Raw genomic sequence first — 71,711 nt, forward strand, 5'->3', positions numbered from 1 at the left:
GTAGAATTACTAGTGAGAAGAATGAAGAAGGACATTGTGGGATTTGTAGCTCGGTGTCTCAATTGTTAGCATGTGAAATACGAGCATTAGAAACCAGGTGTCTTGCTTCAGCATATAGATATTCCAGAGTGGAAGTGGGAGCGGATCACCATGGACTTTGTAGTTGGACTCCCACGGACTTTGAAGAAGTTCGATGCTATTTGGGTGATTGTGGATCGACTGACCAAGTCCGCACACTTTATTCCGGTGTGTACTACTTATTCTCAGAGCGGTTGGCAGGGATCTACATCCGAGAGATTTTTTGCTTGCATGGTGTCCCAATTTCCATCATTTCAGATAGAGGTACTCAGTGTACTTAACAGTTTTGGAGAGTCGTGCAGCGAGAGTTGGGTACTTAGGTTGAGTTGAGCACAACTTTTCACCCTCAGACGGACAGGCAGTCCGAGCGCACTATTCAGATATTGGAGGACATGTTGTGCGCTTGTGTCATTGATTTTGGAGGGTCATTGGATCAGTTTCTACCGCTCACAGAGTTTGATTATAACATCAGTTATCAGTCGAGTATTCAGATGACTCCATATGAGGCTTTATATGGGAGACAATGTAGATCTCCAGTTGGTTAGTTTGAGCCAGGTAAGGCTAGGCTTTTGGGTACAGACTTAGTGCAGGATGTTTTGGATAAGGTGAAGGTGATTCAAGAGTGTCTTCGTACAGCGCAGTCCAGACAAAAGAGTTATGGTGACAGGAAGGTCCATGATGTGTCTTACATGGTTGGAGAGAAGGTTCTACTGAAGGTTTCTCCCATGAAGGGTGTTATGAGATTTGGGAAGAAGGGTAAATTGAGTCCTCGGTTTATTGGGCCCTTCGAGGTGCTTCGAAGGATTGGGTAGGTGGCTTATGAGCTTGTTTTGCCACCCAGCTTATCGGGTGTGCATCCGGTATTTCATATTTCTATGCTCCGGAAGTATATTGGCAATCCATCTCATGTTTTAGATTTCAGCACGGTTCAGTTGAATGGTGACTTGACTTATAATGTTGAGTCAATGGCTATTTTGGAGCATCAGATTTGAAAGTTGAGATCAAAGGATATAGCTTCAGTGAAAGTGCAGTAGAGAGGTCGGCCCGTGGAGGAGGCTACCTGGGAGACCGAGCGGGAGATGCAGAGCATATATCCTCACCTATTTGAGACTTCAGGTATGTTTCTTGACTCATTCGAGGATGAACGTTTGTTTAAGAGGGGGAGGATGTAACGACCCGGCCGGTCATTTCATGAGTTACCGCTCTGTTTCCCCCATTTTTGCTTCTTTATGTCTTGTTCAGATGTATTATGTGGTATCGGGTTGGTTGGTTTAAGTTCGGAGTGGTTTTGTAGAGGAATGAGACGCTTAGTCCCTTAAGTTGGCCATTTAGTTGGAAAAGTCAACCAAAAGTTGACTTGTGAGTAAACGATCTCAGAATTCGGTTTTTATGATTTGGATAGCTTCGTGAGGTGAATTGGGACTTAGGAGTGTGTTCGTAATGTAATTTGGAGATCCGTGGTAAATTTAGGCTTGAATTGGCAAAATTGAAATTTTGGCGCTTTCTGGTTGGTAGTGGAAATTTTGACATCAGGGTCGGAATGGAATTCCAGAAATTGGAGTAGGTAGGTTGTGTCATTTGTGACGTGTGTGCAACATTTTAGGCCATTCGGAGGAGGTTTGATAGACTTTTTGATCGTTTGTAGAATTCAGAAGTTTTGGAATACTTAGGCTTGAATCCGAGGGTGATTTGGTGTTTCGGCGTTGTTTTGAGTGTTCTGAAGATTGGTATAAGTTTGAATAGTAGGATATGACTTGTTTGTACTTTTGGTTGAGGTCCCGGGGGCCTCGAGATGATTTTGGATGGTTATCGGGAAGTTTGGGAGTTGGAGTTTGCAGCTGAAGTTGCTGAGGTTCTGTCATAACTGCACCTGCGGTTAGGAGATTGCAGGTGCAATGACCGCAGAAGCGAGAATGAGTCGCAGATGCAGAGCAGAAGCCGCATATGTAGAGGAAGAACGCACATGCGTGACCGCATGTGCGGATATTGAGTCGTAGGTGCGGTTGGGGAATTTAAATGAAAAATTGCGGATGCGGTTGGATGGAGCGCAGAAGTGGTCCCGCAGGTGCAGAAAATGGACCGTAAATATGGTATTGCTGGGCAGAAGTTATAAAAAGTCCCCCTTCGCGAATTTTGCTAACTTATGCCATTTTTTAAGATGGGAAGAGAGCTAGGGCAGTGATGTTTCAAGGGAATCGAAGGGTTTCAGTTGGGTAAGCTTCTTAAGAATTATTATTTGTGTTTATGGCCATTTTTTCATTTGTTAAATCATGGTATTAGTGGAAATTAGGGAAGAAAGTTGGGAGATTAGGGCTTGGAATTGGAGGCTTTGATTTAGAGATTTAAGGGGTCATTTGTGGTCGGATTTGGTGTATTTGGTATGTATGAACTCGTGAGAGTGTAAGGATTCTAGTTTAGTAAATTTTATCGGAATCCAAGAAGTGGGCCCGGGGGTCAGGTTTGGCAATTTTGAAATTTTTGAGTTAAATTGATAATTTTCGTATAGGTTTCACTCATTTGGCGTATATTGATGGTTGTATACTAATTTTGGTTAGATTCGGGGCATCTAGAGGCCGAATCGAGAACCAAGGACGTTGCGGGCTAGAGTTTGGCTTGGCTTGAGGTAAGTAACACTTCCAAACTTGGTTCTGAGGGTTAGAAACCCCGAACTATGTGTTCTATGATTACAATTGAGGTGACGTAAATGCCAAGTGACGGGCGTGTGGGCGTGCACTGTGAGAATTGTGGCCTGGGTCATCCCATGGCACCGCTTAGTGACTCTTTCTAAATGATATCTGTGTTGTAATTATGTGATTAAGTTAATGAGCTACAAATCATGCTAATTATCCTGTTAAGGCTTCACGCCAATACTGTTGAGACCCGAGAGGTCGTTTCTTGTTGTCATGTCATTAGCTTCATTTATATTCTGTACTCAGTCCAGTTCATGCATATTATATCATGCCTCAGTCTCGATTAATGCTATTTGACATATCATATCATTGTTCGGGCTAGTATCATGACATTTTTGAGCCCGTGTGTGTGAGATTGGAAAGTAATGACTGAGTGAGGCCGAGAGCCTGATATTGAGTGACGTATGGGATCGGGCTGCACGCCACAGCGAGATATTGATCATGCCTTCGTTGGCTTGATGTAGCATTTGGGCTAAGAGAAGTCCCTCTGGAGTCTTTACACCCCCGATGAGCGCAGTTGATGATATTGAGGGACGGATCTTCCCTGGACATGGATCTTGTCCGAAGTATTGATACCTGGAGATGGATCTTCTCCATAGGTCTGGAATGGTCTTCCTCGGTACTGAATGACTACAGTCAGTGATGTGTATATATTCCGGGATGGATCTTCCCTTAGCCGGATGGCCATATATAGTACCGAGTGGTTGAGCACTTGTGAGTAAAGGTATACAGAACATTGATCATGCTATTTGTGCATTGGTACTTAGAGATTTCCTGAGCTTTATACTCCGTACTGTTCATTCTGTGTTTTGTTACTGCTGAGAATTTACTTGAACTTCAAACATGTCTACTTTCTGTATAATTATATGTTGCTAACTATTGAGGTTTGGTTCGTCACTACCGTCAGTCCATAGTTTGGACTTGTTACTTACTGAGTTGGTGTACTCATGTTACCCCCTGTACTCCTATGTGCAGATCCAGGTATCTCGGGGCACGATAACGGTTGCTGATCATATCGGTTGAAGACTTTCCTTGGAGATTGCGAGGTAGCTGTGTGGCGACCGCAGTTTCGCCTTCTCCTTCCTTATCTTCCTTGTAGTACTTTTTGTTGGATATTCTCAAACTATGTAGTCTTATTTATTTCGAACAGTTGTAGTATTTTTCTCATGACTTAGTGACACCCGAGGTCGGGCTTGTATTTCTTTCCGCTGGTTTTTTATTTCTACTTTTATCTTATTGGATTTCTATAAAAAAAATATGATTTTCTTAAGTTTTTAATTGAAAAATAGCGTATTTGGAAATAAGTTGGCGGGCTTAGTTTCCCGATAGGCGCCATCATGACCGTGTCGATTTTTGGGTCGTGACAATCTATATTGTAATATAGAACTGAATATTTATTTATAAAAGAAGAAATATGCTAAGTATTTCTTTATCTACTAGGGATATAATTTTATTCTCTCTTTCTTGGATTATTAGGCAAAAAAAAGTTTGAATTAAAATGATAAAGTAAAATGAGTTGATTATAAGTGCATTCCAGTATGTAGTAGTAGAGTACAGATTTATAAATATACAACGAAAAAATTGACAAAGTATAGATATAATTAGCGGGAGCAATTTCAGTATCGAATTTGCATTATTATAATAGCATATTTTAATCAAGCATAAAATTTGAAGGGGAATTTTGTCTTTAACTACGGTAATGCATGCATTAAAACCCAGTGCATTGTTAATACCATCGTTTCCTATCCATTAGTTATGCATATGATAATACCAAATAGGGTGTATAACTAATGCTTGCATAACTAATGCATAGATTAAAAAAGTGTACCAAACATGGTATTATTAATACACAAAGCTAATACATACATTACTTTATTTAATGTATCCTATCAAACGACCCCTAAAGGCAGTGAATGTGTCATTCAATTACCAAACATGAATGAAACTTGTTGAACAACACGTTCATGCTGGGGCAGTGGCCTGCAAATAATTATTGACGCAATTAGGGATTGCTTAAGGGAACTAGTGGCCTAAAAATTAAAATATATAAAAATACCGTGAAACTTCTTTCATAAAGTTCATATAATATTGAGACATAAAAAAAACTTATATAACTTTGATCTAGTGGTGAGAGTGTAACACATGATGTGTGGGTTATGTGCATGTCATATGGTATTGAATTTCCCCTTAAATTAAAATAGTAAAGGGGTGAGCCCATTATCCATCGTGTTTTGAACGTTGCGACACTTGTCTCGAAAATTTCTTAGTTATAAAAAGATAAGACATAAAAAAACTTGCTTTGTAATGTGTGGATCAATCAAATGTGACAAAAAGAATAGTTCATTTAGAGAATATGAGTTGAAATTATAAAGTAAAATAGGGGAAAACATGAAAAATTATTATAAATAACTGAAAAAAGATTGGATTAGAGAAAAAGTACATATATTATTTAATTTAGTGAGAGAAAAAATTTATCCTATTAACTCACTCAATCCTGCCTGTACTATTTTAGAAAATTAGTCTTACGATACGCGCGTGTCACGTAAACCCTCTCTAAATAAGTAATATTTCTTAAATAATTATATATTATTTTATTAAAAATTATGTTTGAGTTATTATAAATAAATGTGTAAGTTTGTGAACATGAGGATTATTAATTCTATATACCTAACTCAATAAAGGAAAAAAAAATTGCCACACAGCAGTTCTCAATCATTGATATATTAAAATATAAGTTAATATACAAATACTAAAAAGAAATCAAAAGATCATTATTATTTATAAAAAGGGTATTTGTCCAAAAATTTGGTTCTTGGGGATGTAATTCCTATTTTATTTTTTTAAATCTTAGATTTTCTATCATGAAATTTTTATCTCTAAATTCTCCATCAATAGTTTTTCAATTTCAGTGAACATACTTATTAATATATGACAAATGTGGAAATTTATTTTTCATTAATATGTTTCTCAAACTATCTAACTGAATTGATAAAAGATTAATGTAACGACCCTACCAGTCGTTTTGAGCTCTAACGCGTTGTTCAGCAGTTTGAGACCATGAGCAGCTTCACTTCAGGTATCATGACTTGTGCTCATGGTCGGAATTGAATTCCGGGAAGTTCTGAGTTGATTTTGAAAGAGAATTCTCATTTCGGAAGCTTCAAGTTAAAAGAATTAGCTAAGATTGGATTTTTGAATAAACGATCTCAAAATCGGGATTCGAAGGTTCCAGTAGGTTCATATGATGATTTCAGACTTGGGCGTATGTCTAGATCGGGTTTTGGAAGACCCAGGAACGTTTTGGCGCCTATTGTGGAAGTTAGCATTTCGGAAGAAATTTTATAATTTTGGGTTGAAGTGCATTTCACTGTTATCGATGTCCGTTTGGGATTCCGAGTCTGGGAGTAGCTCCGTATGGTGATTCTGGAGTTGGGAGTGCGATCGGAAGTGAATTCGGAGGTCCGTAGGTCATTTTGCAGTCATTTGGCTAAAGATAGAAATTTTAAGGTTTTTGAGAAGTTTGACCGAGAGTTGACTTTTTGATATTGGAGTTGGATTCCAATTCCGGAAGTTAGAGTAGGTCTGTAATGGCAAATATGACTTGCGTGCAAAATTTGAGGTCAATCGGACATGATTTGATAGGTTTAAACATCGAAAGTAAAAGTTTGAAATTCTAAAGTTCATAAGGCTTAAATTGGAGGTCGATTCGTGGTTTTAGCATTGTTTGATATGATTTGAGGCCTTAAGAAAGTTCGTAATGTATTTTGGGACTGGTTGGTATGATTGGTTAGGGTCCCGGGGGCCTCGGGTGGATTCCGGGTGGTTAACGGATCGAAAATGGAATTTTGGAGAAGGCTGAAGTTGTTGGTTGCTGGTGTAACCACACCTGCGAAACTAGGGCCGCAGGTGCGGAGCCGTAGAAGCGGCCTTCGTGCCGCAAAAGCGTAAATGAACGGCTAGGCTGGGACCGCAGATGCGGTTATTTTGCCGCAGATGCGGGACCGCACCTGCGGAAGGGGGAGAGCAGATGTGGAATTTGAAGGCTTGGGGAAATACCGCAGAAACGATCAATAGACCGCAGGTGCGAAAGGACTAGAGGCAGTGAGTGTTATAAAAATCGGGATTGGGCCATTTTCTCTCATTTTTCTCTTGTCTTGGGCGATTCTTAGAGGGTTTCAAGAGGGGGTTTTCATCATCAACGATAAGGTAAGCTATCCTCACCCATCTTGAGTTAAATACATTGATTATGTACGGATTTTAGCATGAAATTTGTAGAAAATTGGGGTTTGAGGGAAAACCTAGAAAATCGATATTCTTGAAATTTGACCACGATTTTGGGTATGAAATTGAGAGTAAATTATATATTTGAGTTCGTGAGGTTATGGGTAAAGTTTATCTTCGAAAAAATTTAGGAATCCGGGCACGTGGGCCCGAGGGCAATTTTGTCAACTTTTCGATCGGGGTTAGGAATTGTTATAAATCGGGTTGTAATGAGTAATTGAATGTATATTAATGGATTTGCATAATTATTGGCTAGTTTTGGAGCATTGTGCATCGATTCGAGTCTTCGGAAGAGCGTGGAATGCCGGTTATGGATCTTCGGAGCGAGGTGAGTCTCCTTTCTAACCTTGTAAGAAGGAATTGTCCCCATAAGTAATATAATTGGTTATGTGCTCCTATTTGTGGGGGGTATGTATGCACGAGGTGATGAGAGTCCGTGCGTAGCTACTATTATGTATAAGTCCGGGTAGTCTAGGACCCAAAAGCATGCTATACTTGGAATATATGTAATCTTGTTGGCAGTTGAATTGCTTAAATCCTATCAAATCGGTAAATGAATTTCAAAAAGGATTAAACTTCATTTTCTTAAATCATTAAAAGAGAATTGGCTTTTATTTGGATAGATGTTCCCCGATAAATTCTTAATTGGTTGTTTGAGCATGTATTTCTGTATGTACCTGCGTCACATGTATGATTTGCAAGCAGGGTGATTGTTTATTTAAATTTGAACGCGTCGCATGTAGGATTCGCGACCGGGGTAATAAATGCATCCATAGTTCGCGTCGTTCGACCTTCGGCAGTGCACATTTTACATTTATGTTGGATGGGGCAGTACGACCTCGGCATGATTTGCGCATGCTTGTATTGCTTGACTTGAAACTTATTGAAGTTGTTATTACCTCTTCCCGGTTTGAGAATATTTGTCTAAATGATGAAAAGGAAATTTGGAAATTTTCTATAAAAGAAAGAATTTCTTACTTGCTTCATTCCATTGAATTACAATCATGCTTATAAAAATCACCGATTTACTATATTATTGAGATAACATTATTGGACCACTAGTAAGTGTCGAAGCCGACCTCTCGTCTCTACTTCTTCGAGATTAGACGGGATACTGATTGGGTACACGTTGTTTTCGTACTCATACTACACTTTTTGTGCATTTTTGTTGCACAGGTTTATGAGTGGCATGGCGGCATGGTTGATATGGAGACTTAGGTGAGTTGCATTTATCGAGACGTCCGTAGCCAGCAGAGTCTCCTTCAGAGTATTGTACTGTATTTTCATTTTTGTCCACTTGTATTCCGGACAGTTACTGTATTTTATTTCATTCCTAGTAAATGCTCATGCACTTGTGACACCGGGTTCTGGGATGATTACGAGGTATCTTGTATTAACTTCTTAACATTTATACTTGATTTGAAGCGATTATCTTTTATTGGTAAAATTGAAGGAAAATCATAGTTTTCAAAATTATTAAAACGAGAAATTAATTAAGTATTTATGGTTAGCTTGCCTGACAGCGGTGTCCGACGCCATCACGACCCTTAGTGGATTTTGGGTCATGACAACATGGTATCAGAGCACTAGGTTCCCTTAGGTCTCATGAGTCATGAGCAAGTCTAGTAGAGTCTCGCGGATCGGTACAGAGACATCTGTACTTATCTTCGGGAGGCTACAGGCCTGTTAGGAGTACTTCCCTTCTTGATTCCTCATCGTGCGATTTGATTCCTTGAGGTTTATGCCCTTGATTCCTTCCTACTCAATCTTACGCGAAGCGAACCGCTTGTTATAAATCGAGAACTGAAGAATTTTAATGGTACTACATATGTGGTGCGGGATGTTTCTCCCGGTATAGTTGGTCGGGCTATTATCGTCGCCTGACGGAAGGGTTATTCTATCATTTCGGCTCGGTAGTTGTGCTTCCATGAGCTTGGAGGCTATATACAGGTCCTATGATGCTCACGATTGGTTATCGCACAGTATTGACTTGATGGTAGGATACTTGCCTATGTGTTGGGGCGGTGAATGATTTGAAAGGAAGTCTATTCAGTGCACAATTCAGAGATCTGATATTTCATTTCTGGAGAAGGAAAAACTATTAGCCTATGAGTGTCCAGATTTGGGGTGATGGAGTAACGAGACTTGGTATTTTCAAGCGTGGTGAAATTTTCATCTGTGATGTAGTGTCGTCGTCCTTGCTTGTATGTGTTAATTTCGCCGATGTTATGGTCTTCTGTAATTCGTCTTTGGGTCAAGATATTGTGAAATAATATTGGAGAAACGGCTATCAGAGATCACAGGGTACGGTGGTTCAGGATTGAATGTGTATTCCTAATACTGACGGCTCGAGAAAGATGATCTTCGAAAAGGTTTAAAAGTGAGTAACAGTCTATTGGTTCAAACGCTACCGAGATAAATTTCGATCTAAGGCATTAGCTGAGCAGCAAAGGATGAGGAAGGGCGTGTGGGGGAGTGTCATGCAGTGGTTAAACTTCCAGAAGGCCCGGTGTAAGAAGTGGAGGTAGAGTAGTTTCTTAAAGAAGTGAGTCTGCCCAAAGTGGGAGAGTGGCAGAGCAGTATGTAGATTCAGTGGTTGGGTCTACGGACTTAATTTGAAGTATGGGCTATTATGCGGCAGGAGATTTGATATAACGGAAAGGAGCTGCATGAAATGACAAAGGATACAACATAACTTTGAATTGGAAGGATGTTGTCGCACATTTAATTGATGTCCACGAGGGGTGAATGGACTTTGCATCTAGAGAGTGAGCTCGAACTCGGGATGGGTTATTGATGTCGTAGTGATTGTACCCTGTATAGTAGCATTGGAAGATGTCAACACGTAAATTCCCCAGGTGGTTATCTCCAGTGAGCAGACCGGCGGTCGCATGGTTGCCGAAGCTTCTGCAAAGAATTCTATGGGTTATACAGCAAAGAGATCGGTCGTGCGGATGTGGTTGATGATTCAGAGTATAAAAAGGGGTTTTATAGAAAGATTCCGAGAATTTTGGCGGTTGATTGTGCAAACTTATGTCAATAAGAGATAAAGAATCCTAGTTAATGCTAGAGTTGTGTGATAGTGGCTTCAAGATAAGTGGGAGAGTCCCACCGCCTATGATTGGGTTGCATGGTTAACTACTTGTGAGGTTTCTGGTTATTAGCATATTGATGGGTTATTTCAGCTACAGAAAAAAGAACATAAGTGGTAATTTGAGCAAAGGGATTGTTAAAGGTGTGCTATGGGTGGCCTTATTGGATCATGTTCAGACTTGGGGAAGGATTTAGGATTTGTGCCACGTATAGATGCGGGTTTCAAGGAAAGTGATTCTGACGGGTGCTTCATCGAGAGGGTATTCATATACTAGAAGATTCATGGAGTAGATTATATCCGGGGCCAAGTCAGAGCGGGTGGCTCTTAACAACGGTCCTGGTGGATTCAAAGGGGTAAAGTGTGGTGCCTAATGATTTTGAGGCTATAGGTACGGTTAAGGATCAAGCTTTGTAGCAACTTATGAGAAGAGGCCCAGAATGTTCTATGATGTTTTGACTTGCAGTGCAGCATTTGGGAGGAAAATGAGAAAAGACTTCGGATTCGTAGAGAGATTATCAGAATGGGCCTACCAGTTGAGGATGTGAATGTGCGCACAAGGGAGGTATGAAATAGTTCGTGGGATTTGAGACATCATGGTCTCATGATTCAAGGTCACTCGGGATAAGTACGGATGGAGTAAGCTATGTGTTGAATGGTGTTATTATTATTTCAAAGGCAATCAAGGATAAATTGGACGAAGATGGATTGGCTAACCATAGTTGAATTGGCATATTGGTGGTAGTGATCAGTTCCTTCAGCGTGATCAAGTTATGCAAGTGATTTGTGACGGTACGTGTGAGGCTTGTCGGCCGCCGTAACTGATGTTATTCAGAAGTATTCTACTATTATGGCCTGTTATGTGTAGGCAGATCCCGAAAGGGCTATGGTGGCTTAGACCACTACTTAGAGATTTGCATATTCTACGGTTATGAGAATTCACCTGTGTTTGCTATGGTTCTCCTGAAGTGAGTTAAGTGAAAAGTTTATATGATGAAGTGTTAATCTATTAGTGGTTCAAGAGTTGTGATGAAGATCTTGTGCTATTGCATATTAGCATATTGGGTGTAGTGAGTGGTATGGAATTTGAAAGTGAGGATCAAGGTTGCGATTCGGTGTTGACAAGGATGTCACGAGCTCGGATGAGCAGGAAAGGGATTTGAATGTTTAGAGTAAGCTGGCATTGTCTTCAACATCACCTGAGATTGGTGTTTTGTGCAAGAGGCTTTGCATCCTGTTATCTGATACGGAAGGTTGTGGGAGCGTGCCCCACGGGAAGGCTGTATTAGTGTGTCATGTATCCACTTGATTGATTGAAGAGTTAAATCATGTATGAAGATTGTAGTTATGTCGTTAAATTGAGTATTGATGCCTGGAGGGCAAACAGTTTATTGGGTTGCGGACTGTGGAGGATTACTCCGGTTATGATGGTTGATCTCGTGTGTTATGAGAAAAGGGGGTTATTATGGACCCATGAAAGGTTAATGGCCTAGTTCGGTGTGATTAGAATCAGCTTGAGGTATGTGGATGGATTTAAATGTGAATATGGGCTCTATATCAGGCCAGATGTGTTCATTTCAGCAATGCTCTCCTTATGGAAGAGTAGTCGGGGTGTTATTTTGTCGTCAGCTATTTCATGTAATGATATGTTGTGCCGTGTGAGTTGTGATATGGCTTGGTGAATTTCTTATGTGTTGAGATTCCGTGTAGAGATAATGTTATTTGAGCAGGATGTCTCTCGAGGTTCAGACCGTATATCGCACCTCAGTTGTGCTTGATTTTTGTAGCCTATGGCACTATATGTCTCCCCAGGGATGGTATTATGCACTTAGCGTGCTTGTGACCGATATTCAGTATTTTGTTGTAATGAGCAATTTAGCTCGATGTATATCTCCTTATGTGAATTCTATGAGTGGATCGGGTGGCACGCTGCCATGGGTATGTTATTTGGATTGGGTTTCACGCCGCAACAGTGTGATGTTGAGTACAGATTCCTATATCTATTTTTATGTGTTTTGTTTCCTATCTTTCTGAGGAAAACTCATATTAGTTGTGTGTCCGCGTCGCATGTACGATTCACGAGCGGGTGTTTGTTTAATTATGTTGACCGCGTTGCATGTATGACTCACGAGTGGGGCAATTGGATTTCCTTTTCAGAGTTCGTTTTCCTTTTGTATCGCGTTCGAATTGGTAGCCTATTTGGCGTATTGTGGCATCATATGAGACTTTTGGTCATGTCTGGGTAGCTTATTGCCTGAGCAGTTCGTATTGGGTGAGGCGAGATCATTGGATTTAGGATCAGTGCAATCTTATTATATGAAGTATATTACAGGGATAAGACCATTATTTGGTTTAGAATGAGGTGATGGTTCTTGTCAGAAGTATAGACCCAATGATTTGTCGATTCGGCAGTTGGTTATGAATTTCTACACATCTCTTCCGTCGTGGCGGTATTGTAAGAGTTAGAGCAAGACCTATGTATGTCATGAGGTGCCATGGGAGCATCAGATTCATGGAATTTCGACTAAATGGGTCAGAGAATATTATTGTGGTCCTGTGAGTAAAGTGATGCAAGGTGTGAATTCAGCTAAGGTATGCAATCATGTTTTGGTGCTGCGTGTGGCTATTGATACGGTGAGCGTATGTTAGAATAGGCCTGGCAGTGAATTTCGGATATTGGAATTGGGCTCTAAGGCTTATTTGCTTAAGTGAAAAAGGATATCTTCAGATTGATCGAGCTAAGGTGCTCAACTGAGTTGTGGTAGCACGGGTAGGTGCACGAGGTGTTAAACAGTGAATCCGGACAACTTCGTTGCAGTTCTCAGCACGTTTGAGGACGAACGTATGTTTAAGTATGAGAGAATGTAACGGCCCGACAGGTTATTTTGAGCTTTAGTGCGTCGTTCAGCAGTTTGAGGCCATGAGCAGCTTTACTTCAGGTATTATGACTTGTAGGCACGGTCGGAATTGAATTCCGGGAAGTTCGGAGTTGATTTGGAAAGAGAATTCTCATTTCGGAAGCTTTAAGTTGAAAGAATTAGGTAAGATTGGATTTTTGAGTAAACGACCTCGGAATTGAGATTTGAAGGTTCCAGCAGGTTCGTATGATGATTTTGGACTTGGTTGTATGTCTGGATCGGGTTTTGAAAGACCCGGGAACGTTTTGGTGCCTATTGTGGAAGTTAGCATTTTGGAAGAAATTTCATAATTTTGGATTGAAGTGCATTTCAGTGTTATCGATATCCGTTTGGGATTCTGAGTCTGGGAGTAGCTCTGTATGGTGATTCTGGAGTTGGGAGCGTGATCGAAAGTGAATTCGGAGGTCTGTAGGTCATTTTGGAGTCATTTGGCTAAAGATAGAAATTTTAAGGTTTTTGAGAAGTTTGACCGAGAGTTGACCTTTTAATATCAGAGTTGGATTCTGATTCTAGAAGTTGGAGTAGGTCCATAATGGCAAATATGACTTGCGTGCAAAATTTGAGGTCAATCGGACGTGATTTGATAGGTTTAAACATCGAAAGTAGAAGTTCGAAATTCTAAAGTTCATAAGGCTTGGATTGGAGGTCGATTCGTGGTTTTAGCATTGTTTGATATGATTTGACGCCTCGAGCAAGTCCGTAATGTGTTTTGGGACTGGTTGGTATGATTGGTTGGGGTCCCAGGGGGCCTCAGGTGGATTCCGGGTGGTTAACGGATCAAAAATAAAATTTTGGAGAATGTTGAAGTTGTTGGTGTAACCACACCTGCGAAACTAGGGCCGCAGGTGCGGAGCCGCAGAAGCGGAAATGGACGGCTAGGCTAGGACCGCAGATGCGGTCATTTTGCCGCAGATGCGGGACCTTACCTGCGGAAGGAGGAGCGTAGATGCGGAAGTTGAAGGCTTGGGGGAAGACCGCAGAAGCGATAATTGGTCCGCACTTGCGAGACCGCAGAAGTGGTCAATAGACCGCAGGTGCGAAAGGACTGGAGGCAGTGAGTGTTAAAAATCGGGATTTGGCCATTTTCTCTCATTTCTCTCTTGGTTTGGGCGATTCTTGGAGGGTTTCAAGAGGGGGTTTTTATCATCAACGATAAGGTAAGCTATCCCCACCCATCTTGAGTTAAATATGATTATGTACGGATTTGAACATGAAATTTGTAGAAACTTAGAGTTTGAGGGAAAACCTAGAAAATCGATATTTTTGGAATTTGATCATGATTTTGGGTATAAAATTGAGAGTAAATTATATATTTGAGTTCGTGAGGTTATGGGTAAAATTTATCTTCGAAAAAATTTACGAATCCGGGCACGTGGGCCCGAGGGCAATTTTGTTAACTTTTCGATCGGGGTTAGGAATTGTTATAAATTGGATTGTAATGAGTAATTGAATGTATATTAATGGATTTGCATAATTATTGGCTAGTTTTGGAGCATTGTGCATCGATTCGAGTTTTCGGAAGAGCGTGGAATGCCGGTTATGGATCTTTGGAGCGAGGTGAGTCTCTTTTCTAACCTTGTAAGAGGGAATTGTCCCCATAGGTAATATAATTGGTTATGTGCTCCTATTTGTGGGGGCTATGTACGCACGAGGTGATGAGAGTCTGTGCGTAGCTACTATTATGTGTAGGTCTGGGTAGTCTAGGACCCAAAAGCATATTATACTAGGACCCAATAAATTATGTGAATTTATTGTTTATTATGATTTTAATAGTTTTTACACATAAATCTATATTCAACATCGAAAGTATTAGATTCAAATCAACTTGATGCCGCAACGTTAAATCAACATTTGCGTGCATTTTGGGTGTCTATATATACATTCGTATTGTCATGGGCTGCTTTCCAGACATGCCCCATGACCCCTTGGTCGCGCCCCATGGCGGCCTAGCAAGCCTCACAATGCCTAGCGCCATGGTCGGCCCCGTGGTCTTGGCTGCGCCAAGTGACAAGCGCGCATGTGCCTCTGTCGCCCCACCGATGCCTCTCGCCAGCGCCCAAGGGCTGGCCAATGACAACAGCGCCGCGCGCCCTGACAATGCCGCGCGCGCAGATCCTGATGCCTCGCCAGCGCCCAGCTGCAGGCCCATTCCAGCAGCGCCTCGCGCACAGACCCTGATGCCAAGCACCAGTGCCCAGCCTCAGGCCAGCACATCAAGTGTCGCGCGCGCCCACAGCAACGCGCGCGCAGACCCGCAAGACAAAGATGCTGCCATCGGACTTAGTTTTTCCTTGTAATAATCTAAGTCCTTTTCATTGTAATCATAGACTAGTTTTCATCATTTTCATTTCAGTGTGCTTCTACAGCTTTATTAGGACTAGTCTTGTAATGTTGGTTTATTTTTTTTAAGCATTATTAAGGGGGACCAAACAATCAAACATTTTCAAGCAAGCATTTTCTGGTGTCTCTCCCCCTCGACACCGCATCATTGTAATCATCATTTTCATTCAGCAATAAAATCATCATCATCATTCAAAACTCAATTCTCTCTCTCAAGCTTCCGCAATTGCCCACGACATTGGTTTTCCCGCACGGCACTGACAATCTAGTCTAGCGTGCGGCGAGGACCTCATTGGCGGACAGCAACCGCACTGACATCGGTTGCTTAGCCTTACGTTGCCCTTCCAAAGATCATCAGGAAGGCGTTGCGTAACAGTTGGTATCAGAGCCTAGGCTCGACATCGGACGAGGGAAAACATTTGCCATCATCACCATTTCTGACCATGGTGAATCATGGGGAGCGTCTAGCATCCCTAGAAGAGACGGTTGACCGATTACGACCCATCGTGGATACGGTGCCTGATTAAAACAACAACCTAGTGCAAAGGTTGGATGACCTGGACCGCCGAATGCGGCAGGCGGAAAATGACATTGCAAACATCAGTCGTGACTCTGACGAGGACCGACAAACAGCAGCCATCGAAACTGCCAATATTCATGGCAAATTTGAGGACCTCTAATAGGAGCGTGCCGACGATTTAGCCCATCAGCAACAAGAGGCAGACAGACTAACTGCCATGCAGCAAACCATAAACGACTTGACAGACAAGCTCAACGTTGTCAATGCTGCCTTACAGAGCCTACTTCGAGAAGGCGACCATCACATCAGGGGTGCAGCAAACCTCACCCCCATTCCACAAAAGCTTAAGATACCGGAGCCAAAGCCATACGACGGATCCCGGGATGCTAAAGAAGTGGAAAACTTCATCTTCGACATCGAACAATACTTCGATGCCGTGGGCCATTTGGAGGAATCCAAAAAGGTAGCGACTGCTGCCATGTATCTTCAGGGCGATGCCAAACTTTGGTGGCGGGTCAAATACGAAGCCATCAAGGCCGGTGAAGATACTCTCCAGACATGGGATGAATTGAAGGTAGCCATACGCCTGCAGTTCTTCCCCGAAAATGTGGAATACAATGCAAGGAGAAAGCTACGGGAACTCCGCCACACCAGATCAGTGCGGGAGTACGTGCGCGAATTCTCCGCACTCATGCTAAACATACGCGACATGGGGGACAAAGACAAACTCTTCGCATTCATAGAAGGTTTGAAACCTCATGCCCATATGGAACTACAAAGACAACGGGTAGACACCCTGCCCAAGGCCATTCAAGCTGCAGAACGCCTTGGCGATTATCATTTGGGAACTCAGAACGACAGACCCCAGCCGTCTGTCCGAGGGGGATTCAACGGGCACCATCCCAGCAATGGTGGCCCAAGCAAAAGTGGGGGAGATCGGAGTGCATCTAAAACTAAGACTCCTCCCTCCAACAGCAACAGTGTTGCATCCATCAACAACAATCAGGGGAGAAAGCCTCCCTCAGAATGTCGTCATTGCTGCGGGGCACATTGGAACAATGAATGCCCAAACATCAAGGTCAATGCTCATCAGACTGTCGAGGATGATACAGATGCATCAGACACATCCGAAGACGACCAGGTAGGCGCCTTCAATGCAATTGTTGGCTCTATCCCACATGCCTTAGCGGGGACTAGTGCATGTCCTCCTAAGAAAACATCAGTCCCAATCACCAAGAAAGGGAAGGAAAAGATGGACGAGAGGCCTCCTAAACAAGTGAGGACCCTAATGTTCGTCGAATTGAAAGTGAACGGCAAGCCCCTTCACGCATTGATAGACACGGGTGCCACCCACAACTACTTGTCATCAACGCAAGTAGAGCGCCTAGGTCTTGTTGTACAAAAGAGCAAAGGCCGCGTCAAGGCTATCAACTCACCACCTCAGACATTGGGTGGAACAGCTACAAATGTCCCAGTGAAACTTGGCCTATACAAAGGAAGCATCGACCTGCACATCGTAATCATAGATGACTTCGACATCATAGTGGGTTTGGAGTTCATGAGGCAAACCAACACCATACCGATACCATATGCCAACATGCTCCTGATGATGGGAGAAAACGGGGCCAAGCCCTGCACCATACCATTCTTTCCCATAAAGATGGCCGCTGAAAACATCTCGGCCATGCAGTTGGAGAAGGTAGTCGACAGACATGAACCCCTGGTTCCGGCTACCCTTCGCAGCAACAATCAGCCATCATGCCATCGGCCTCAAAAGACTGGTGACGCTCCTCATCATGTGAAGACTTGTCAGTCATGCCACAAGGATAAGTCGGATCACTCATCACAAACGGGACCCTTGCAGCCATTACATGTCCCACAGAGACCATGGGAAAGTGTTTCCCTCAGATTCATCACGGGATTGCCCCAAGTCGGCAATCTTGCATCCATCATGGTTGTCATAGATCAGTTCTCAAACTATGCAACTTTCATAGTAGCCCCGCAAAATGCATCAGCAGAAGATACAGCTCGACTCTTCTTCTCGCACATTGTCAAACATTGGGGCTTGCCCAAAGACATTGTTAGTAGGCGCGACTCACGCTTCACTAGCAACTTTTGGACCCATCTCTTCAGGTGCTTTGGGTCAACATTGAGTCACAACTCAGACATCCATCCACCATCGGATGGCCAGACAGACCGGTTCGATGACATGCTGGAGGAATATCTCCGGAACTTTGCAACCGGATCACAGAAGCATTGGGTGAAGCTCCTGGATGCTTCTGAACTGTGTTTCAATTCTCAAAAAAGCCATAATACAAACAAAAGCCCTTTTGAAATTGTTATCGGACAGCAACCGCTTCTCCCACAAACGGTGAATGCATCAACCATGCCGAATTCTCCTCGAGCTGCCAACTTCTCGAGCGAATGAGAGCGCAACATGGGGATAGTGCAGAGCTATCTCGTCAAAGCCGAAGAGCGGGCAAAAAGGGTCACCGAACAAAAGCTTTGCTTTGCCCAACATCAACCAGGGGACAAAGTAATGTTATGCATCCCAAAGCGGTACTTGTTTGCAAAAAGGACCCATGACCCTCGCCTGCAACAAAAATACATCGGGCCCCTGCCCATTGAAAAACGCATTGGGAAGTCCACATACCAGGTAAAAACTCCATCCTGGTGGAAGATCCATCCAGTCTTCCATGTCAGCCGCATGAAATCATTGCGTCGCCACAACAGCAAGCTCACAGAACAGAGGGGCGCAGACCTCCCATCCAACAACCATCAGAAACATCATCATCATCATCATCATCATAAGGCTCCGAGGACGGCGCCAACTCAGGTGGGGGAGAATGTCATGGGCTGCTTTCCAGACATGCCCCATGACCCCTTGGTCGCGCCCCATGGCGGCCTAGCAAGCCTCACAATGCCTAGCGCCATGGTCGGCCCCGTGGTCTTGGCTGCGCCAAGTGACAAGCGCGCATGTGCCTCTGTCGCCCCACCGATGCCTCTCGCCAGCGCCCAAGGGCTGGCCAATGACAACAGCGCCGCGCGCCCTGACAATGCCGCGCGCGCAGATCCTGATGCCTCGCCAGCGCCCAGCTGCAGGCCCATTCCAGCAGCGCCTCACGCACAAACCCTGATGCCAAGCACCAGTGCCCAGCCTCAGGCCAGCACATCAAGTGTCGCGCGCAGACCCTGACCCGCAAGACAAAGTTGCTGCCATCGGACTTAGTTTTACCTTGTAATAATCTAAGTCCTTTTTATTGTAATCATAGGCTAGTTTACATCATTTTCATTTCAGTGTGCTTCTACAGCTTTATTAGGACTAGTCATGTAATGTTGGTTTATTTTTTTTAAGCATTATTAAGGGGGACCAAACAATCAAACATTTCAAGCAAGCATTTTCTGGTGTCTCTCCCCCTCGACACCGCATCTTTGTAATCAGCATTTTCATTCATCAATAAAATCATCATCATCATTCAAAACCCAATTCTCTCTCAGCTTTCGCAATTGCTCATGACATTGGTTTTCCCGCACGGCACTGACAATCTAGTCTAGCGTGCGGAGGGGACCTCATTGGCGGACAGCAACCGCACTGACATCGGTTGCTTAGCCTTACATTGCCCTTCCAAAGAACATCAGGAAGGCGTTGCGTAACAGTATGTGTGTTTACCCGAACAATTCTTTTTTTATTTTATTTATTAAAAGCATCCTTGGAATGGAGGGGGCACGGAGCTCTACCAATTTTTCATAGAGAGCAGATACAGGATTTAAAATTTACGCAAACTTATAGTGATCTCACGTTAATATATACCAACGGATTGAATTTCAAAATAAAAATATATTTATTAAATTTCTTAATATAAATATAAGATTTGAACAAAAGTTACTGAATTCACGTGAACTCAAAACCACTGCGATAGATCTACCCTCACTAGTTTCACAGTGATCAAGAATGTTCTCAGTTCTCCTAAATTGGATTCAGTTGATAAAGTTATGAATCATTAGAACAGTAAACAAAGTAACCGTTTGATTACACCTTGCAAGATAAAGAAATTCGATAAATTAGATGGGTATTCGAAGATAGGGTGAGACAAATTTATTTGAATTTGGTGGGCACATCATATCATAATGTAATAAATTGAGATAATCTCCTATATTACTAACTCATTATGGTTAATAATTTAATTAGATCAGAATGTATATAATTTACCATGGTTAAATGATTGAAGTCCATATAAAAGATACATGTCATGTCATGTATTTATTGGTTTGGTGTAAACACCCGGTGCGACCGTGCGGGTAAGTTTTTACCCACTTGTTACTCGTGATCCGAAAAATAGAAAGGGTAACTTAAGAGCATTGATTGGAGCCACATTCTAGCTTTGTTGCATGGTGAGTATTTCTTCTTTTGATAAATCGCATGGTGTGATCAGCTCAGTCTAGGTGTACCTTGATTATATTTATCATCTTTCACCATTATAGATATTGACTTTATTCATCAGATTTTAGACATATGATTTCACATCAGATTTAAACACTAATCTCGCATAATTTTCATCCATTTCCTTGACAGTTAGACCACAACATTCAATACTAAACGTGCTTCTCTCTTTATGCATCTTGTAAAATTATTCCTCAAAAGGCTTCTTTTTTTTGTTGTTGCTGTAGAATCTAGTAATATGAATTTATGGTTTAAGTGAAAGTGTTAAACAAAAAACCTTTGACATCCTTTGGGGGTCGTTTGATACAATAGTAGTATATCCCATAATATCCAATAGGGTGCTATATCCCATAGGATTAGTTATCCCACATTTTATATGGGATAACTAATTCCACCGTTTAATTATAAAAATTATTACGAGATTAGCTAATACCCCAAACAAAATATAGGATGAAGTTTATTCTAAACTTTATTCCGAGATTATTATGCTTATCCCGTGTACAAATTGAAAAAAAATTAACCTCGGATTAGTTATTCTACCTTTTAATGGGATAAAAAAACACTACAATCCCGAAATTAATTATACCGCAATTTTCTCCTAACCAAACATGTGATAAACTTTTTTTAAATTTAATCCGAAAATTAATTATTTATTATCCCTCGTATCAAACGAGCCCCTAAATCAGATGTATAAACCCCCCATTTGACCCAAACACTGCTACCTCAAAACAAAGTCCCAAAGATATTTGTCAGCCCACTAGCTGGTTCACTTTTACACATACAATACAAAAAGGAAAATTCTAATCAAAAAATAGTCTCCCCCCACCAAAACCCCAAAAACCTCTTCTAAAACCACAAACATGAATCCCAATTTCGACAATCTCCTTCTCCAATCATTAATGGGTCGACTCCAAATTCGTCCTCCTCCTTCAACTTCAATCCCACCGCCTTTCCTTTCACCTCAATCCCTAGAAGACCTTCTCTTCAACAATCTCCCTTCCGATGACGACGAAGAAGAAGATCAAGATTTTAGTTCCTCTTCAAAATCCGAGCTCTCAAAGGAAGAATCCCGTCTTGAAAAACAAATTATCCGTACAATTCTTAGTGGGAAAATTGAAACTTTAAAACCCAATTCGGGTCAGGCTGTAACGATTGGGGAGCATCATATTTGTGTCGGGTTTCATGAGGACCCGGGTTCGGATTATCGGGTATGGGAATGGCATGGTCATATTATGTTGTTTGATGAGGAAAATGGGTATACGCCTGAGTATATTTATGGGAATTATTTTGAAAGAGTTACTACTGTTAAGGTTACGAAGAAGAAGCAAGAGGAAGAGGAAGTTGAGAAAGAGGAGAAAGTAGGGAATTTGGGATTGAAGGAGTTGATTGAATCGGGTGAATCAAATAGCGAGGGTCGGATTCTTCGGAGGAATATGAATGCTGGTTCCCCGAGGTTTGTACTTTCTCCTTTTGTCATATCGATTATTTCGTATGCAAGAGGCTCAATTTACAGTTTGTTTTTTAGGTGTTATTTAAGAATTTTTTATTTGAAGTAGTTTAGCATATAAAGATAGTTAGACTTATGCTCTTTTATTGCTGCCTGCTTGGATGGTTTTGTTTGCTTATTGAGTATCGGAATGAATTGAGGCCTAATAGAGTAGAATGGACGTAGAGGATTCATATAGGTGATCCCAACTAGTTGGGGATTGAGAATTTTTGTAGGTGATCCCAACTAGTTAGGGATTGAGAATTTTCTATGTTGTTGATGACGATGGTGGTATATTATTTGCTTATAAAGTCTATAGTCGATACAAGCTGCCTTTGAATTAGTTTTCTTCTCTGGAGGTTGAAAATTTACAAAAGTAGAGCCGTAGAGGCAGCCACTAATGCTTGTATTAGGGTAGGTTGCCTACATCTCACTGCAGAATGCTTTGTGCACCGGGCTGGCGCTTTTCTTTTTCACTTGTACTTCCGCTTCTTTTGTTGTACTTCTAGTATCTTGATTATGTAGGACATATGCTAGGAGTTCTCATAAGACATGGGCTTAGCAGATTTGGAATAGCCTGACTAAAGGATATGTTTGCTGTTTAACAGCACTTAAGCATAGTTTTATTTCTTTTTTACCTACATGGGACTCTCTTCCATTAATACTTTGGCTGCAATTCATAGTGACAAAATGTTCTAATGTCATCTCAAAGAGCTTAGAAGTGTTAGCTATATTTTTAATATTCTTTATTTTCATCTAATCCTTGAAATCTAAGACGAGTTCTTTAATTTTTGGATTTAGTTAAATCATATCTAGTTCTCTTCATGGCCCAGGCTCCCAGGCTTAATTCAAGTGGCAAAGGTTGAGGGACTTGCGACTTAGATCACAAGTTCAAGCCCTACACCATGCGAACTAAGCATGATTTTAGGAGGAGAAGGGTAGAGGGGCGGGCTCATTATCCCCGAGTTTCGAAGGTTGCAGCTGGTCCTAAGGGGTGGCCCCATATGGATGTCTCGGTCATCAAAAATTATATCTAGTTCTCGTCATGCTAAAATATACTTTTACAACTGATACATTCAATAGAATATGTGATTCACAATGTTGGAACTCTATAAATAAGATTGCTTCAGAGCCTTCTGGGCCCTGTGTTTAAATCAGCAAGCCATCCTAATTTGGCATTGCTAGATATGATATCTTTTATCTGGTCGGTGATTATATTCTGGTTTCTTCTTCCCCACATTCTATAGCATTTATATCTCCATAATAGCCTGATCAAGCATATAGATGACTATGTTACCTGCAGCCTGCCTTTCACCTCCAAGTGCAGTATTCATTCCTATACGGTCTTTTCTTCTTTGGCCAAGCGATTGTATCTCGATGCTTGAAAGTGATTTTTGCTTGATTTTCTTTTTAATCATCGCAAGTATTTGATAGTAATTTGTTTTGCTGCTAAAATAAGTGTTTTGATGATCCTTCCCTCATCTTTCTTCTATTTGTTTTAATCTGAATTTCCTTGTCATGATTGGCAGGGTCTAGCTGACAGACTTGTGAATACGCTCTTTTTCACAATGAGAGGCACATTGAGGTGCTCTGCGCGTTTTCCCTTTGCCGCATGGAATTTCTCTCCCTTTTCCTTTTCCGAGCTACTTGGTATTTGAATGGCAAGACCAAGTAGCTTGGAAAGTTAGCAGAACACAGGCGTGAATTGAAAGGTTGGGAGCTCCCTGGTGAGCAGCTTGGAGTTGAGACTACTTTTCTTCGATCAACTCTTTTGTTAATTTCCGAACATCATTGCCCGAGTTTTTGGGGTTGATTGCAGATAAAAATACATTCACTTTCTTAACGTTTGGTTTATCACTGAACTTGTGTTTGTGCTTGAGTAATGGTCTGGTTGTCGCTGAACTAGTTTGAGTTTGTTTTAAGACGTACCTTTGACTGAAAATAATCTTCCTAGTACGACTCGCTTCTTTGTGGTTCCTTTGTTGAAAATTTAGCTGGCTTTCGCTTTGACATACGACCATTTTAGTTTTGTAGCGGAAACTTGCCTATCCTATTTGTGGAAAAGTACTTAAGACCTACATAGCTATCAATCCCAAATTTACATTCTGTTTCTGTAAGCTAATGATTATTAATCTCACATTGTCGGAATTATACTTGAGTCAAGAGTATCGGAAACAGCATCTACTTGCACAAGGTAGGGGTAAGACTGCATACTCACTACCCTCCTTGAACCTCACTTGTGGGATTATACTGGATTTGTTGTTGTACATTATCGGAATTAGGAACCTATTGTATTTTTTCTTGTAAGTAATTAGGAATCCATTATATTTGGGAAAAGCAACTTAGAGATATACATAGTTACCTAGTACTTGTGTTGTAGGAAGTAACATATACTCGATAAATTAGTTGAGGTGCACGTAAGCTAGTCAAGATATCATTGTTACGCATAAAAAAGACCCTTGTCAACCCTTTGGATGGCTTTACACAAGCAATGAGGAACATAATATAACTTAACACCCTCCTGCTTGTGACATTGGTTGACATAAGATAATGATAGAGATCAAGTGAATAAAACGAATTCCCTTCTAAAATAGAGAAGACTAGACACTAGAGAGCATGAGAGGCTAATTTCTCTTTCCTTGGGACCGATAATGAACATAACATTTGCTCCCAAAGGGGGGGGGGGGAGGGTGGACATACAATTAGTGAATTAACCAAATAACAGGATTTAAAAATTCCGTCCCCTATTGCAGGGTAGCATGAGATTGCACAAGTCACAGAACAATCCCATTCTCAAATCCACATGTTATAACTGCACAAAATTTGAGTAAATGAAGATAGGGCATCAAAATACTATAACCACCACGGAAATTATAATCTAGGATCCAAATACACGTCATTGAGATAACAATTAGCCAGTTTATATGTTCAGTCAACAAAAGCCTCCAAAATGTGGTCCGAGGAAATCCTTAAACACTTCGCAGGGAAGAGTTCCACCTCAAACGATTCAGCACAAGACAACCTTAAAAATGAACTATATTTTAGTAAAGTTACAATATCCTTCAACAAAAATGATATAGTGCAATCAAATATTTCAGGGAAATGCACGAGTCTCTGGTCATTGGCCACTCCGTGCTATATTGCAATCAAATAAATATTTCACTAAAATAATGAGTCCCTGGTCATCGGCCAGTCCAACCAACAGTCTTATTTGTCGTAATCCCAAAGTTCAAAGGATCTTGTGGAGGTGGTGATGGTGGTGGTCTAGGCATACTTGGCCTCGCAGGGTCAACAAAAATTACCCAGCCGTCCAAGAACTTGGCATTCATTCCTTCACGAGCCTTCTCAGCGTCTTCTATTGTTTCATATGAAACAAATCCAAATCCCTTTGATCTCCCAGTTGCTCTATCAGTAATAACTTTCGCTGTAAATCAATACATAGCAAATAAAATTGGTGAAAGTTTATCACAGTTAAATTAGAATCTAGCAAAACAAAAGAGGAGGATGGGAGGGAAAATATCTAATTATTACCTTCAACAAGTTTTCCAAATTGTTCAAATGCTTTTTTAAGGTTTTCATCACTAGTGTATCTTGAAAGCCCTGCACCATGACACATCAAAGGGAAAAAACAATGAAAAAGAGCTTAAACAAAAATGGACCATTTATTTTTTCCACTTTCTTTTACCACTTGCATCAGGGAGTCTTTCCCCACTTCAACATATTGTGCTTTACTGAAAAGATTTTCCAATTTCTTTTTCTTAATATGTAATCTTCTTCGGCTTCCCCTTCTCTTTTATATTATCAATTGTTTAACATGGAAGGGTTGCAAAAATCATGTGTAATTAAAGGCAGATGCCATAGTCCACAGCAACACATCTGAGCAACACCAGCTGAAAACTCATTCAACCATTGGGCTGTAGTATCCTTGTTAGTGAGTGCCGAAGCATCAAAACAAATTCTCTTTCAACATTTTGCAGATTAAGGAGGTAGGAAACACCTTTACTAGATCATAGAAAGCAAAAGCACAGAGGCAAGCAATGCTAGGTCAGAAAGAAACACCCTCAAAAACGTTTCAGATGGTAACTGGAGCCCCCCACCCCACCCCCCCTCTTTTTTTTCCCGGATGAAGCTAAACAATTTAAGCCAGCTATAATAGTATCAGAATGAGATGAACGGGAAACTCCAAGGTACACCTCACTAGTACCTTGGATTTGGTCTTCTGCAGCAAGTTCGCCAATTGACATATGCAGTTTACAAGGTAGAAATAACTTCTGTGGTTCAGATAAGACAAACAAATAAGCCTCCCATGTATGAACATGTTAGGCCAAGTAGAAAGCCAAGAGATCTGGTCAAAACGGCTTCAACTATCAACTTACGCAAGCCAAATTTGGACGTTTTCTCATAAAAAAGTCAAAAGGATTCATACCATCAATCTCCAAAGACCATGCACAACCCATAATAAATGGTGCACTTCCATAACAATTACTATTTTTTTTTTTTTTGAAACAGAACAATTACTATAATTTAAAGAAAGTCACCCTCCAAAACACAATAATCTTTAGAAATTGCACGTGAAAACAAAACCTAAAATGTATCTTGCTGGGTTATTTTATTTTTTAAATTCACATAAAATTCATATCCTTTCAACTTCCCTTGCCTAAACTTTTTTTAAATAAGAACTCCCCTTTCCTAAAATTTTAACCACGTTAATAAAGACCAGTACTTAAGTCTCCTCTGATCTTTTACAGCATGATGAACCAACCACCAACAAAAGATACTGCATTCACATATGAACTCCCAAGTACATACAAAAAAGTGCAATATGTGATATCCGGTCATAAAAATTCAAACAAAATATAATCAAATCAAAATTCGGTCCTAATAGCTTAAAATCTCAACTTTCAAGAGAGAGAAGATGGAACAAAATCCTTGTCGAGAAGATAATCTAGATGCATTCACATTGTTTATTGGCATACAACCTCAAGGAAAACAACTATGAAAATAAATGCTTCACATATTGTTGAATCAAAACAATATTCCTTATCAGATAAAGATGCAATTGCAACTCACTGCCATGTTTTTCTTGAATATATAGGAAAATCATTGTTATGTTTCTAAACGTCTGCAATGAAAATATAGCTTAAGTAGGATAGAACGCTGCAACCTTCGGCAATTTTTTTGTCAAGATGGATGTGCAGCCATATAGGATTAGACAAGATTAGAATTGCTTACATCCAACAAAGGGTGCAAGTAGCACACATAGATGATAAATGAGAGGTTGCCTAAAATGTTTTGGCCAAGTCCCACACAAACCTCCAAAAGCACTGGCGCCTAGATGCAATAATAAGATGAAAGTGCTATATACGGATGAGAGAAACCTTAAAGGGTTAAACATAGATCGAACTTAATTCAAAAAACCTACAATCTCTCAGAATCAATGCAGACTTAGCTAAAACCATAACTCAATAGTAGTAAATATCCATGTAGGCAATTACCAACTAGTTGATAATAAAGTGTAGTTATTTATCAAGAGTCCTTTTTGTCTGGTTAGAAAGTCGTATTACCTATGTAGGTATAAAAATGAGATTTGGGAAATTTTTAGTTTTAGAGAACCTCTACTTTTACCTTAAAGACCAAATTACTTAATATTGGAACGAAATGGGCTCGAATAGAGCGGAATGGATGCACATGATTCATATAACTGACCTAAACTAGTTTGAAATCAAGGCATAGTTGATTAATTCATTGATATATCCCTGAAACGAAGTGTTTATTTTAGCACTTTCTTGTTGGACTTTAAGCCATTGGGCTTTAAAGTAGAAGAAGTGTGAATTGGAAATGGAGGGAAAATGAAAATTTGAAGAAGTGAACTTTTGTCTTGCACTTTGTCCTTCAATGGTGATGGACAATCACATTTGTGTGCTTATATATAGATTCACTTCTTAAAGCTCTTAAAAGGAGTTGAAGAGAATGAACCCTCGCGCCGTCGTCGTCGCTCGCTCGGCTCGGCTTCGGCTTCGGATTCGGATTCGGATTCAGCAAATGATCGATAAGATTATTTTTTGGACAAAATTTATTTAATTATTTAATAATTAATTAAATGCCAAATCACTGATGAAACTACGCCAGAACCCTGCTGAAAGTTCAGAGGGCCTCGTTGGCCGCGTATTTTCTGAAAAGGCACCTTTCCAGACACCTCTTCTGATATTTGCCTATAAATTCTGAGGCAAGGCTGCATCTTCAAGACACGAAAAAACACTCTAGAACTTCTTTCTTTCTGAATATACTGCATCCTAATTCGCAGTCTCTCTCTCTCAAATTCGTAAGTGTGATTTTGTTCCGTTCTTTGAGTTCGTTGGTATCGTGCAGTTTGTATTGCCACTGTTGCAGGAAGGTTTATTCCGTTGTGAGGGGGTTAAAATTCCTTAAGGACGCACAAGAAAATTGTGGACTCGGAATATTTCTGTTTCTTTACTATTTTATACATTTCTTTATTCTTCTAACAGTTTTCTGATTTTTTGTTTTAACACAGTAACTCTCACAAGCTTAAGGAATTTTATAATATTACTAACGTTTATGTGTTGATTATTAAACTGTTTTCTATATACTTTGTTGGAGACTAAAGCCTTGTTGCTTTCTACTCCTATAATAGTTTCTGTCCGGTTTAAAGTTCATAAAAACTTTGCCGGAATAATAAACGTACGGATTTGAAGTATATAAAAACTTCACCATTGTTACGTGTTCTATGTTTGGTTTGGTATTCAGTTTGAAGATATCAAAACTTCACTGATTAAACAAGTTCTGTATTGTTCTCAACTTTACAGAAATATGACGAATGAAAACCAAACTAATGGAAGTGTTGCGGGAACGGGTGCTACTGTTACGAGTGCTGCTGCCTCGTCAAGCCGTTCTACTCCTACTCATGCTATGGCGCCGGCAGAAAAACCCGAAAAGTTTTCCGGTATTGACTTCAAACGCTGGCAAATGAAGATGTTCTTCTATCTTACTACGTTGAGTTTGCAACATTTCATCAAGGAGGATCCTCCAGTCATGGCTGAGAATACTCCGGATGATGAACGACTTGTTGTAACTGAAGCATGGAAACATTCTGATTTCTTGTGCAAAAACTACATATTGAGTTGTTTGGAAGATGGCTTGTACAATGTCTATAGTGTCATGGAAACTTCAAAAGCGTTATCGAATGCACTTGAGAAGAAGTACAAGACTGAGGATGTCGGACTTAAGAAGTTCGTGGCTGCAAGGTTTTTGGATTTCAAGATGATTGACACTAGGTCAGTCATAACTCAAGTCCAAGAATTACAAGTCATTGTGCATGACCTCCTGGCTGAAGGTATGATCCGAGTCAATAATTTTATTAATAAGATTTATCTTATTACTAATTATGAGTTTGTTATTGAAGGTATGGTCATAAATGAGGCCTTTCAAGTCGCTGCTTTCATTGAGAAATTACCTCCGTTATGGAAGGATTTTAAGAACTATCTTAAACACAAGCGGAAGGAAATGACACTAAAAGACTTGATTGTTCGTCTGAGGATAGAAGAAGACAACAAAAATGCTGAAAAGAAGTCACGTGGAAACTCAACAATTGTGGGGGCAAACATTGTTGAGGAGGCACCACAAAATAAGAAAAGGAAGAAGGCTTCTGGACCAAAGAATTACCCAAGCAAGAAGAAGTTCAAGGGTAATTGCCACAATTGTGGAAAAACTGGGCATAAGGCAGTGGATTGTCGTGCGCCAAAGACTGATAAGAAGAAAAAGAATCAAGCCAACATGGTTGAAGATGAAATGGAAGACTTGTGTGCCATGTTGTCTGAATGCAACTTGGTAGGAAATCTGAAAGAATGGTGGATAGATTCTGGAGCCACCCGCCATGTGTGTGCTAACAAGGAGTTATTTTCTTCTTATGCCCCCGCAGGTCCCGACGAGACAATCTTCATGGGAAATTCATCTACAGTCAAAATTGAAGGAGTTGGCAAGATTGCGTTGAAGATGACGTCGGGAAAAATAGTGACTCTAAACCAAGTCCTCCATGTTCCAGAAATTCGCAAGAATCTTGTGTCTACCTCACTTCTTGTCAAGAATGGATTCAAATGTATTTTTGTTTCTAATAGTGTTGTACTTAGTAAGAACGATGTATATGTAGGAAAAGGTTACCTAAATGAGGGCCTTTTTAAGCTAAATGTAATAGCAGTTCCTATCAATAAAGTGAATGTTTCTTCTTACTTACTTGAGTCAAACACTTTATGGCATTCGCGTTTAGGTCACGTAAACTTCAAAACATTGCGGAAGATGATAAATCTAGAAGTATTGCCAAAATTTGATTGCATTAATTCCAAATGTCAAATATGTGTGGAATCAAAGTATGCTAAGCATCCTTATAAGTCCGTTGAAAGGAATTCAAGTCCTTTAGACTTAATTCACACAGATATTTGCGACATGAAGTCAACACCATCTCGCGGTGGGAAAAAGTATTTTATTACTTTTATTGACGATAGCACGAGATACTGCTATGTTTATTTACTTAATAGTAAAGATGAGGCAATTGATGCTTTCAAGCAATACAAGAGTGAAGTTGAAACGCAACTAAACAAAAAGATCAAAATGATAAGAAGTGATAGGGGTGGCGAATATGAATCTCCTTTTGAAGAAATTTGTTTGGAAAATGGCATTATTCACCAAACAACTGCCCCTTACTCTCCACAATCTAATGGAATTGCGGAGAGGAAGAATCGAACGTTGAAGGAGATGATGAATGCATTGCTAATAAGTTCTGGCTTACCACAGAACTTGTGGGGGGAAGCTATACTTACAGCTAACCGGATAATCAACCGTGTACCTCATAGTAAAACACAGTCCATTCCTTATGAAAAGTGGAAAGGAAGGAAGCCTAGCTTGAAATACTTCAAAGTGTGGGGGTGTTTAGCTAAGGTACAAGTTCCTAAACCTAAAAGAGTTAAGATAGGTCCAAAAACGGTTGATTGTGTGTTTATTGGATATGTAACCAATAGCAAGGCATATCGTTTTCTGGTTCATAAATCAGAAAATCCTGAGATTCACATTAATACGATAATAGAATCAGATAATGCTGAATTCTTTGAAACTATTTATCCGTATAAAAAGGAAAGTGAAGTGACCTGCCAAAAGTCAAAACGACCTCGGGAGGAAACAACAGATGGTATGCCTAATGAGGAAAATCCGAGAAGAAGTAAACGTCAAAGGACATCTACTTCATTCGGTCCAGATTTTCTGACTTTCTTGTTAGAAAATGAGTCTCGTACCTTCAAGGAAGCAATGTCTTCCTCAGAGGCACAATATTGGAAAGAAGCTGTCAATAGTGAAATAAAATCCATATTGAGCAACCATACTTGGGAATTGGTTGATCTTCCTCCGGGTAACAAAACATTGGGTTCTAAATGGATTTTCAAGAAGAAAATGAAAGACGATGGTACTATTGACAAATACAAGGCAAGACTTGTTGTTAAAGGATTTAGACAACGAGAAGATCTTGACTATTTTGACACATACTCGCCGGTAACAAGAATTACATCTACTCGGATGCTAATAGCATTAGTCGCCTTGTATGGTCTTCAAATCCATCAAATGGATGTAAAAACAGCCTTCTTAAATGGTGATCTTGAGGAAGAAATTTACATGAACCAACCTGAAGGGTTTGTGGTTCCGGGAAAAGAAAAGAAGGTGTGTAGACTTGTTAAGTCTCTTTATGGACTAAAACAAGCACCCAAACAATGGCATGCGAAATTTGACCAAACAATGTTGTCAAATGGTTTTAAGATTAATGAATGTGATAAATGTGTTTACATTAAGAACGTTCAAAATCATGTAGTCATTGTTTGCTTATATGTTGATGATATGCTAATAATGAGCAAAGACATTGCCGACATTCAAGCTACTAAGCGTATGCTTGCTAGTAAGTTTGATATGAAAGACTTAGGAGTTGCCGATGTAATTCTAGGAATTAAAATCCAGAGGACTCCTCAAGGTCTAGCTTTGTCTCAATCACATTACGTGAAAATGGTACTTGAAAAATTCAAACACTTGGAATTTAGAAGTGCAAGGACTCCAATTGACTTAAACCATCATCTTATGAAGAATAAAGGCGAAAGTACGTCTCAATTGGAGTATGCTCGTGTGTTGGGAAGTCTAATGTACATCATGAACTGTACACGACCCGATATAGCTTGTGCAATAAGTAAACTTAGTCGATTCACAAGTAATCCCAACAAGCATCACTGGGTGGCTATGAAACGAGTTCTGGGATATTTGGAGTATACCCAAGACTACGCTTTGCACTACAATAAATATCCTGCGGTTATTGAAGGATATAGTGATGCTAATTGGATAACCGGCTCATCAGAAACAAAGTCCACAAGTGGATATGTGTTTACTGTTGGTGGAGGAGCAGTATCTTGGAAGTCTTCCAAACAGACATGTATCGCTCGCTCTACAATGGAATCAGAGTTTATAGCATTGGATAAAGCCGGTGAAGAAGCTGAATGGCTTCGGAATTTTTTAGAAGACATTCCGTTCTGGCCAAAACCTTTGGCTCCTATTTGCATACATTGCGATAGTGAGGCTGCAATAGGACGGGCAGGGAGCGTTATGTATAACGGAAAGTCTCGTCATATACGACGAAGACATAATACCGTTAGACAACTACTTTCTAGTGGAATTATCACTATTGATTATGTAAGATCAAAGGATAATGTTGCGGATCCACTTACAAAAGGCTTAACTAGAGAGGGAGTTGAGAAATCATCTAAGGGAATGGGACTATGGCCGAGGACAAGTCAACATGGCGGTAACTCTACCTAAAATTTTGGATGTTCCGAGATCTAGGTTCAAGGAGCTCAAACAAAGTTGTGATTGACCGGTTCAACATTGTCAAAACAAAATCTTTGGTCCATTCTCGTGATGAAGACAATGTTCAGTAACAAGGATAGAACTTTACACGTTCTTTAATGATTACCAAAGTTTGATGAGGTATCTATCAAATAGTGTCAATCTAAAGGATTACACGTTTAGGAATCACCTACGTAAGTGTGAAGTGTAAGCCGCTTCAAGGAGAATTCTGTAAGGCCAATTCTCTACGCACTTATGAGACCAGGCGGTGTTCATGGCTAAAACGAACACAACAATGAGAACCAAAAGACGGTTAAGGGTTGGTTGTGTGACATATGGTTGTCTAGGTATACACTAAAGTTCGACGGTTCAAAGATATCAAATCTACCGATTGACCGAGTATATCCGACATATGTTCACTACGGAAAGTTCAAAGGGAAACCAACTTATCCAGATGCAATTAATCCTTACTTGCAAAATCACATAGCTTTCATCTACGATCTTTCTTGATACAGCCATTCCCATTCATGTGGGGGATTGTTGGACTTTAAGCCATTGGGCTTTAAAATAGAAGAAGTGTGAATTGGAAATGGAGGGAAATAAAATGGAGGGAAAATGAAAATTTGAAGAAGTGAACTTTGGTCTTGCACTTTGTCCCTCATTGGTGAGGGACAATCACATTAGTGTGCTTATATATAGATTCACTTCTTAAAGCTCTTAAAAGGAGTTGAAGAGAATGAACCCTCGCGCCGTCGTCGTCGCTCGCTCGGCTTCGGCTTCGGGTTCGGATTCGGATTCGGATTCGGATTCGGATTCGGATTTGGCAAATGATCGATCGATAAGATTATTTTTTGGACAAAATTTATTTAATTATTTAATAATTAATTAAATGCCAAATCACTGCTGAAACTACGCCAGAACCCTGCTGAAAGTTCAGAGGGCCTCGCTGGCCGCGGTTCTGCCGCGACCGCGGTAGAATCGCCGCGATCGCGGTAGAACCGCGGCAAGCCACGTATTTTCTGAAAAGGCACCTTTCCAGACACCTCTTCTGATATTTGCCTATAAATTCTGAGGCAAGGCTGCATCTTCAAGACACGAAAAAACACTCTAGAACTTCTTTCTTTCTGAATATACTGCATCCTAATTTGCAGTCTCTCTCTCTCAAATTCGTAAGTGTGATTTTGCTCCGTTCTTTGAGTTCGTTGGTATCCCGCAGTTTGTATTGCCACTGTTGTAGGAAGGTTTTATCCTGGGAGGATTTAATCCATTATCTTGGCAACGTGTGAGGGGGTTAAAATTCCTTAAGGACGCACAAGAAAATTGTGGACTCAGAATATTTCTGTTTCTTTACTATTTTATACATTTCTTTATTCTTCTAACCGTTTTTTGATTTTTTGTTTTAACACAGTAACGCTCACATTTCTTTGGTACTAATTTATTTTTACAAAAAAATTGTGATATAGAGCAAGAGGTAACTTAATAGTAATGAGCTAATACCTTCAACCTAACTAGAAATTAGTAATCATCAAAACTTTAACACATCCAACTTTGATAGGAGGAAGGAACGAATAATACTGAAAATGCTATCCATAATAGCAGACACCAAAAGAAGTGCGTATTACATATATCAGAATTAGCTCAAGGTAAACAACCAAAAACCTCAACCTTTATTTCCTTATATTCTTCATATGAACTTAAAGGTTTTAACTTTTAAAGATTGTAAAGTGCAAATTACAGAAATAATTAATATCACATTCAATAACTATCATGAGAACACATTAACCCAATAAGCACAAAAATAGTACTGTCATGAAACCAATGAAAATTAACAAAAAAAAAACTAAAAAAGAAAAACTAAAAATCACATTAAACATCGTAGTAAATCTCTTCAATACCAAAATTTCTAGCCATGAATATACATCACAATCAGAACAAAAAAATAATACACATACCACTGACAAATAGCTTAGGACTTGTGAGCGTTGAATTCAAGCGGATTGAAGAAAATTGTGATTGAAGAATAGTTGATGATGAACCATTGAAAATGCGACGAAGAAATGCCATTTTGTTTGAAGGATATTTTGTTCAGACCAAGTTCGGGGTTTAGGGTTTTATTATAAGGTTAGAAATGATGGTGATTTGTAAAACCATAGGGGTTCAAATAGATATTTTGACAAAGCAGAGGGCCTTCATGAAAAATAAATAACTTTAGGTCGAAGGTTCGCGAACCGTCTCTCTCTCCCTCCATTTTTTATTTTTTATTTTTTCCTCTCTAGTATTTCACAAATTATTTCGACCTAAAAATATTTTCTCTTGGAATTGTTCTTCGTGGCTGGGTTATATAGGAGGAGCCTTTTTCAGATAAATAAAGAAATTTTATTAACAACAAGAAGTATTACAGCATTAAAAATAACTGAAACTATATGTGTCAGCGAAGATAGCAGCTCCTAACATCAATAACAACAACTACCCAGTATAATCCCACCAAGTGAGGTCTGGGAAAGGTAGGATATACGCAGTCTTACTCCTACCCTAAAAGGGGAGGGAGGGAGACTGTTTTCGAATGACCCTCGGCTAAAGAAGGTGAATGAATCCCTGATAGCAAGTGATAGCAAGACAAACAGTTAGAAAACTAAATCGGAAATAACAACAAAGAATAGCAAAATAGTACTGATAACAAGTAATATCAAGATAGTATATTTAGACAAATAAGTCCAAGGCAGCACACGAGAATATGACGAAATCATGCTAGCAAACTACGGAATTACCGAAGGTAAGTAGTAATAGAACAAGGCACGCGGCTATAGCAAACTAAGGAAAAACGGGTACTATACTAGCATTAATACTATCGAACTAGGGAAGACAAAGGGAAACACTCGACTACCTACTAACCTTCCACCCTAATCTTCCACCTCCACACTCTTCTATCTAAGGTCATGTCCTCGTTCAGCTCAAGCTGCGCCATGTCCTGCCTGGTCACTTCACCCCAAGACTTCTTAGGTCTACCTCTACCCCTCCTCTCACCTCCCAAGGCCAACCTCTCAGATATCCTGACTGGGGCATCTGTGTTTCTCCTCTTAACATGCCCAAACCATCTCAACATTGCCTCACGCATCTTTGACTCCACAGGGGCCACTCCCACCTTATCCCGAATAACTTCATCCTTAATTCTATCCAATCTAGTATGCCCACACATCCATCTCAACATCCTCCTTTCCGCTACTTTCATATGCTGGACATGAGACTTTTTGACTGCCAACACTCTGCCCCATACAACATAAGTCTGACCACTACCTTGTAGAACTTACCCTTAAGTTTCAACGGCACATTCTTATCACACAAGACATCGAAAGCGAGCCTCCACTTCATCCATCCTGCTCCGATACGGTGGGTAACATCCTCATCTATCTCCCCATTCATCTGAATTATAGATCCCAGATATTTGAAACTCTCTCTCTCTCTTGGGAATGACTTGCGTATCGAGTCTCACATCCTCGTCCGCCTCCTGGGTAACACCACTGAACTTGCACTCCAAGTATTCTGTCTTGGTCCTACTCAACTTGAAACCCTTAGACTCTAAAGTATGTCTCCAGACCTCCAGCCTTTCGTTAACGCCACCTTGCGTCTTATCAATCAGGACTATGTCATCCGCAAATAACAAGCATCAAGACACCTCCTCTTTGATGTGGTGCGTCAAAGAATCCATCGCCGGGGAAAACAAAAACGGGCTGATTGTTGATCCCTGATGCAACCTCATCTCAACTGAATCCTCTGACTACAATAATTTTTGAACTTACCCTTAAGTTTCAACGACACATTCTTATCACACAAGACATCGAAAGCGAGCCTCCACTTCATCCATCCTGCTCCGATACAATGGGTAACATCCTCATCTATCTCCCCATTCATCTGAATTATAGATCCCAGATATTTGAAACTCTCTCTCTCTTGGGAATGACTTGCGTATCGAGTCTCACATCCCCGTCCGCCTCCTGGGTAACACCACTGAACTTGCACTCCAAGTATTCTGTCTTGGTCCTACTCAACTTGAAACCCTTAAACTCTAAAGTATGTCTCCAGACCTCCAGCCTTTCGTTAACGCCACCTTGCGTCTCATCAATCAGGACTATGTCATCCGCAAATAACAAGCATCAAGACATCTCCTCTTTGATGTGGTGCGTCAAAGAATCCATCGCCGGGGAAAACAAAAACGGGCTGATTGTTGATCCCTGATGCAACCCATCTCAACCGAATCCTCTGACTACAACAATTTTAGTCAAAGAATAATTAAACAAATATTTTCTAATATTTAATTAACAAAAAATATTGTCCTAAGGACTATTTTAAATTTTTATTTCTTATAAGTTGCTCTAATGAAACTTATAAATTATTATTAATATCTAGTATGCAAAAATTTCATAAAAGAATTCTAATTTGATAATATTATTATTAATATATATATTTTTTTTTAAATAACTTACCAATTGTCAGTTCTAAAATACAAAATAACAGAGTAACAAAACTCACCAAAGATGAGAAAATAGTTTCATGGCTCCACTAACCAGCAAAACGCTAAAAGTGACGTCGACTTCCTCTTTTTTCTGCGTTGTAGGGAGGTGGAGAGAGCAGATAATTTCGTAACCCAATCATTACATATATTCAAACATTGCATCACATCAAGGAAAAACATAGGGTCCCGTATAAGATATATCCTACATTTGAGTTGGCCACTTTCTAGCAAAATTTCTCTGTATGCACTGGAAATGTACAAAAGAAAACTACCACTGCAAAAAGAAAGGGGTAAAAACAACGTTTGCCCCACGCACGCATGATAAAAGGTCAGCATGCCTCGAGGACTTTCGACGAGCAGTTCCTCAGCTGCTCTTTATACATCAGCTGAAAACTAATCTATAAAAGCAATGACTACCTTATGAAAACATAGTGGTAAATAACGAATACGAAATGCACTTGTCCTTGCATCTAAGAATGATCGCTACAAGGTCCGCCAGCAACTTGATGTGCCTCCAAACACCTTGCATTGTCTACTATTTAATCGCCTTGAAACTCAAAACTCATCAGCATAGGTGCATTTTGCATGTTCTAGATATTAAAGAAAAGATCGATCTGCAATGAGAAGCACCTCTTTCTCTATTTTCACTTCCATTTCAGATCATTGAGTAGAACAGAGGTCTCCCTCCTGAATGAGAGTGCGTGCAAGATATGTAGCAATTCTAGCTCCTTGTTGCACATTCTCCACAAAGATGAATTACAATTCATAAGCTGTCTGCTGCACCTCCTTCTCCAACATTGATGTCCCCTTGAATACCGTCAACTGGAAGTCCCTTGAATACTTCAGATACTGTTAAAACAGTTTAAAAGGACTCAGTATTTGTTTTTAACTAAATGGGAAAAATAGGAAGGGTAGTAGAGCTAGGGAGTACATCAGACATTATTTCGATAGACACAAGAACGTTCTTGATAAATAGTAACAGAAAGTAACCAAACTCAAAATTCGTCCCCTGTCCATGACAGGCAAAGGAAGCAACAAAATATAGGAGTTGAAATTACTCTAACTAATGCCTTCCACTACCCAATCTGAGTCCTGACCATGGTTTGATCAGTAAGGTTTACGATTCTATTGAAAAGAAAATTCAACTCACGAAGAGGGGTCAACAGGAAGAAAGATGGAAGGCAAGACTTTTAAAGCTATGCGTGCTAGTATTCCCACCAATACTCTATTCCCACACCAAATATTTCTACATTTTTACTTTAACGCAGCCTAAACATCCTAACTATAAAACATTCAACAGCTTGCAATTACAAACATTCAACAGCTTCCAATTGCTCTTGTTCTTAAATTGCTGATGAGATATTGGCATGAGTGTATAACCTGACTTTAAATATTCACTAGTTTCCAGTGGCCTTGAACATTTTACAGCTTGAATCTATTCTCTCTCTTTTTCCAGTATCGACTCCATTCCTCTAGCTATTAATTGCTATCATCCCATTACACAAAGGACGTATCAGATAAACAAAGTAAAAACAAATGATTTCAATAAGAATGTTAAGATCCACTCACTCGTTCATCAGTCATCTTTTTGAACCCCAGTTTATTTGTCCAGATGGATTCCGCCTCCTCAGCAGCAGGCAGAACCAGGTTTTTAACATGCATGGAAGATAATAGCATCTCAATACATGCAAATAACGCCTGGAAATAACCCTACAAAAGAAGAAAAACGAGAATCATCAGCTTGAGTTTCACAAGAATTTCAGAATCAATAAGCGTGAAACCACAAATTGAGCATAGCAAAGGAGTAAAGTCAAACAAAGCTTACTTTCCCTTGGTTTTCTCTACTTGTAGCCACCAAAGGTAGTTCAGCAACCTCTTGCCCGAAAATCCTGAGAAGACCAGCTGATACAACTACAGACCTGTGGCCATTTAGACACGTGATTAGTAACTCAGCAAAGCAGAATACTCTGTGTGTATGTATAGAACTCCCGAACCAACTATAAATGCACTTGAGCAGGCATGTATTAGTTTTATCATGAAACCAGAAAAATAACTTGAAAATCAGTTACTTACTTTACAGTCAAAACGATGCAATACATTCCCCCAAATTCCTGACCCGAGATGTTTCGCCTACATGAGCAGAAATATAGAAATTAGAAAAGCCAAAATGTCTGCAATTCAAAATACAGCAAGCTCTCGAGTTCTAACAGCAAAAGGTAAAAGCACAAAAGATCCAAGGAAATAATTTGACGAATACTGATTGCAACTTCTTTGACGTAAGTTTCAGACTACTGGATTAAACTAAGTTGGAACTTAACTATCTTCATTATTCATGAACGACAAATTATTCTGCCAAAAGAATTGTACATTTAAGTTGCTAATACGCTGAAATAGCGATCTACTTAGGAACTTTGCCCACATACTTCAGGTACAAATATCTATTATACTAGAACCAATTAGTCATTTCAACTCCTTTGGGGGGGGGGGGTTATAGACAGTAGAAACCAATCTTGGAAAGTCTAGAATACTTTAAACTTAATCACATGCAAATACTGCAAAATATTATGTCTTTATGCAGTAAGCTCTTCTTACGGTAAAGCATCTATACTATAATGATAAATGCCTAAGACAAGATGATTATACAGAACCAAAGAATCTAGGATGCAAATGAGAATACTTAAACCAAATACCCAGTGACTAAAGAAAAGTTCAAGAGTGTTATCCTAAAGGAGGCTACTGAAAGATCAAACACGAGAAGGACTGTCTCTCAAATTTTCAAATACAGTTCCTAGAAGGATAGCACGGTGCACAAAGCATCCCGCATTCGCGCAGGGTTGGGGGAAGGGCCGCACCCTAAGGATTAGTGGTTGCTTCCACAGATCGAACCCGTGACCTATAGGTCACATGAAGACAACTCTATTGTTGCTCCAAGGCTCTCCTTCAATACAGTTCAAAGACAAGAAAACAAAAACATCGAGTCTCTAAGAATAACCTGTGTGTTATACTTTTGATAAAGTAACTTGTGTGTAACACTAGGATTGCAAGCGAAGGAATGCTCACCCATAAACCATAACAGGTATAAGATCTCGTCCAGATTTGGCAACAATAGGATCAAAGCACTCCTGCAAAAAAAGACAAAGATGACAATTAAAATAAGGCAAGGAACTTGAATTAGGAAAAGTTTGACACATAATACAAGGATAAGTTTTAAATATTCAACTAAAGAATAAGTGGGACAAGTGCATATGGAAATTCTCCTCATTACACCCGTTCACATCAATCTGCTGTTCCTAATCCATTAAGATTCAATTATCCTTTTTAAAGAGGAATTGATAAGTAGAATCAAGTATCAATGATGCAGTAATTAAAAGGATCTGCTTGTTTCTAACTATGTCGTTGCTGATCAGAATGGCCATTCTGTCAAGGTTTCTTGAGCTCAAGAAACATGGTGATTCACAAGACTACTTGCGTCTTGCGGAGTGAGTCTAAGTACGGTTCAGTTATCAATGATAACAGAGGACTGACCAAAGGAACAGAACTTCTGCAGATTTATAGATAATTCTAGAGAAAATACTGGCCTCACAGTTCTATATTTTGGAGTCTGAGAAATGTGATAGAAATGTCTTTGCAATTTGAATGACTCAGGTGGCAAAACAGAACTCAACTTTCACACTCATAGCTTCCGTGCCATGCAAAATTAACTTTACCATAAATTTTAAAACATAAATGTCCAATTGTAATACAGTAATGTGCAATCCCCATAAATTCAGAGATTTATTCAGTGTCCTCTTTATGCTCTGAGATGTCAAAAAATGATTCCAACTGGTGCTTAATCCTAACAATAAAAAACTTACCCTAAAGATTGTTGCTGCTCTGGAAAGAAGAGGTAGATGCTCCGGGTAGCGACTCTTCCCACTTAAGATTCGCCACTGAATGTCATTTGTAGCTGTATCCATTAAACATTTCTGGACATGCTTCTTAGTTACTGCAGTTGCTGCAGGTGCTGGAATGACCTCAGCTCCCTTCAGAACACAATTCTGAAGTACCGCATAAACTTTATTGCAGTCATTGCAACAAAACCATTTATCTTTTGGGAGTTCCTGACAATATTTTTGAAAAGCACTTGTGGGTAATGGACAACATAATCACAGTTAGCCAACACAAGAAAGAAACTACTCACTTTCAGATCACACAGCCCACTTTCCCGCAAACACCCAACATGGTATTCTTTCTCACACTGCATATGCGCACACAAAAAAAAAAAAAAAGAAATTGGATACTGTGGGAGATGGAACCATAAGAAACGGGATAGGAAGGGCAAGGTTAAAGATAGCGGTAAAACATCCGAATATGGCAAATAAGGCATACCTGGTCACAGAGCATAACTGTCCGATCGTCAAATTTGGCAACGCTAAAGTCCGGGGTCCTAGAAATATATGGTGGAAAATGAGTTGAACGGTATACTTATCTCCACTTGTTTGCACCCATTTCAAGTTTTTGAGCACAAGCAAACCCGACAATATGTGACAACCAAGTCAACAGATAATATTTCATAAAGTGGACAAGAAATAAAATAAAATCCATACTTTAAGCGCATATCTCACAGCAGAATTATATTCCCATACACAGCAAGATAACACCTTCAATTTCTAACACTACCCAAACTATTTCAAGCTACTCATAATAATGAATCATAAAAACGGTTACTCCATCTGCTAGAACCAAATCTGATGTATGCTAACATTCAATGACAGTATTGCCACATATGACCATTTTTACAAGGTGCATAAAATCTAATGACGAATAGTCATTATATTAATTTCATTCTTGAAGTGCTACAGAACACCTAAATGCAGACTGCAATGAGACCTACACATGCACATATTCAGGGGAATGAACCACATCTTGAGAAGAATACTGTTGGTTCTTGCTGTAGAAGAAAGAGAAAAGATGAGCCAACCCCATTGTGGTTTGACCAGCTTTATCACACTGGACTAGTAGTGCATTAAAATATGTACTACCGACTTGTGTGAAGACCTAAATTTATTAAAAATTTCTCAGCAGGAAGATATTTCAAACAAGGTAAACTAATTTTATTCATTAGAAAAGATTTAATACTTGATACTTAATTAAAAAAAATTACATAAATGGAAACTAGGGCTACATAATTTTTAAGAGCTTTCTGAAGGACTGCAACTGTGACAAACCTGCAAACAACGCACCCACCACCTTCAGACTCCGGAGCTTTAACCACTCTTGTCAACCGTATCATAATTGGTCCTGCATCTCCTGCAGTTTTCCTACCAGGTACAAAATTGTCTCTACAATATGAACAGAGCCAACCACTGGTTGGGGTACACTGTACACCTAAACAAGCTGCAAACATATAGGTTTTGTATGAGCAAAACTTATAAACACAAGTGAGGTTATTAGGCAGAGAAATTGAAAGAGCTCCCCTTCAGAAAACAAAAAATCATACAGTTTAGCTTAGCGGGCATCGGCCCTCTTGGATCCGGTAGGAGCAGGAGTAGGCAAGTTAGTATCGATCCGGTGAAGAAAATTCCTTGTAACATGGACTTCGTTTATATTCAAATAAATAGAAGGAGCACTAAATTGTGATTTTAAGATACTATACAGAGCAAACCATGTACAGATCTATCAGTTTACCAACCAGTACACTGCAGAAAGACAAGAATAAAAACTTTGTTAAACATTTGGGCCAAAAGAAGCACCTGCATGGAAAGCCCGAGGACACCCTTCACAGCAAATCAGTTCTCCCCCATCGCCGCATATTGTACACATATCATCACTGTTATTGGTGGCAATACTTTGACCATTTGCCAGCATTAATGCTATATCGTGTAGGGTAAGTCCATTGGAAGTGTAGATGTGACGGTAACTGGTCATGGATATAAATATTCATATCAGAATCCCTTTTTTTCATATTATGCAAATAATAGTCTTTGAGAACTACTTACGGCTGACGTTTAGCTGCACATCCAGCATGAGCCTCAAACTGGGACGGACTTATCTGTTTAGAAAGAGAAAAGATGCGTAGTAGTAAGCAGCAGTTCTGAATTTTATATACATAATACACAAATATACATAAATATACATATATTTTATATGTATATGTTTGGGCTTTATATTATTACAAGTGTGAGTGTGTGTATGTTATAAAATTTACCTCAGTATCACAGCAGCTGCAGACTATGCCATTTCCCAGCTTGTAGCCCCCCAGAACTTTCTGCAGAAAGATTTTAAAAGCTCAGACATAAATCACAATTATGGCAACTGCTGCCAAATGGAAGGCCCCGAACACATAATAAAAATTACAGAAACCAATGAACAATAAATGACAATATTAAGAGTTAAGATAGAAATGAATCTGACCTTCCCCTTAGAATAATATGCCAAATCAGTTCCATCTGGAAGTCCATTTGGCATGAATAATGATCGGTGCAAGTCATTATCCCTATGTATATTAAAAAGATTGATGATAAATGCTGAGCCAAAAAGAAGAAATCCTTTAAAAGATTAATAAGAGAAAGCATACCTTTTTCTTGTGCAACCTTCAGCAGGTCTTTTTGGCTCTACTGTTGAGCTGGAAAAATTGCACCTTGGCCTGGAAAAATAACTGCACCATTAGCAACAGCATAGGAATATGCATTTACTTAAAGAATGACCAGTTGCACGAAATAGATAAAGTAAATAAGTAATGACTAACTTTTTAGCCACATGCTTCCATGCCTCTGCTGTCTCCATATAGCTAAATGGATTTGGAGGGAAGTTGTCAATATAGGAGTAGGAAGCAGAAATAAGGCCATCTTCCATCACCGAACTGCAATCACAAGTCCACCATCGTATAGTGCAGAATTACAAAGAAAATGAGTATGAAAAGTTTCAGCAAATCCATAGTATAGTGCAGAGTTATAAAAAAATGAGTATGAAAAGTTTCAGCCAATCCAACACCCAAAACCACACAATATCATTTAATACACAAAACCCTCAAACTACAAGTAGATAAACTCCAAATGGGACCAAGCTTACAGGTCCATGCTGGAGGCCTGGATCTAACTTAAGCAATTCTAAACTCTTCCACCAATCTCCACCAGTAAATGAGGAAAAAGAAAATGCGCTTCAGAAGAGCAGCAAATTGGGTCATATTATAAAGGGAAAGAACAATGTTGCTTAAAGTGGCCTGGTTTAGTAAGTTTTCTTGACGTATTCAACTTTTAAGTTTTTTGGATATCAAGATGCCATGAGCTATTGTACAATAGACGCCAAAGTCAATATTTACACTGTGCCAACCATAATATAGGCATAGCTAATTCCAAATCAGAGGCAATTGGCGGACCACACACTGATTGATCTGTTCACTATTCATGAGATTATTTTAAGGCTTTAGATAACACAAAAATTGACCCACTAAGATGAAATAATATTACTTGTAAACTGAGATTATTAAAGTGAATTTGGTACTCTATAATGCATCTAAAGGAGGCCTACTCGATCCAAGATGCACATTTGAATCGGTTGGGTTGATTAGATCTTCCTTTAACAATGGGTATACCAATCCTAACATGCACGACTGATGAAAAGCTAGATCTTTGTGGTTTCCCCAGCAAAGGACTTTTGAAACCAAGGGCGGATCTATAGTATTGGGTATGGGTTCCCGGCAACCCAGTTACGAACCCTGTATTTGTATTGAGAAATCTATTAAACGTTTAACACTTTTTAGCTTGGAACCCAGAAGTAAAATCAGTTGTTGGTTCAGCAGAAAAAGTAAGAACCAGCTTAAGCTATTCCTGAATAACTGGCGAGGGTTCGAATCCCATTGTACACTTTTTAACTTCACTTTTTTTGTTTTCACAAAACAACACCTGGAGGCACTTTTTTGTTTCTCTTTTTCTTTTAAAAACAGACCAGCCGAACTAAAAAACTTTTTTACTTGCTGAAAATATCACTATTGCCCAAATGATGGGAACTCATAAGGTTCAAATCCTGTAGGCGGAGTCTTGAAGAAGCAGAATTTGACCTTTACAAGTTTCCAACATTCAACCATTTTTAGCTCTTAAATATTTGAGGTAATATTTATGTGGTGTTATTCCAAAACCTATTCAGTATCTATCTTCAATAAAATTATATAAGTGAATGTAACTTATCAGCATTCGACGTACTAATAGCTAATAAATGAGCAGTCCAAAGTATCTAGACTGTATACAACTTATTTCAGTCAACAGCATACAGCACTTACACTCGAGCAAAATCACCCTTTAAGCTAAATTCTAATAAGAACTGTGTTACAGTAACACCAAGACAACATCATCCTAGAATCATATGACAAAGAACCTTCAATTGCACATTCCATCAACACCAGCTATAGACAAAACATTCCATTCAGTTGCTAAAATGCCTGGTCAGGAATCAACAACTCATTTCCTTGAAGATAACAATTGTCGAGGTCACATCGTTCATGTGATTGGAAAAGGAAAAAAACATAGAGGAGAAGTGGACACAGCTAAATCAAGTCAACTGGTAATGTCAAATAAGGAACACTACAAAACTGCAAGACTTTTCAAGTTTTAAATCACATTACAGCTGTTCAAGAAAAAAAAAGTGATAAATACAGCACATATTGGATACCTATTCAACAGGATAAGCTAGACTTTTGTCTCCTTTCTCTTGTTCACCCCAACCCAAAATTAAACCAAAGAAGAGTGATAAGAAAGTAAATCAGGGTGGAGGAGCAAAGACAAGATCAAAATACTTCAGATAAAGTACGTAAAACACTTTAAAATGTACCTTAGCTTAGAGTGATAAATTCCTGAAGCCTTTCCATAAGAATATTGGTCAGCACTAGCCACCTCATAGCACTGCAGGAGTTTTGCTGCAAAAATAGAAAAGGATATTATGAATCATCACACAACTGACAAGAATTGATACTCTATGTTCGTTCCTCCTACTTGCACTATTATTTGCCCCATCTGCATCCACTGGTTTGGACAGTACTTATATCATAATCAAGGATACTATTATCCATATTTGTATTAACAAAGCCCCAATACCCTAGAATAACTACCTTGAAATTTCCTCAATATCTCAACGCAAATTTGCCCTTATTTCCCACAAGGAACTTAAAAACCCTTGTGTTAAATTTGTAAACTTCATTGCTCTGTACACTACTCTCTACTCTCCTTTTTCTTTTAACTTTGCCAGAGAAAGTGCTTAAAATCAACATCTTACTTTAAAATTTAGTAATCTATGCTTATAGTGGATAAATAAAAAGTAATTTCGAAAATAACGAGTAAATCAAGCGTGCCACTGATTCTAGATGCGGAGAAAAAAATTGTCTTGTGGAAATACTTAAACTGGTCAAGTTATTTATTTTCTACAGTCTAAGCTCGATTGTTTATTGAAATGAACATCATCTAGAATGGATGTCTATGATGAATAAGCAGTAATATGGTGATTTTATTCCCCCAACCCTTCTCCCTGTTACCATCCACAACAAACGACAGCATAAATTAGAGCATGGAAAGCATGAGAATCTCTTTTTAAATACTTATTCCTGTCATGTCAAATATGAGACTGTCTCAGAAATGAATAACATAAATAAATCAACTGAGATATCAACATTTAACCACCTTTCCAAGCCTCAAAATATTGCTCATTAATAGAAGAACCAGCCACGTCTCTTACAACTTCTTCTAGTCTGCTAAGTGGTGCAGTCTTCAACTCTTGAATTATCCTGTAAATAGGTTTTCCATTCTCCAAATAAATATGATTGTTTGGGTGTCTAGTCTTGCCCCCAGCATGCACTTCAAATTCGTAAGCACTGAGAACCTGCTGAGACAACAATCTGTTCAGTATGTTCATTAACATGCACACAGATAGCTTTTACTTTAGACAGGAAACTTACTTTAGAGAAATTGCAGAATGAACAACCACACAAGTATCCGTAATCCTTTATGATTCCAGGAAGCTCCATCTGACAATCATTCATAGAAGTGCTTCAGGCTTACGTAAAGACCAGTAAATTACGAGTATAAACAGAGAAACCCACAAATTACCTTCCCAGAAGTTGAAATGTAGTTCACCCTTGCTCCTTCCAAAATACCCGTCGATAGAAGCTTCTTGACATTTGTCGGGTAAGCATCAGAAATGACCTTCTTAGACATTTTTAATTCCATGTTTGGAGGACATAAAAAAGGATCTCCATGTTGATAAAATGCTCCATTTGTGCTTGAAATACGGTGAGTCATATCATCAGAAGGATACCATGCATGTGCTTCACCAAATCCATCATCAACCCGATCAGTCACAGGCAGAGCAGCTGAAGCATATGCATTACCATAATCCTCCTTTCTTTTGCTAAACTTAAATGTAATCTTCCTGACACCAGTTGTGCTAAATTCCTTTGGAATTTCAAGTACCACAGAGGATTTCGCAACTGCCTCAGATACATCAATTTGATTATGCTCTTCTTCACCGACACTCTCATCCGCACTTGAATTCCCTGATGAAAAAGATGTAATCTCTCCAGAACAACCTTGATTATTACTCAATAAATCCATCCCTTGATTACTGATAGTCTGGAAACTTGACGTGTTCTCTCTTGGAGACAAATTTGGATTTGAAACTTCAGAAAGCATCTCATCATTCGAAGCTTCCTTCACATCAATCCTTACATAGGGCTGGACATCACAATTATTCAATTTGTTTGCCTGCTTCTCACCTAACTCTGATTCCTCCGTGTTTAAAGTTCCAGGTGCACGAAACGCGGCACAACCTTCTAATTCTACATCATCTTCAGTTTCAGGTGCACGATTCGTGGCACAACCTTCTACTCCTATACCATCTACAGTTTCGGGTGCACGATTCGTGGCACAACATTCTACTCCTACACCATCTACAGTTTCGGTTGCACAATTAGTGGCATGATTCGTGGCACAACAATCTAATTCTACACCATCTAAAGTTTTAAAATTAAGCTTCTCGACACATGGCTCCTCCTGTTCAGTACTGGCATCTACAAACCATTGTTTGTCACACTTTGAATCAACATTTACGGGCTTCTCTATTTCCATCATTCCATCACTCATTACCGCAAAATTTATAAGAAATTGGAAATTTCAAATTAACCACAACAGCAATCCAATCCAACACTAACAAGAACTTGTCACAACTCCAAGAACAGCACTGAATTGGAAACTTCACAAGAAATAAAAGGTACTTAACCGCCAAAAATGAAAACTAAAAGGTCCTTATAAGCAAAACCTTGAAATTTCTAACCAATTCAAAGAAAACCTCCTTCAATTTGAATTATTAGATGAAATTAACCTACCTCCACAGCTCAAAACTCAAAACTCAAAATTCAAAATCTGGATATCCAAATAAACTACTTTGAGAGATCTGCGGATCAACACAAAACATTTGCAAAAAATACAGTTATTTAAATATAGATCTGAAAACTAAACGCATAATTTGATTATTTTTTTTTTTAAAAAAAAGAGGAAATATTTATGAACTAGGGTTTTTGCAATATCAAGGATTCAAATCAGGAAGACAAAAAAGACAACTAACCAACTGGGGGAAAAAATGGATTTCGCGGTATGAAAAAGAGGAGAGAGAAAAAGTAAGTATAAGATGAGATTTGGAAGAAACGAGAAAGGGGAATAGATAGGGTCACAGGGAAGTTGTTGTGGTCCTGTTTTTATATCTTTGGGTAGGGTCCATTTCCAGGTGTCCTATGTTATTTTACCACGTGGCAGCTTGATGAGTCGGATCTTTCGATTTGGATATCAAATAGTATTTTATAATCGGGAAAATTCGTCCTTCTTTTTTGAAGAGGAAAAAAAAAAAAGAATGACGTGGAGGTTTATACTTCGAAGTTGGTAATTGGCTATTCCGGGTAATAGAAAGAGTAGAATATCTTAGCTAAATAAATATCTTATAGGGTGTATGGATTGGCTTTTAAGCTATCAATATAGGCCGAGTCGGGCCAGCCCAGCCTTGCTCATGTGGGCTTTAGCAATTGACGGGTTAGACTGGGCTACTCGCCATTTTGACGGGTCTTATAATGGTTGGCTCACCCTAGTCCTATGTGGGCCGTGGGCCCCATGGACCTGCCCATTATTTTTAAAAATATGATTTTATATTTTTTTTTTAAGTACTAACCTAAAAAAAAGATAAATATTTAAAAGTTAAAAAATATCTTATTGGTAAAATTTAGCAAAACTTAATAATTTCTTATACTATTCCAATATATCACAATAAACACAAAAAAAAAAAAGTAAAAGACAAGATTATATCTCATTCACTAAAAATCAAAAATCAAAACAAACTATTCAAGGGAGCGCCCATGATGCTTATGGGATATCCAACACATCATCTTCATCATATACATTTGAATCCATTTGTGATAAGGTTGTCTTAATGTCACGACCCCAATCCCCGGTCGTGATGGCGCCCAACACGATGCTAGGCAAGCCCGGCCAATTCGTCACTCACAATTCCTTAAGTAGAATTCATTACCAATTGATAGGATTAAATGCCAAATTAACATGATTATAACTCTGTAGCAATAGATAAACAGTACGGAAAAATCCATAAAATATCACTATAAATCCCACCGATCTGGTGTCACGAGCCAAGAGCCTCTATTACTAGTCTGTGTAGCAACCTATACATAGAGTTGTCTAGAATGCGGAAAATAAAGAGGATAAGGGGAGAAATCGGGTCTTGCGGACGCCATGCAGCTACCCCGATGACTCCGGAATAAGCTAAACAACAGCAGAAAGCCCAAACTATGCCTTCGGGATACCTGTATCTGCACACATGGAGCAGGGAGTAAAGTGAGCACTCCAACTCAGTGAGTAATAGCAATAAATAATGACTGACAGAAAGAAAACTCGTAAAACACTACGCAGTTCTATATTAAAACAGTGAGAATATCAAAAACAACAACTGAATGAAGAAGTCAGTTAAAAGTACCTTAAGCCAGTATTCATTTCATTTACTCCTCACGATAACCGAATTCATATTTGTACTGCTGCGGCGTGCAGACCGATCCATATATATATATATATATATATACTGATGTGGCGTGAAGCCCAATCCAAGAATAGTCGATTGCGCTCACTGGGGTGTGCAGACTCCGGAGGGGCTCCTTTAGCCCAAGCGCTATACTACTGCGGCGTGCAGTCCGATCCATATAATGTACTACTGCGGCGTGCAGTCCGGTCCATATAATGTACTACTGCGGCGTGCAGTCCGATCCATATGATGTACTACTGCGGCGTGCAGTCCGATCCATATAATATACTACTGCGGCGTGTAGTCCGATCCATATAATATACTACTGCGGCGTGCAATCCGATCCATATAAAATACTATTGCGGCGTGCAGCCCGATCCATACCATATCAAATACCCTCACAATGGGTTCTCGACCCCTCCCAGTCAATATAGACTTGGCCTCTCGGGCACACTAAGATAAGGCGGGGTTCTCAACCCACATGTTACTCTCATTAGGATTTAACAATTTCTAAAGTTGGTTCATATCATGTTTATCAGTTAAGAACATGACTGAGGGTATGATTTTGACAAGAAAAGTGAGGTCAACCAATACAAATGCCCCTAAGGGTTCTACAGATCGGCACAAGGCCCCAAACATGGCAACTAGCCCATAATATAACGATATTAATTAAGTCTCAGTCAAAAGTACAGTAGAGTCATCAAACGGGATGGACCGAGTCCAAACCCCCAGTAGTAACAGACCCCACGCTCATCATACAACGTGTGTCTCATCTCAACATAGCACCACGTTGTGCAGATCCGGGGTTTCAAACCCTCAGAACATCATTTATAACCATTACTCACCTCAAGCAGGCCGAAATCCTAGCTCGCTACTCCCTTGCCTCGCAAATCAACCTCCTCGAGCGTCGAATCTGGTCAAAACCACAAGTAATACGTTACAATATGCTAAGGGAATACAACCCAATCGAAAAGACTCGAAAAATATCGAAAATCACGAAGTTGGCAAAACCCGAGCCCCGGGCCCACTTCTCGAAAAATCAGAAAATTTGCATCACCGGATTCCTTATCTCGCCACGAGTCTATACATATCAAATTTACCAAAATCCGAGCTCAAATGCTCCCTCAAACCCCACATTTCTATCTCAAAAGTCAAGCCTTAATCCTTCTCTTTTTAATCAAATTTCCATGAATTTAGATGTTGAATCTACAATTAAATGATGTTTTTAGGTCATAAGACTCACCTCCAATCAATCCCAATCGAAACCCTCTTTAATCCTCGTCCAAAAGCTCTCAAGGATGTTCAAAAATGGAGGAAAAGGGTTTGGGTTCGCGGATGAAATGTTTTTAACATTCTGCCCGGATCACTGTAGCTAACTCTATGCGATCGCATTCAAGCCCCTGCGATCGCATAGACCAAAATCTGCAGCTCCAGAATTAACCCTATGCGATCACATCATATACTCTGTGATCGCATAGCACAATGACCTTAGCCTATGCGATTGCACACCTGCTCCTGCGATCGCATTGAACAAATTTCCACGAAAATCCCGGATTAACTTTACACTGTGCGATCGCATGCCTCCCTATGCGATCGCATTGAAAAACCAAACAACCCCTCAAAAATGCTTCTATGCGATCGCAATCGCACTCCTGCGATCGCATAGAACAAATGTCTGCAACACTTCAGCTGAAAAATCTGCAACTTCCAAAGGTTAGAATTGGTCCGTTTGACCATCCGAAATCACCCCGAGGCCCCCGGGACCTCAACCAAAAGTGTCAACCCATCCTAAAACATCATTCAAACTTGTTCCAATCACCAAAACACCACAAACAACACCAAAACCATCAAATTACATCGGATTCAAGCCTAAGTTTCTTAAAAACTTCCGAAATACGCATTTGATCAAAAACCCGACCAAAACACTTCCGAATGATCTGAATTTTTGCACACACATCCAAAATCATCTAACGAAGCTACTGCAACTCTAGGAATTCCATTCCAACCCCCGTATGAAAATCTCACCTACCAATCGGATTTTGCCAAAATACTAACTTCGCCAATTCAAGCCTAATTCCACTCCGGACCTCCAAAATCAATTCTAATCACACTCCTAAGCCACATGTCAACCTCGAAGCTAACCAAATCACCGGAAATCACATCCGAGCCCTCTAACTCAATAGTCGACATCCGGTTGACTTTTCCCAAAACAAGCCTCTCTTAAAGAGACTAAGTGTTTCATTTCCTATCAAAACCAATCCGATCTAACTCTAACACACCGAATACCGATAACAAAACATGAAGAAGCATAAAATGGGGGAAACGGGGCAGTAACTCACGTGACGACGGGCTGGGTCATCACATCCTCCCCAACTAAAATAAACGCTCGTCCTCGAGCGGGTCAAGAAACATACCTGGAGCCTCAAACATGTGAGGATATATGCTCCGCATCTCCCGCTCGGTCTCCCAAGTAGCCTCCTCCACGGGCCGACCTCTCCACTGCACCTTCACCGAAACGATATCCTTTGATCTCAATCTCCGAACCTGTTGACCCAAAATAGCCACTGGCTCCACATCGTAGGTCAAATCATCATCCAACTGGACCATGCTGAAGTCTAAAACATGAGACGGGTCCCTAACATACTTCCGGAGCATAGAAACATGGAATACCGGATGCACACTCGACAGGCTGGGTGGCAAAGCAAGCTCATAAGCCACCTCCCCAATCCTCCGAAGCACCTCAAAAGGCCCAATGTACCGAGGACTCAACTTGACTTTCTTCCCAAACCTCATAACACCCTTCATGGGCGAAACCTTCAGCAAGACCTTCTCACCAATCATGTAGGATACATCTCGAACCTTCCGGTCCGCATAACTCTTCTGACGTGACTGAGCCGTATGAAGTCTTTCCTGAATCACCTTCACTTTCTCTAAGGCATCCTGAACCAAGTCTGTTCCCAACATCCTACCCTCGCCAGGCTCTAACCAACCAATCGGAGATCTACACCGTCTCCCATACAAGGCCTCATATGGTGCCATCTGAATGCTGGACTGATAGCTGTAGTTGTAGGCAGCAGAAACTCATCCCAAGAACCTCCGAAATTAATAACACAGGCGCGCAACATGTCCTCCAGTATCTGAATGGTGCGCTCGGATTGTCCGTCCGTCTGAGGATGAAACGTTGTGCTCAACTCTACCTGAGTACCCAACTCTCTCTGAACGGCTCTCCAAAACTGCGAAGTAAACTGAGTACCCCTATCTGAGATAACAGACACTGGAACCCCATGCAATCGGACAATCTCCCGAATAATGATCCCTGCCAGCCGCTCCGAAGAATAGGTAGTACATACTGGAATGAAGTGCGCGGACTTGGTCAGCCTGTCCACAATGACCCAAATCGAATCAAACTTCTTCAAAGTCCGAGGAAGACCACTCACAAAATCCATAGTAACTCTCTCCCACTTCCACTCCGAAATAATCATCCGCCGAAGTACGCCATCCGGTCTCTGATGCTCGTACTTTACCTGCTGACAGTTGAGATACCGAGCCACATACCCTACTATTTCTTTTTTCATCCTTCTCCACCAGTAGTGCTGCCTCAAATACTGATACATCTTCGCGGCACCTGGATGGATGGAATACCGCGAGCTGTGGGCCTCCTCCAATATCAACTCCCGAAGCCCATCCACATTAGGCACGCAAATCCGGCCCTGCATCCTCAACACGCCATCACCATCAATGGTCACATCCCTAGCATCATCATGTTGAACCTTGTCCTTAAGGACAAGCAAATATGGATCATCATACTGCCGCTCTCTGATGCAGTCATACAAGGAAGACCGAGAAACCACACAAGCCAACACCCGACTAGGCTCTGAAATGTCTAATCTCACCATCCGATTGGCCAAAGCCTGAACATCAACTGCAAAGGGCCTCTTCCTAACTGGAATGTACGCCAAACTCCCCATGCTAACCGCCTTCCGGCTCAACGCATCGGCCACCACATTGGACTTCCCGGGGTGATACAAAATGGTAATATCATAATCCTTGAGCAACTCAAGCCACCTCCGTTGCCTCAAATTAAGATCCTTTTGCTTGAACAAATGTTGAAGACTGCGATGATCGGTGAATACCTCACAAGATATTCCATATAAATAGTGCCTCCAAATCTTCAAAGCATGAACTATGGCAGCCAACTCTAAGTCATGAACAGGGTAGTTCTTCTCGTGGGGCTTTAATTGACGAGAAGCATATGCAATCACTCTACCCTCCTACATCAACACACAGCCAATCCCAACCCTCGAAGCGTCATAATAGACGGTATAAGAACCTGAAGCTGATGGTAACACCAATACCGGAGTTGTGGTCAAAGCTATCTTGAGCTTCTGAAATCTCTTCTCGCACTCGTCCGACCATACGAACGGAGCACCCTTCTGCGTCAACTTGGTCAAGGGCGATGCAATGGATGAAAATCCCTGAACAAACCGGCGATAATAGCCTGCTAACCCAAGAAAGCTACGAATCTCTGTGGCTGAGGACGGTCTAGGCCAACTCTGAACCGCCTCTATCTTCTTTGGATCAACCTGAATACCCTCGTTGGACACCACGTGCCCTAAGAAAGCCACTGACCCAAGCCAAAACTCACACTTGGAGAATTTTGCATAAAGTTTCTCCTCCCTCAATCTCAGTAATACCACTCGCAATTGTTGTGCGTGCTCCTCCTGGCTACGCGAGTACACCAATATATTATCAATAAAAACGATCACGAACGAATCCAGATATGGCTGAAATACATTGTTCATCAAATGCATGAATGCGGCTGGGGCATTAGTCAGCCCAAAGGACATAACAAGAAACTCATAGTGCCCATATCTAGTTCTGAAAGCAGTCTTCATAATATCTGAATCCCTGATCTTCAACTGGTGATAGCCTGAACGAAGATCAATCTTGGAGAATACCCTTGCCCCTTGAAGCTGGTCAAATAAATCATCGATGCGGGGCAGGGGATACTTGTTCTTCACTGTTACTTTGTTCAATTGCCTGTAGTCAATGCACATTCTCATTGTGCCATCCTTTTTTTTCACAAATAGAACCGGTGCACCCCACGGGGACACACTAGGCCGAATGAATCCCTTATCCAGGAGTTCCTGAAGTTGATCTTTTAGTTCTTTCAACTCTATCGGTGCCATATGATATGGAGGAATGGAAATGGGCTGAGTGCCCAGCACTAGGTCAATACCAAAATCAATGTCCCTGTCCGGTGGCATGCCCGACAGGTCTGCAGGAAACACATCGGGAAACTCCCTTACAACTGGAACCGAATCAATGCTAGGAGTCTCAGCTCCAACATCCCTCACAAGAGCCAAATATGATAGACAACCTTTCCCCACCATACGCTGGGCCTTTAGAAAAGAAATCACCCTGCTAGGCACATAGTCAGTCACGCCACGCCACTCGATCCTCGGAACACCCGGTATAGCCAAAGTGGTTGTCTTAGCATGACAGTCAAGAATAGCATGACACGAAGATAGCCAATCCATGCCCAGAATAACATCAAAGTCCACCATGCTCAAAAGCAATAAATCAACTCGGGTCTCCAGACCCCCAATAGTCACCAAACACGACCGATATACGTGGTCTACAACAATGGTATCACCCACCGGGGTAGATACATGAACAGGTAAGGCAAGACATCCTCGGGTCGTACCCAAATGATGAGCAAAATATGAAGACACATAGGAATAGGTGGAACCGGGATCAAATAATACAGAGGCATCTCTATGGCCGACTGAAACAATACCTGTAATGACAGCATCTGAAGCAATAGCACATGGACTGCCAGGAAGTGCATAGAAACGGGCCTTACCGCCCCCTGATCGACCTCCCCCTCTAGGGCGACCCCTAGCTGCCTGACCTCTACCGCTAGCTGGCTGGGCGGGTGGTGAAGTAACTAGATCAGAAGTCGAGGGCTGACCCCTCTGCTGAGATGAGCTAGCAGCACGACGAGGACACTCCCTTCACGTATGCCTGAACTCTCCACACTCATAGCAACTCCCGGGTGCTGGAAACTGGGACTGAAGGGAACCCCTCTGCCAGAGTGGCTAGCTGATGCACTCGACCTGGAAGAACCCTGAGTAGATGGAGCACGAGACGAACTCTGTGCTAGAAGAGCGCTGAGAGATGGCTGACTCTGCTGAGAACCCTGATAACCACGACTAGAAGATCCACCTCGGTACTCAGGTCGAGCTGATTGAGCGGGCCTGAAAGAATGACCCTGACCCTGCTGGAACTGGCCCCTCGAAGGAGCGCCACTGAAACTGCCAGAACCTCGAGGCCTCTTGGCCTTCCTCTCCTCTCTCTCCTGACGGCGATCCGTCTCAATATCACGAGCAATATCAACTGCATCCTCGAAGGAAATACCCAGAACTCTCTCTCGAGTCATCAGGATATGAATGTGATAATTAATACCATCCATGAACCTCTTAATCCTCTCCCGATCAGTCGGAACTATCCATGAGGCATAACGAGTCAACTCAGAAAATCTCGCCTCATACTGAGACACAGTCATATCTCCCTAGCGAAGCCACTCAAACTGTCTACGCAGCTCATCCCTCTGAGACTACGGTATCCATCTCCAAGAAGAGAGTGGAGAACTCCTGCCAAGTCAAAGGTGTTGCACCTGTCGGCCTACGCTGCTCATACGCCTCCCACCAAGTGAATGACGCTCTAGTAAACTAAAATGTAGTAAAAGCCACACCGCTGGACTCAAGAATCCTTGCTGTCCGAAGCATACGCTGACACTTGTCGAGAAAACCCTGGGCATCCTTGCCCTGAGCACCACTGAAAGAAGGAGGCTGAAGTCTACTGAACCTCTCGAGACGACGCTGCTCATCATCCGGCATAGCTGGTACTACGAACTCCTGAACTGGCACCACTGGCTGAGCTGGAGGTGCCTCTGGAGTCTGTAATCCCTGCATTACCTCCTCAGGTGTGCGAGCAGCAGGGGTCTGATTGCCTTCCCCGGCCTGCGAAGTAGCTGCTGTGGTGGTGGCTGAAACTGCCCGAGCCAGACCTGTGCAAACTGACAAGATCTGTGCCAAGGCCTCCTGAAGACCTGGAACCACGATAGGCACAGCTGGTTCCTGAACTGGTGCTGCTGGAACCTGATCTGGAGCCGGGGCAGCTGGTGGGTCAACAGGTGCTGCCCTCGCTGCTCTGCCTCTGCCACGTCCACGATCGCGTCCACGGCCTCTGGTGGCCTCAGTGGGTGGCACTGGTGGTCGTCCACCTCGTCCGGTAGCGCGAGTCCTCGCCATCTATGAGAGAATCGAATAACAAAAGTTTAGTATTCGGATCAACAAGTTCGCACAATAGGAGTTTCAAGAATGTGGAATTTTCCTAACAGGTTCTGCAGCCTCCCGAGGATAAGTACAGACGTCTCCGTACCGATCCGCAAGACTCTACTACTGGCTCAAGATTCGCGAGACCTAGTAACCTAGGCTCTGATACCAACTTGTCACGACCCCAATCCCCGGTGTTGATGGCGCCCAACACGATGCTAGGCAAGCCCGACCAATTCGTCACTCACAATTCCTTAAGTAGAATTCATTACCAATTGATAGGATCAAATGCCAAATTAACATGATTATAACTCCGTAGCAATAGATAAACAGTACGGAAAAATCCATAAAATATCACTATAAATCCCACTGATATGGTGTCACGAGCTGAGAGCCTCTATTACTAGTCTGTGTAGCAACCTATACATAGAGTTGTCTAGAATGCGGAAAATAAAGAGGATAAGCGGAGAAATCGGGTCCTGCGAACGCCATGCAGCTACCCCGATGACTCCGAAATAAGCTGAACAGCAGCAGAAAGCCCAAACTATGCCTCCGGGATACCTGTATCTGCACACATGGAGCAGGGATTAAAGTGAGTACTCCAACTCAGTGAGTAATAGCAATAAATAATGACTGACGGAAAGAAAACTCGTAAAACGCTACGCAGTTCTATATTAAAACAGTGAGAATATCAAAAACAACAACTGAATGAAGAAGCCAGTTAAAAGTCCCTTAAGCCAATATTCATTTCATTTACTCCTCACGATAACCGAATTCATATTTGTACTGTTGCGCGCGTGCAGCCCGATCCATATAGTATACTGCTGCGGCGTGTAGCCCGATATATATATATATGCTGCGGCGTGCAGCCCGATCCAAGAATAGTCGACTGCGCTCACTGGGGTGTGCAGACTCCGGAGGGGCTCCTTTAGCCCAAGCGTTATACTACTGCGGCGTGCAGTCCGATCCATATAATATACTACTGCGGCATGCAGTCCGATCCATATAATGTACTACTGCGGCGTGCAGTCCGATTCATATAATATACTACTGCGGCGTGCAGTCCGATCCATATAATATACTACTGCGGCGTGTAGTCCGATCCATATAATATACTACTGTGACGTGCAGCCCGATGCATAACATATCAAATACCCTCACAATGGGTTCTCGACCCCTCTCAGTCAATATAGACTTGGCCTCTCGGGCACACTAAGATAAGACGGGGTTCTCAACCCACACGTTACTCTCATGAGGATTTAACAATTTCTAAAGTTGGTTCATATCATGTTTATCAATTAAGAACATGACTGAGGGTATGATTTTGACAAGAAAAGTAAGGTCAACCAATACAAATGCCCACTAAGGGTTCTACAAATCAGCACAAGGCCCCAAACATGGCAACTAGTCCATAATATAATGATATTAATTAAGTCTCAGTCAAAAGTACAATAGAGTCATCAAACGGGATGGACCGAGTCCAAACCCCCAGTAGTAACAGACCCCACGCTCATCATACAACGTGTGTCTCATCTCAACATAGCACCACGTTGTGCAAATTCGGGGTTTCAAACCCTCAGAACATCATTTATAACTATTACTCACTTCAAGCAGGCCGAAATCCTAGCTCGCTACTCTCTTGCCACGCAAATCAACCTCCTCGAGCGTGGAATCTGGTCAAAACCATAAGTAATATGTTACAATATGCTAAGGGAATACAACCCAATCGAAAAGACTCGAAAAATATTGAAAATCACGAAGTTGGCAAAACCCGAGCCCCGGGCCCACTTCTCGAAAAATCAAAAAATTTGCATCATCGTATTCCTTATCTCGCCACGATCTATACATATCAAATTTACCAAAATCCGAGCTCAAATGCTCCCTCAAACCCCACATTTCTATCTCAAAAGTCAAGCCCTAATCCTTCCCTTTTTAATCAAATTTCCATGAATTTAGATGTTGAATCTACAATTAAATGATGTTTTTAGGTCATAAGACTCACCTCCAATCAATCCCAGTCGAAACCCTCTTTAATCCTCATCTAAAAGCTCTCAAGGATGTTCAAAAATGGAGGAAATGGGTTTGGGTTCGCGGATGAAATATTTTTAACATTCTGCCCGGATCACTGTAGCTAACTCTATGTGATCGCATTCAAGCCCCTGCGATTGCATAGACCAAAATCTGCAGCTCCAGAATTAACCCTATGCGATCGCATCCTATACTCTGCGATCGCATCCTATACTCTGCGATCGCATCCTATACTCTGCGATCGCATCCTATACTCTGCGGTCGCATAGCACAATGACCTTAGCCTATGCGATCGCACACCTGCTCCTGCGATCGCATTGAATAAATTTCCACGAAAATCCCGGATTAACTTTACACTGTGCGATCGCATGCCTCCCTATGCGATCGCATTGAACAACCAAACATTCCCTCAAAAATGCTTCTATGCAATCGCAATCGCACTCCTGCGATCACATAGAACAAATGTCTGCAACACTTCAGCTGAAAAATCTGCAACTTCCAAAGGTTAGAATTGGTCCGTTTGACCATCCGAAATCACCCCGAGGCCCCCAGGACCTCAATCAAAAGTGTCAACCCCTCCTAAAACATCATTCAAACTTGTTCCAATCATCAAAACACCACAAACAACACCAAAACCATCAAATTACATCGGATTCAAGCCTAAGTTTCTTAAAAACTTCTGAAATACGCATTTGATCAAAAACCCGACCAAAACACTTTTGAATGATCTGAATTTTTGCACACACATCCAAAATCATCTAACGAAACTACTGCAACTCTCGGAATTCCATTCTGACCCCCGTATCAAAATCTCACTTACCAACCGGATTTCGCCAAAATACTAACTTCGCCAATTCAAGCCTAATTCCACTCCGGACCTCCAAAATCAATTTCGATTACACTTCTAAGCCACATGTCAACCCCCGAAGCTAACCAAATCACCAAAAATCACATCTGAGCCCTCTAACTCAATAGTCGACATCCGGTTGACTTTTCCCAAAACAAACCTCCCTTAAAGAGACTAAGTATCTCATTTCCTATCAAAACCAATCCGATTTAACTCTAACACACCGAATACTGATAACGAAACATGAAGAAGTATAAAATGGGAGAAACGGAGCAGTAACTCACGTGACTACGGGCCGGGTCGTCACATCCTCCCCAACTAAAACAAATGCTCGTCCTCGAGCGGGTCAAGAAACATACCTGGAGCCTCAAACAGGTGAGGATATCTGCTCTGCATCTCCCGCTCGGTCTCCCAAGTAGCCTCCTCCACGGGCCGACCTCTCCACTGCACCTTCACCGAAGCGATATCCTTTGATCTCAACCTCCGAACCTGAAGACCCAAAATAGCCACTGGCTCCACATCGTAGGTCAAATCATCATTCAACTGTACCATGCTAAAGTCTAAAACATGAGACGGGTCCCCAACATACTTCCGGAGCATAGAAACATGAGAATTGTTTTAACTTCTTTTAAGTTAATCCAAACTGACTCTTAATTTATGGGATGAAAGTTAATTTGAATCTTAAAGCAAGTTCGGTAAGTTTATGCAACTTGACTTCTAGCATGCTTGGCCAAGCTTCTCAAAACTTAGAAGCAAGTAGTTTTGGAGAAGCATAAAAATAGCTTCTCTCCAAAAACACTTTTAAAAAGAATATATTTAGAAGCATTTTTTAAAAGTTTGGCGAAACAATTATAGCTACTGGAGGTGGGCATAAAATTCAAAAAATTGAAAAACTGACCGGACTGAATTAATTTGGTATTTCGTTATCGGTTCTTTGGTACTAATCCGATATAAGTATTTCAAAATTTCAGTACTTCGGTATGGTTCTCGGTATTGGACTTTTAATGAGTCCGAAACCTAAATAATGATATTTTGGACTCAAAGTACCTTTATACAGTAAAAACAATTCCTTTCTAACTAAAACACAGTATTATACTACGTTTTAGTTTAACGAAAAGTTAGCCATTAAAGGAAAACATAGTATAATACTGCGTTTTAGGAAAATATAGTATTATATTGCATTTTCTATTAAATTATAAACCCGCCGTCTTCCCCACGACAAAAACCAAAAGGTTTCTTTAAAAAATACCCCACCCTTTCCAGCTGTCCCCCCCTCGATTTAAAAAAAATTCGATTGGGCCCCACCCATCACACAAAAAGTGAAGAGTGTAGGTCCCGCATACAACCCAAGCCTTCGATTGTTGTGGTTTCCTTGTTTCGGGCTCAAAATTTTAAATTTTTGACATTTCTAAAAACATAAATCGAGGTATTCCGATTTAGTTTATGTTGAAACTCGTATAATTATGCATATTTGTTTTCTTGAGTATATTTCCACGTTGATTTGTGTTTTGTTGTGCGATTAAATTTGTATGTTATTTTTACCCGGATTATATTATTATTGTTTAAAAAAAAAGTTAAAAGTTGGGAAAAAAAATTTATTGTTAAAAGTTTCGCCTTCAACTCCGCAACTTCTTGTTTGGATTGTCGCTCTCTTTTCCACTGCTTCAAACACAAACTATGAAGAGAATACAACTTGTCTTTGTAGTATTCCTGCTCACAGGGTTCATCAATCCAATCTCAAAATTGCAAATAGGTTCATCGGGTTGCCTATAAAACTTGTTCATACACGCCCAATAGCGGTGTCCGACTTCTTCCCAACAATCGTGCATCATGCATCTTTTGCCGCACTCGTACCTTGGGACATAAAGGGGTTGTTGAGACATTTGTTAAAGCGTAAAGAGAAACCTTGGTTTTATGGAAATATTTGTTATTGGTTATTGTTAAGCGCAGAAAATAACTAGAATGCGCCCGTTATTTATAGGCAAGATTTCACACAAAACGTAGTATTATACCGCGCTATACATATTAAATTTTTTTGAGACGAAATAGCTTTTACGCAGTCGGTTCTGCTTTTTTCAGACCGACAAGACAACACGCAAAACATAGTATTGTACCGCGCTATACATATTAAATTTTTCTAAGGTGAAACAGCTTTTGCGTAGTCGGTTCAGCTTTTTTCAGACTGACAAGGCAACCCACAAAACGTAATATTATACCGCACTATACATATTAAATTTTTCCTATTGGTTATTATCCTTTATTTTCTTGTACGTTGCTTTAGTTATTTTCTTCGATTCCTTTTTAAGACAGTGGCCATTTTAAGAAGTAAATTTTCAAGAAGGATAATAAAAGATGTCTTGATTTTATAGGTTTTTTTAATTTTAAGATAGGTCTTCTTATAAGTTGAATTTTAAGATACCAATAAGTTGAATGTTTGAACTACCATATCATAATCCCAATTCAAAAGGTCATGTTAAAAAATAAGATGTAACAAGATTGTGGAACATAATTTTATTTGATAGATATTGCAAGTTACACAAGTACATGCACTTATTACAAAAAAACAATACAAAAACAAAAGACTAGGTGTATCCTTAATAGTTGGGTACATTCGACGAACTTTCACCAGGAGCTGGATTACCACCGCCACCCACACCAGCTGAAGGACATTTACGATGGTCGTGTCCTGTTTGCGAGCATATGCCACATTTACGCGCATAAAAGGTATCACCAACATCCATTTGGTTCCGTATACGCGTTTTATTTTGCACTTGCAGTTTGCACAAATAGTCCTTGTTACGCACCATTTTAAAAGGTTCCGGCTGCCAATAATGCTTAGCACCCAATGTCTGCAACTACCCACTATATGTGTCTACGTATGCAACAACACTGTATTGCCTATCAATATAGTTGGTTGCCCCTAAACCAACTTGTTGAAAGCACTTCAAGGCATGTGCACACGACATGTGGTAGATTGTCCATTCCCACATGAACACAACCTGCTGGCTTCATTCACTGTCTGTAGATTATTCCCCCGGTGTCCGCGGATAGCGGTGCGAACTTCAAAAACACACCGGTCGTGATCGTACTGTAAAAATGAATGCCACTGTGCTCGCCTCCTGTACTTCTCAAATCTTTCTCATCGATATTGGCATAAATTGAACACCCCTGTCCATCAATACCGATGCAGCTCTATGCCTTTCAACAAACCTCTTCGCAATCTGTTTGAATGTCATCCGGACCATGGCAGTGACACGCAATCCACGTGCAAACTTCAACAAGACGTTGAATGACTCCGACACATTTGTAGTCAGGGCTCCCCATCATCTGCCACCATCAGCATGCAATGTCCACATGTGAAGCTCATGTCCCATCAGTCAAGTATAGGCTCGTGGATCTAACTGCCGGATCGCTTCCATGTGCCTTGTGATTTGCACTATTGGTGCTCAGTTGCAGCCATCCACATTAAATCATGTAAGGCCTTGTCATGATATTTCTTCTGGAAATTGGCCTTCAGGTGACTCACACAGTAACAGTGGTATGCATAGGGTTCCTGCCATTCAGGCAAATGCCGTACAGAACTTAAAATACCACCATGTCGGTTAGATATTAGACAAATACCTGAATGTTGTTTGACAACGTGCTGCTTCAAGTGGTTCAAAAAAAGCGTCCACGTCTCTTCGCTTTCGTTGGCACAAATGGCAAAAGCTAGTGAAAATATTTGTCTGTTGGCATCTACTGCAACTGCAATCAAAAGCTTAATATCATACTTTTCATAGACATGAGTACCGTCTATGAAAATTACAGGACGACAATGCACAAAACCATCAATTGCTGGTTTAAATGAATAGAACACATAGTTGAAAATATATTCGGGTCTGTCCGGACTCCGCTCACGCCTCCATTCAACAACAGTCCGGGTTAAAGTGTTGCAGTGCGGCAAAGTACCTGGGCAGAGCAGAAAATGACTTATCCCAATCACCATAAATAATATTGCGACCGAGATATGCCTTTCTTTTGGTTATAGTACACCCATACTCCTGGTGGACGGCTGTAATACACTCTTTAATCTTGAACCTAATGGACACTTCCTAGTATGGAATCAAGACAAGAGAAATCAAGTCTACATCCAGGTTGAAGTGATTCTCATTGAATGTGTCCATTTCACATCTGTGGGTGCTAATATATTTACCCACTTTCCACAACCCTGATTTCTTCTTGATGGCACACAACATCCAGTGACAACCCATAAAGTCTTTACGGCATAAAACCTTGTATACCTCCGTAGTTGATTCCCTTACAGTCATCTCACGACACTCTCTTACGCTGTAGATTTTCACAGCGCTGATTAGGCGAGCTTTATCGGGGAAATACATGCCCTTTGCCAGTACCGCTGGTCTAGACTCATCCCACGTTATTAACCAATTCATCAGCATCCCTTGTGAGGGCATCCACGTCCGGCATACTTGGCATATTATCAAGGTAAGGAATATTCCGCTCATGAAACAACACGTGGGACTCGTACACTCTTGGTCTAACTGGAGGTGGAGGAGCATGCTACCTCGTCAGCTCAGGTTCGACATTCACTTCCTTCTCATCATCACCCTCATCATGGAAGGGTGTATCATCTCCAGACTCATCGACATTGTTGTCATAATCACTACCATCTTCCTGACTCTGCATCTTCCAAATCACGAGTCAATATGTCGTATATGGGCAACTGTGTGAGGTCAGGAACATCAAGTTGCTCGTTTTCACTGCACAAAAAGAACAAAATGATAAGCTACTCAACTAGATAAATACTTTACATATAGCTATATCACTTTATTTACAAGTCGTACTGTGTTGACGTTCCATGATGGATATTTTTTTTGTTGGTGATGACTCCTGGATGGACCACCGTGGTCCAACACACCAGAACTACGCATATTCCAACTAGGAGCGGGGTCATAACTTGTAAAATTCATATCCGGACGGTACTCCCTATGAAAAATATGAGTTAATACAAATCCAATTCAAACATAAAATAAACATCGCTAAAGCGTAGAAAATTGAAGTTTACCAGTCGCTTTATGGATTATATAAAGTTAAAAAATTATTTTCTCGTTGCTCATTCGCCGGTGGTGACAAGTTTAAATCAAGGCAAGCCCTTTCATCAGGAATTTGTCCGGCAGAAACTGCTCCAGAATAACCACCCGATGACTGGGGGTTATCCCTACTATGCACACTCTCATTATTGGGAACGTCTTTAACCTTGACGTACATTTCCAACAATTTTATTACAATAAATTCCCTGTATTCATCCAGAATCCGCAAAAAATCTCTAAGAGTTTCATCATCTTCGATGTTAAACTCAGAATAATAAGCAAACCCCTGCGGAGTCATAGAATACGGAAATCTATCGGTTACTTTAAGGTTCACCGACCATTTCCTCACGCTCATTTTTTTTACATATCAACGATACCAATTTATCTTACTCCATTGCAAGCGGCAATTTAACATGACACTGTGGAGGTGAACTATACCTCACAGAGTATTCTCCATTACAACCTCACCCCCCAATATAATGAACCCTTATTTTTGGTTCTTTAGACATTATAAAAAAATGCTTAATAACAAGAAGAGAAGTATGAACGGAAGTTTGAAGGAAAGTTTTGAATGGATTTTCATAAAATCCTAACGCCTTTAAATAAGGCAATTCCTAGCTTGGGGTGCAGAATTTTTTATATATAAAACGAAATATAATACCACGTTTTATGTATTTGAATTATTGTTATGTCAGTTATCCGCAGAACACTTATTGGTGGGCCCAAAAAGGAAGTAAAACGCAGTATTATACTGCATTTTACATTAAAAACAAATTATTTATGTCAGTTATCCGCAGAACACTTATTGGTGGGCCCAAAATTGAAGTAAAATGCAGTATAATACAACGTTTTAGTAAAACATAGTATTATACTGCGTTTTACATAAAAAAAAACGAATTATTAATTAAAACGCAGTTTTATACTACGTTTTCCTTTAACAGCTAAATTTCCGTTAAACTAAAACGCGTGCGTTTTAGTTAGAAAGGTAACTTTTTTTTTTAGTTGTATAAAAGTATTTTGAGTCCAAAATACCATTATTTAGGTTCCGGACTAAACTTTTAATACTTTGGTAAACCGAAAAATCGAAATATTTCAGTAAGCCCAGCCCAAGTTCCCATTTTCCAACCCAAGTCCAACTTCCATCCCCTAAAGCCGGTAAACCCAATTCAAGTACCCAAGTCCAATCGGGGCATTTGCATTTATATCCGTTTTTTATGTCACGTTTTAACTTGTGCCCGCTTTGCAAAAAAAATTGCAAGCGTACCCGCTTTTTCGCATAACTTCAGCATACGGGGCAGAAGTAGCAAAGACAATCACGCAAAATTTTAGCATTCTAGTAGCCGGGCCTGAAGTCCAGCTCTAAAGCTGAAGTTTTTATTTTGTAACTGGCGAACTTCAGCTCTAGAGCTGAAGTTTTTGTTTTTGTAACTGGCGAACTTCAGCTCTAGAGCTGAAATTTTTGTTTTGTAACTGGCAAACTTCAGTTCTAGAGCTGAAGTTTTTGTTCTATATTTGATTAACTTCAACATGTTTTATGCTCTCATGTTTTATGCATGGTAAATTGCAAAAATATTGCTTCTCTGTGCTAATTTGCTTTCTTTTATTCGACAGTTCGACTCTAGGTGGGCTATTTCCTCCGACAGCAGTTGGACCTATCAGTCCGACATCTCAGAGTTCAACGATTCGAGCGTCTGTTATCGTGTATACATTAGCTGTATTTTCTGCTTTGTTGATGCTTGATATGAATGTGTATTTTATTTAATAGCCTTTTTAGGAAGCCAGTTCTTTGCCTTTTTGATTCCCTTGTATTTTGCAGGAAAATTGAACCATTTCAGTAGTCAGTTTAGGTGATTTTTAATGTTATAATAATCCAAATGGAAGTCCTCAGTATATTTGCTTTAGTTTCATTAATCAAAGAGAGCAATGTTGAAGTCATCGTTATAAAAGAAGAAAGAGGAAAACGAAGGAGGAGAAGGAGGAGGAGAAAGGCGGCTGAAATTGTTTAAAAAGTGAGTACAAGTTAGAAGTTTTTTAAAAAATGGGTATAAATTAAATTTGGTCGCCCCGTACAATTTTTACAGTCCAATCTTCTATGTTTGACTTACAATCATATATGTATACCAAGATTACAAAATCCAACTTGGTGGAGTGTGCTGATATCTTTATATATTTGATTCTGGAACTAAATAATATTTGAAAAGTTTCTCTTTTTCTTATTGTTTTAGATTCTTTGGTCCTCTGTCCTTTGTTGCTCTACTGCGGATTCTCAGTTAGAACATAAATTTGGTAGATTTAATTTTCAAGGCTGGAGCTTTTTCTGGCTAGAAGGAATATTAGTACTAATATTAGGCGTTTGAAGATAGATTGAGTGCAATGTATGAAAACGTTATTCCGTCGAGTTTGTTGTTGACAAATCAGTATGGTTATCTCATGGATTTGGATTATATGGATGGAATATTGTGAGAACTCCACTGGCAAATAGAAAAAAACTAATAGCAATTATATTGAACCGTACTGAAGCAGTACCGAACCATACTAAACTATTTTGGTACGATATTTAGTGTGCAAAATTGATATACCAAAGACCGAAGTACAGAACGGAAGTTTTTAAATACTGTACCGAAGTACCGAACGCCCACGCCAAATAGCTTCGTAGAAGTGCTTTGCAAATTAATTGGTCAAACACAAACTATTTCTCACCATAAGTACTTCTGAAAAAAATACTTAGGAGAAAAAGAACTTCTCAAATAGGCTGATAGCCTATTTTGCCAAGCGTCTCCAATCCTGGAAGTACTTTTTTTTCTAAGTTGAAGTGTTTGGCCAAGCTTTTAGAAGAAAAAAAAGGTGTTTTTGAGGAGAAGCAGAAGCAGTTTTGGAGAAACAGAAAAAAGTTGTTTCTCTCCAAAAACACTTTTTTGAAAAACACATTTGAAAAAAAATACACTTAGAAGCAATTTTTAAAAGCTTGGCCAAACACTAATTGCTACTCAAAAGTGTTTTTCAAATTAATTAGTCAAACACAAACTGTTTCTCACCAAAAGTACTTTTGAGAAAAGCACTTTAAGAAAAAACACTTCTCAAAATAAGCTGATTTTTGCAGCTTGGCCAAACAGGCTATGATTTTAGAAGCTTGGCCAAGCAAGACTATGGTTAAATTGGGTCAAAATGTTATGGCCTTACTCCATTTTCTAGTAAAAAGTCGGAAAGTTTGTCATAAAATTGGGGGAAAAGGTTACTTGTAATTTCATCTCCAACAACTGCTCAACAATAGCTCCCTAGTGTTACAAACAATATCGTCGAAATAAATTAGATTGTTCTATCATCGACAATTTTTGCTCAATCTCAATCCCCCTTTTAGCACATAGATTAATCGCAAGCGCTATTTGATTAATTCGTTATCGCTTTTTATAAGAATAGTTAATGGGATACTTTATTCTTTATCCAATAAATTATGTAGAAAACATTCTCTGATGCCCTTGTATTGACTTATTCTATGCACATAGATATTGATATCTTAACATGATCCATTACGTTGATCTCTCGATAAATTTGGATCTTTTGTTGAATCATTTGTTGTTGGGATTTTACCCTCATTTGCTACCTTTTAATGATCCTAATATTCTAAGTTGAAATTGAGGTATATGGAAGTATACACCTAGCTGCTAAAATAATACTTACTTGGTTAAGGAAAAGCAAGAGAAGGGACAAGAAAAATAAGTGACTGGTTTTCTTATTAGTGTGGAAGTACTTAACTATCCTATGATACTCAGTGTATTGGAGAAGAGACTAAAGAGAAAAGCAAATTCATGTCTTCCTTTTTCTACAAGTATGGAAGGACAAAGATCACTTCACAACTAATAGTCGAAGTGTGCACCAGGTAGTTAGTACAAAGATAGTTACAACACATTATTTGGTGAAAATTGCCTCCTTCTGATGCCCACTACTCTCTATGAAACTTACACTTTGAAATTAAATTTGAGATTTCTTCTTGGAGTCTCCATCTTTAACTTTGTAATCATCACACAATATTCCATTGCATTGTTTTTTTTTTTGCTAAATCAGATACTTATTTTAACAACTAAGTAACGTGAGAGTTATAGTTATTACAAGCTGGGACTGTTCGAGCAGACAAGTCTCCGAAACAATCATTATTGAAAGCGAGTAATACAAAGAAAGGGGGGATAAGTAGTGTAAGGGCTGCCACGGTTGCCTGCCATCAGATGAGGTGAGGTTCAATCCATGCTTAGCCAAGACATCTGCGATAGTATTTGCTTCGCGGTAGATATGCCTAGGTTCCTCTTGACCCAGCTCCAACATCAATGACCTGCAATTAGAAAGAAAGTGTGAGTGCAGTTCATTTCATGTTTGATCATGGTGCATAGTATATGTGAATCGGTCTCTATTTGAAGAGAAGACAAATTTAATTCCTTAGCTAATTGTAAACCGAGCAAAAATGCTACTACTTCAGATTCAGTTGCAGTGGAGCAAATTAGGCTGGTCGTAAATCCGGGAATCCATTGACCGTTATGATTACGAAAAATTCCTGTGGCACCAACTTTTAGGGTAGCTGGATCAAAGGCACCATTCGTGTTAAGTTTGAAAAAGTGTTCAGGCGGAGGGTTTCATTTGATGTAAAGAGTGCGCGTGATAGTGGTAGGATGATGAGCCATTGAGAGAAAGTGAAATTCTATAAGATAGTACATAATATTATTAACAGACACATGATTGTGAAGGTTATTAGAAAGAATATGATTCCGTGTTATCCAAATATGCCAAAGAATGAAGGGAACTATTAACATCGCAAGAACCCGAATGCCTTGGTAGCTAAAGGGATTTTGAGTTTGACGACATTGATCGTGAAACCAATCGTTAAAGTTGGAAACAATAGTATTAACATCGAAGAAAGTCCACAATGGTTTGACATTGTCGCAGTCCCAAAACAAGTGTTTTATGGTTTCCGGAGCACAAATACATTATTGACATGCGGGGTGAGGAAGAAAATGTAAAAAGTGAAGGTAAGCAGCGGTAGGAAGTTGATTTTGTAGCACTAACCATAGGAATATTTTAAGCTTATTGGGTATATGTAGTTTCCAAATCCAAGAGAATTGGGCAGCATTCATCTCAGCAAGTTGAAGTTCCTGGAGATAGTCAATATGTCGATTTTGTGGAAAAAGTGTCGCTTTGATTGGGGAACTATCAGAACATATCAGGGCGCGATGAGTTAGGATTGAAGTACGTACTATGGATGAGGGAAGAGATAGTATGAGGGAGGATAAAAGAAAGATTTTGAAATTACCATTGATTATTCTGTAAAAGGCGGGGCAATGTTAAGGTAGATTCAAATAGTTGTAAGAGACCTGAATAAGACTCCTAAGCATGGAATTGTTGGGAAGCCAAATATCATGCCAAAAGTTGATATCCAAACCCGATCTAATTCCACTTAGTTCCCTTGGTAAACCCTTTGAGGAGAATTTTTCAAATAAAGGAAGCATTGGCCTGAGGAGGAGTGTCAGGTGTGATAGGTCGAGCTAGACGGTTGTGAGCACGTAATTTTTGCCCTATGTGAGAATTACTCCCAAAAATTCAAAATAAAACAATTTTCCTTTGGGTGCAATTTTGAGAATTTTCGTGGCATTTTTGGAGAATTATTTGTATTTGTCCGTGCATGTTTATTTGTTAAATTAATAAAAAATACAAAAATATGTCGCATTTGCATTTAGAATTTATTTCTACAATTAGGAGCAATTAAGTTTGTTTTACAAGAATAAAAAAAAATCATAAAAATAGTGTATGTTGCATTTTTAGCATTTAATGTCCAAATTGTGTGATTTTATCGTAATTGCTATTTAATTGTGTGTAAATTGTTATTAAGAGTTAATTAGCATTTTTATAAATTAATTTAGTTTTATAGGCTAATTTAGGATTTTTAGAATTTTAGTTTTATTTAAAGAAAAATAAAAGAAGTAAAAGAAGCAATAGAAATAAGAAGAAAATCAAACTGGGCCACCTTTTAAATTAAATCAACCAGGCCCAAACCAAATAACCCCTTATCCAACCCAAAAAACCCCCACCGGGTCGACCCGACCCGGTCCGCCCCATAACCCCAAACAAACACCCCCCTTCTTCCATTGTTCA

At 40.1% G+C, this 71,711-nt stretch overlaps 5 protein-coding genes across 9 annotated transcripts; 2 read left to right on the forward strand and 3 right to left on the reverse strand.

The window, feature by feature from the left end:
• Window positions 1-21,128: 21,128 nt before the first annotated feature.
• Window positions 21,129-23,801, forward strand: LOC104217892 (uncharacterized). 2 transcript variants are annotated; one of them, XM_009768231.2, is made up of 2 exons: window positions 21,129-21,812; window positions 23,375-23,801. In XM_009768231.2, the coding sequence occupies exons 1-2, from the start codon at window positions 21,220-21,222 to the stop codon at window positions 23,379-23,381; spliced, it is 600 nt and encodes a 199-aa protein (XP_009766533.1). In that variant the 5' UTR covers window positions 21,129-21,219; the 3' UTR covers window positions 23,382-23,801. The 2 variants fall into 2 exon arrangements, with proteins under 2 accessions (XP_009766533.1, XP_070019295.1); XM_070163194.1 differs by lacking the exon at window positions 23,375-23,801 and adding an exon at window positions 22,679-23,070 and having other exon boundaries at window positions 21,141-21,812.
• Window positions 23,802-24,724: 923 nt separating this feature from the next.
• LOC104217893 (organelle RRM domain-containing protein 2, mitochondrial) lies at window positions 24,725-34,854 on the reverse strand. The gene is made up of 3 exons (XM_070163195.1): window positions 34,679-34,854; window positions 25,377-25,445; window positions 24,725-25,269 (listed from the first exon to the last, which is right to left on the reverse strand). Exons 1-3 carry the CDS (start codon window positions 34,788-34,790, stop codon window positions 25,028-25,030), a joined length of 423 nt encoding a protein of 140 aa, XP_070019296.1. The 5' UTR covers window positions 34,791-34,854; the 3' UTR covers window positions 24,725-25,027.
• Window positions 28,318-31,491, forward strand: LOC138884223 (uncharacterized). The gene is made up of 4 exons (XM_070165294.1): window positions 28,318-29,196; window positions 29,266-29,781; window positions 31,129-31,397; window positions 31,483-31,491. The coding sequence occupies exons 1-4, from the start codon at window positions 28,674-28,676 to the stop codon at window positions 31,489-31,491; spliced, it is 1,317 nt and encodes a 438-aa protein (XP_070021395.1). The 5' UTR covers window positions 28,318-28,673.
• Window positions 34,855-35,253: 399 nt separating the features above from the next.
• On the reverse strand, window positions 35,254-35,955 carry LOC138883752 (uncharacterized). Its single transcript, XM_070164461.1, has 2 exons — window positions 35,619-35,955; window positions 35,254-35,321 (listed from the first exon to the last, which is right to left on the reverse strand). The coding sequence occupies exons 1-2, from the start codon at window positions 35,953-35,955 to the stop codon at window positions 35,254-35,256; spliced, it is 405 nt and encodes a 134-aa protein (XP_070020562.1).
• A 1,401-nt stretch (window positions 35,956-37,356) lies between these two features.
• LOC104243304 (uncharacterized) lies at window positions 37,357-48,914 on the reverse strand. 4 transcript variants are annotated; one of them, XM_009798482.2, is made up of 20 exons: window positions 48,823-48,911; window positions 47,310-48,651; window positions 47,159-47,227; window positions 46,884-47,085; window positions 46,042-46,126; window positions 43,964-44,077; window positions 43,793-43,861; window positions 43,630-43,711; window positions 43,424-43,483; window positions 43,215-43,267; window positions 42,969-43,135; window positions 42,444-42,612; window positions 41,605-41,662; window positions 41,417-41,473; window positions 41,091-41,336; window positions 40,297-40,358; window positions 39,310-39,366; window positions 39,062-39,155; window positions 38,806-38,946; window positions 37,357-38,085 (listed from the first exon to the last, which is right to left on the reverse strand). In XM_009798482.2, the coding sequence occupies exons 2-20, from the start codon at window positions 48,339-48,341 to the stop codon at window positions 37,993-37,995; spliced, it is 2,910 nt and encodes a 969-aa protein (XP_009796784.1). In that variant the 5' UTR covers window positions 48,342-48,651; window positions 48,823-48,911; the 3' UTR covers window positions 37,357-37,992. The 4 variants fall into 4 exon arrangements, 3 of the variants coding, with proteins under 3 accessions (XP_009796784.1, XP_009796785.1, XP_009796783.1); XR_715169.2 differs by adding an exon at window positions 38,617-38,722 and having other exon boundaries at window positions 38,001-38,085; window positions 47,310-48,914; XM_009798483.2 differs by having other exon boundaries at window positions 46,884-47,082; window positions 47,310-48,914.
• Between the last annotated feature and the right edge of the window lie 22,797 nt (window positions 48,915-71,711).

Source organism: Nicotiana sylvestris, chromosome 12 (assembly GCF_000393655.2).
Source record: "Nicotiana sylvestris chromosome 12, ASM39365v2, whole genome shotgun sequence".
In the NCBI taxonomy this organism is placed as follows: Eukaryota; Viridiplantae; Streptophyta; class Magnoliopsida; order Solanales; family Solanaceae; genus Nicotiana; species Nicotiana sylvestris.

Bases quoted from the DNA above. Each gene is read 5' to 3' on its own strand.
- LOC104217892 (XM_070163194.1), top strand. From the start codon at position 21,220: ATGAATCCCAATTTCGACAATCTCCTTCTCCAATCATTAATGGGTCGA. The intron at 21,813-22,678 runs GTTTGTACTTTC...TTCATGGCCCAG, and splicing joins ATGAATGCTGGTTCCCCGAG to GCTCCCAGGCTTAATTCAAG.
- LOC138884223 (XM_070165294.1), top strand. From the start codon at position 28,674: ATGACGAATGAAAACCAAACTAATGGAAGTGTTGCGGGAACGGGTGCT. The intron at 29,197-29,265 runs GTATGATCCGAG...TTGTTATTGAAG, and splicing joins GCATGACCTCCTGGCTGAAG to GTATGGTCATAAATGAGGCC. The intron at 29,782-31,128 runs GTCCCGACGAGA...CTTTCTTGTTAG, and splicing joins TTCTTCTTATGCCCCCGCAG to AAAATGAGTCTCGTACCTTC.
- LOC104217893 (XM_070163195.1), bottom strand. From the start codon at position 34,790: ATGGCATTTCTTCGTCGCATTTTCAATGGTTCATCATCAACTATTCTT. The intron at 25,446-34,678 runs GTATGTGTATTA...GTCATGGTGCAG, and splicing joins TCCTAAGCTATTTGTCAGTG to GGCTTTCAAGATACACTAGT. The intron at 25,270-25,376 runs GTAATAATTAGA...ATTGATTTACAG, and splicing joins ATTTGGAAAACTTGTTGAAG to CGAAAGTTATTACTGATAGA.
- LOC138883752 (XM_070164461.1), bottom strand. From the start codon at position 35,955: ATGAAAGTAGCGGAAAGGAGGATGTTGAGATGGATGTGTGGGCATACT. The intron at 35,322-35,618 runs GTTAGTAGGTAG...ACTTGCTATCAG, and splicing joins GTGGAAGATTAGGGTGGAAG to GGATTCATTCACCTTCTTTA.
- LOC104243304 (XM_009798481.2), bottom strand. From the start codon at position 48,341: ATGAGTGATGGAATGATGGAAATAGAGAAGCCCGTAAATGTTGATTCA. The intron at 41,663-42,443 runs GTTTGTCACAGT...ATATATTTCTAG, and splicing joins GGTGGGTGCGTTGTTTGCAG to GACCCCGGACTTTAGCGTTG. The intron at 38,947-39,061 runs GTAAGCTTTGTT...CTTCTTTTGTAG, and splicing joins GTAGAGAAAACCAAGGGAAA to GGTTATTTCCAGGCGTTATT.